Genomic DNA, 72,089 nt, shown 5'->3' with positions numbered 1-72,089 from the left:
TCTTTTGTGCAAATCAAATCAGTAGGGGGGCCAATAAGGCACAATAACGCCCACCGCGCTCGCTGGTGGCATTCTCTATTATCATCACCATCATTATGGCAACTTAGTTAAATGTTATTTTAAAGGCGGCTGTGTTTTCTGTAGGCCCCCAATGCCCACAGATTTAAAAAAAAAAAAAAGCATGACTGAATCAATGAGGGATTAACAGCAGCATCCACTTTGTTCACTCACTCACTCAATCTCCCCCTCATTTTCTGTCTTTTCTCTTTTGTTGATCTGAGTGTGCGGCAGCTTCAGAACTCCCAGCTTCATCAGTGGTTTTGGCGGCGATCCGATCCGACTCTGTTTTGACCCTTTATGTCAAATCCCTTGATGGCGGGCTGACTGACAGCTTGCTGACCACAACATGAATTCATAAAAGTTTGGGGAGAAACTTAAAGGATAACTCTAGTATTTTTGAACTTGAACTTGAAATGTAATCCACAAGTCAAAGTATGCCAACTAAAATTCTTTTTTTTTGCCACTGACAAGCTCAGATTGTTATTTTACAAGTTTAATGACAATTACTAATCAGATCCCCTGAGAAATAGACCTGTAAGACCTTTTTGTTTAACCAGAAATGGTATGCCATCACAGAACACTAGAGTTGCCGGTCTACCGCTGCCATGATCCGTTAGTTTCTTTGTGTTGTTGTGCGTTTTAAAGAGTTAGTTTGGATCCAAACCAACAGGTCACATCAGCTACGCTAGAAACTTCCATGTTCTGTGAGGTAAAACAACTGTTTTTCTCAACGAAGTCTTGTGGCTTTGAGCTGATGGTCGTTTCTGGTTAAACAAAAAGGATCTTATGGATCTATCTCAGTAGGGATCCTTTCTGTAATGTCCCATGCAAACCTTGGAAGTGCTCCACCTGACAGTCACCCTACATGGTCTATGCAGAAAATAAAAAGGGACCTTTGATGGGCAAAACACCAGAAATGTAATTCTAGTCAAAACTTTCACCATCATTGTAGATCAGCGCGCACAATATGGCTTGTGCCTTTCATATGCCTTGAACAATTCAACAAAAAATTGTGCCTGTGGTAAGTGGCCATGGTATAAGTCATAATACATACATCATAACGTGACCCGTGGTGTCCTGATCAGGAAAATAAAGGACTCAACACCAATCAGGCCTTCCTTTGATTCCGCTAAATCGACTGTTTTTCTTGTACCAGGACCTCAATTTGTTTCATTATTTACATTTTCATGAATTCTTTGGTGATCAAAAAGCTTATGTTATCAAAAAACACAATATCATACTCAATATATCAGTAGTGGGCAGCACTGATGGGCTTACATCCGGATTAATAACAGGCCAAAAATGACAAACCATTATATTACTCTATCCCACAGGAACTAATGAGAGGCATTGGTGTCTAATCTCATGCATCTCTCCCACTCTTAGCACTCTGTCCCAACAGACACAACAGTGGATAGGAAAATGTGGAGGAAGTTGATTGGGACATGCCGGCAAAGCTTCATCACACGCAGACCATCCGCCTCGTCCATCACCAAAACGAGCCAAAATGAACAAAAACAGGGCGACCGAACGGCCCGAGGGCTCACTTTGGATGGTTGCCTTCAATTCCAACAAAAAATTTAAAAAAATGCAATTGTACAACAAACAAAACAAGAACTACAGTGGACACAATCTAACCATCTTATCTATTCATTTGCATCCAAAACTGAGCTTTTGAAAACCTCACATTACAAAAAAAAGTAGCTCCTTTCCCATGAAGCAACCTAAATGTCTCTATTCTTCCCCTTTTTGTTCATCCATTCATCTGTTTCATCACAAGCGCCTTAATATTGGAACAGTCTTGATTGCCTCTCGAGGCGTTATCTCCTGAAAGGCTTCTTTCCCTTTCGTCCTGCTCTCTAATTCCCGAAACCCTCCTCCTGTGTTTCCCCACTTCGTAGCATCGGGCCTGTTTATTCCCCAAGCTCTTAATCTGTTTTAAGTGGTGAATACTTTGGAACAGTGAAGAAAAAGGCCTTAACATTAAGACAACCCAGGCATCCTGCACCATGCTGCTATCCTTGGTGGTCTTCTAAAGCTCCCTCTGTTTCTCCATGTGATTGTGCCTGGTATGGTTGGAGGCTCATCGCAGCCTACATGTGATTTCACATGGGCTATAGAGACACTTAGCGCCTGTGGCTCTGTCCCTCCCACACACAGTCTGCTAGGAAGAGCTGCACCACTCACAATCCGATGTGTAGGTTTGCTGAGAAGCGCCTGTAGTGATGACAGTGTGTCTGTGTATGGAGAGTGTGTGTTCGTGAGAGAGAGACTCGCTGTGTGCTTGCTTGTAAAGTGCGCGTGTGCGAGATCGATGCCAGGACCACACATCCAGAACTGTTTTTGTGGAATCACACACACAGAAATACACAGGATGTCAGCCAGTGGTTTGGTAATAGTAAGTGACAGGCTGAAACGGGAGACAATGATGATCCCTCACCGTCCTAAAATGGATCGGTGCTGCCCCCCCCACCCCGGTCCAACCCCTCCGTCCCACGCTTGTCCCTGCTCCCTGGCCCTGAGCAGATAACTACGGCGGGACCGCAAGTGCGACGGGGAACGAATCCCAGAGGTGTGTCCCGTAACAGCAAAGCTCCGCTCCGGCCGAGGGAGTGTGGGCGCAGTGGGGCTGATACCCCACTGGTTTGTGGGTAGCAGCGTTACACTCGGTTCTAGCCCTCAAGGGTCGAGGCATAGGGGGACGCTGTCTTTTTCTTGTCCGGTCAGACGGTGTTGGTCACAGTGGATTTCCAGAGCAGGCTGAGGAGCCGTGCACGGTCCCACACCATGTTAAAGACTTCGGGACGGCAGCCATTTGTAGTCCTGTTTGGACAGGCGTCAGTGTGCGGTGGGTTGGTGATATGGACATTGGAACAAAGGGGATTGAGACAAGTGTCAACAACAACAGTAGCTACAGCCCAGCCTGTGTTTGATTTGATGTGCTTTGCTTCAGGGCGAAGCAAGTGCTTTTATTCTCAGAGTATCAAGGAACAAAAAGCCCAACCAAGATGTCAGATGTAAAGTTTCTCTACTGAAACAAGAACGAGGAAGCAGAGGCCCTTTCGTCTCACGTTGCTGAAGCCAGATATTCTTTAAATCTCACCACGTTTATGCCCAACATTTTGAATAACTAAGTGCTTCCTCGTCACTGTAAAATTTTGTCAAGGAAGAAAAGACCAGATGTGAAATTTGCCTGCAAAGACACAACAAGACACAAAAACACAACCTGACAAAGTAATGACCAAATTAAGACTCTGGAAAGTCTATTAAGAAAAAAAAAAAAAAACGTGACATTACAGGAGTGCTATAAAAAAAACTAAAGTTGCATTGAATGCACCAATTATTTTAACTTTAACCAATTATTTATTTCATTCTAAAAAGAATGAAACCCAAACCCATAATCCAAGGGTACATCAGAGGAACATAACAGAGGTTCACAGCATTACGCCTCAAATACTTCTGCTGATTACAAAAATATATCTATATACACACACATACACACAATACAAGATATGCTTAAATACAAATAACATACGCAGAGCGCTTGAATACAAGTCAGTGTGCTTGGTAATGTATAAACCTACGTTTGTGCGTGTGTTCGTTGTGTGTGAGTGCTCGGGTGTTGTAGCAAACAAGCGAGCAGGGCCCATAAATCGTGGCACTATCAGTGGTCCGGTCTTGGCCACCCTTGTGTTCTTTTATTGAATGTTATTGTAGCTGGACGGCCCCTTGGTAGATATTTCCTGGTAAGAAATCAAGATCAAAGCCGAGGGTGGCGGAGAGGAGAGGAGAGGAGAGAAGAGGAGAGGAGAGGAGAGGAGAGGAGGATGGGAAGGGAACAATGACTGATGGACATTGGAGGAGAGGGGAAGAAGAGGGGATAAGAGTTGGAGTGGGTGGCCACTGGCACTGCTTTAAAGCTCCAGCAAGGAGTGAGTGGTGATATTCAACTTAAAGTGAAAACTGGGGGTGTGAGAAGAGATGTGATGTGGATTTAGGATCATCCTACGATGAAGGATGGAGACAATCTGACTATCGTTCTCTGCGATTGGTCAGATGAGGGTGTTCTTTTTTTTAACCCCTTTCTCTGCCTGGACAGTGTAGGAGTAAGAAAACACAGCGGATATCACAATATCACAACTTCTGTGAGTTACGGCCAACTGGGGAAATTATAAAAGATACAAACTTATTATGGCAATGATGTAATTGTGCTAGTTGGTCCGTGACAAAATGAGAATTCAGTGGGTGCATTTTCCTTTGTGAAATACTGATTTGTTCTCCTACGATCTTTTGAGGCGGCATCAAGTTTGAACAAGTTTTGATTTCTGTGTGTGTGTGTGTGTGTTTCGCTTCAGATGTCCTCTCATGAGGTATGAATGTTTTCATAAGATTTAAAGATGTACACATATGTTTTGTGACAAAAAGGTCGTTTTCAGATCAAATAACCCTAAAATGAAGTATCAGACCGCCAACGCCTGACAGAAATTGGTCTTAAAGAACTTTGCATATGAACACATATACAAAATAAGTATAATTTCATAAAAAAAGACTGCAGTGATGCATTCCCTTTTGTCATACCTGAACATGAGACTGTTACTGAAGGAAGTTCACCAACAGTGCGAAAAAGTTTAATACATTAAATTTGATTTTTCTAAAATAGAAAAAGAAGAACACATATCATGCTAACTTACATGTGCCACAAAGGTTTTGTGAAGCAAGTGAATTTCTGCTTTTCAGACGTACTGGTTCCCAGACTCAGCGTTTTAGAAAAACCACACCAACTTGAGGGTGTCACAATGAATGAATGACTGAACTACTGGTTTTCTCTATTATAAGCTTAAAAAATCATCAACTTGATTTTTAATTTTCTGATTCCTTCCTACCCTACAGCATCAAATAGGTAATCAAGCTATTTAAGTGCTACTCTGACAAGGTCTCATCACACAACACCTCATGAGTAAACTTCCCCCTATGAGTAAAATCAGTTGAGGTTGTATTGATGATACTTAGAACTTGAATCAAAGGAAGCCTGGATTTCTTATTCCGTGTACCGCGCCAACAACATGTACTGACAGGAAACCTGTAAGGAGGTGAAGTGATAAAATAGTTCCCAAGTAGGGTAAAAGAGAAATCAAATGATGCTTCATTTTGTGTGTGAAACCCCATGATCCATTCCGTTACAAGGATTCTGTGAATAAATCTCAGTGTGTACACCCTCGCTGGCTTTTCCTAGGTACCTTTCCATATGCACAGAACGCACTACATTTGTTCGTAAGCACGAGTGCATCTACACGTAGGCGTGATTCGTTGGACTTCCCTGTGGCCTTTCTCTCCTTGCCTTTAATTGCTGTGGGGATCACAGGGCGGCAGGGACAGAATGGACTCCGGAGATTGTGGTTCCACCGCTGCTTCCCAAACTGGCTTTTCTCCCCATGCACCCGCTCGCCAAGCACTCCCAAATTCCCCCATTTGCCACCCTCTCACCCCACACCTCGCCTGGGTAATGGAATCAAAAACAAGTGCTTCTCTCCAGAGATAGACACTCATTTCCAAGAAGAGGCTATGCCGACTCTGTCACTCTTCAGTGGGGAGTTACGAAGCATGGGGTAGTTTAGAAACACTCATGTCTGATCTACTGTATCCACCTTTCCTTTTACTTCCCCTCTTATCCCCTTTCACTAATTTCCTTTCTTTTCACTGGATTCCTTTGCTTTTCTGCCCACTTACATCTTGTGCTTTCCTTCGTACTGGCCTCTTTTTCTTTCCGTCCCTTTCCACTGGCTTCCTTTCCTTTCCCTACCTTTCCAGTGGCTTCCCTTTCTTCCCTTTCCTCTCCACTGGCTTCCTTTCCTTTCCTGCAAATTTGGGCAACAGAAAATAAGCTGAGTGAGACTTTTCTTTCCTGTCTTTTCCTTTCCTTTCCTTTGTAGACCTCTTTTTTCCTTTGATTTCCTTTCCCCTGGCTTTCTTTCATTTCCTAACTGCTTCCTTTTCTCTCCTTTCCTTTCTGCTGGCTTCCTTTCCTTTCTTTCCCTTTCTGCTGGCTTCTTTTACTCCTCCCCTAATCTCAGCCGAGCACTGGGAGCAGATAAGGCTTATTTAGTGTTTGAAGTTTCCCCTCCGTCCTACTGGCACTAGAACATCTCCTACCAGGCCAAGGTAGATGAGGACAGCAGATACATAGCGGGAAGCTTTTTGTGTATGGAGGATTTGATCTCATCCTGATCCCAAACACAGAAACACACTCTCTCTTATTCAGAGCCACATACAGTCACATCAGACGTACACAGGGCAGGGCTGGGTGTAGTTTGACTGCATATTTATTACATCACTGATCAATATGGCAGAGCTGCTCTCTTTGGGAAGATTTCTGAAAATGATGCATGAATTGTATTATTAGTAGCAATTATGGCAACTGGCATGTGCCCTAATGGAGTGAATGCTGTTTCAGAAGGAAAATTAATATTCGGATAGAATCAGATGATGTGGAAATAGTTGTATCGTGACAATACCACTGAGAGTCAGCACATGAGCCTCAAGTTTTTCAATCTATCAATTGTGCTTGAATCTCTCAATACTTCAGTCAAATTATTTATAGGGGCTAGAGGAAAAAATAAAAGTCTTCTCATCTCACTCCCGGTGGAAAGCACAAACAGGTCGGGGTTATTCCTTTACAGGTGGTCAAATTAGCTGATATTAGCTGATTTTATCCAAAAATATCTATAGGCTATTGTTATCAGCTGTCAAAAACCTGTTACCCTAAGTTGACCCCATATAGGTTTAAGATGCACACAGAGGAGGAAAGCAGCAGCTGCTCTGGTTATTGTGATTAGAGCAGTGCTTTAGTGATTTGGCAAGATGCTCTGGTGATAAACAAGTGATTATGTACATGATCCACTCCAGCCAGCCCCCCCCCGCCCCGCCATCATCTCCCCTCTCCTCCAAAAAGCCAACATGTCGGATCTGTGTGTCTGAGTCTCTGATGTGACACTGTAATTCAACGGAGGCTCCGGAGAGAGACTACCTCAGGGAGGTCTACACAGATAAGCATTTAAAAAACACTAATCTCCCAATCACAAACGCTCACAGATAACCGTCTGCTTGGGCAGTGATCAGCGTGAAGATTATGGATGTGATCTGGATCTGATCACTCCTGGTGATATCAGATGGGTGTTTGAAATAGATTTGGGGAGTTCTACTCCAAAACTGAAATTATCCAGCTTGTGCAGAAAACTTCATCTGACTGAGAAAAAAGTCAGAGAACATTGTCCTGTTCAAATGAACTAAGATGCCTCCAGTGCAGATCATGTTTGCTGCTTGGAAACTCACAAATCAGTTAAAGCTTCAAAGCTATTTAGTTCCTCTTGCTAAATGGTGAGCTGGAGTATGGTTCACTGGTAATGGAGCATTTAACAGCTAAAGAGGCATATTTCTGAGGGATATTTTCATCAGATGTTAGTGGATATCAAACCCAGAGCTAATGGAAGAGCGGATACTGGACTTACACATGCTAAGGGGCCAGAAACACAACTCTAAATGAATGTTTATGTTGCTCCATATGTGTAAATAGGCAAATGTTAGCTGGAGAGTCCACCATATCTTTATAGATTATGATATGTTACTGTGTTGTGGCCCAAAATCATTTTTTAAGGTTTAATAATTTAGGAATAGGCACCATTATTTTGTATGTGAACCTTGATTCATCTCATCCATTTCTTTCAGCTACTTATTCCATGTCTGGAGTCTGTTCCTCAGTGCACCGGATGAGACCTGGGATACGTCTAGAGTATGGTTACAGGCACAGTCACACTCTCATCATCTTCATCATCTGCCTCTCATTCACTTCTGTTGAAGGCCATGTGACTGACAATCCCGAGGACAATAACTGATCCAAGTTCACCTTTTACTGATCATCTAAATGCAAAGTCAGCCAATGGAAATATACTCTGACAAGTCGTGGACTTATTTGGCACACCACTGCGTCACTAGACCGAACACCACCAGCAACGTACACAGACTCTTTGAGGAGCTCTTGCTATAATCTGAGAGAGATTGAGAGAGATGACAGTGCACCCTGGAGCTCCCCCCCCCCGCATAATGATTTTTCTATGGCAGCCTCGATCTTAGTGTGCCGCCACCCAAAATAACAGCAACAGCAACGCACAAACGTTCTTGCAAGTAGGCCGCTTGTCTAATCAGAGGCCAAACAGAGCAGCTGGGGTCTACCCATCTACCTGGGCTCTACGTGTGCATGCGCCTGCACATTGCGCTGTTCCTTTCTAACATACACCAGACCAGAAACCAGAGCACCTGGAGGAATCGAGAACCTTCTAGCTGTGAGGACTGGAGCACCAATCACTGAGCAATCGTGCTGCCCCATTACATGCTCATGTGTCTCTGTTATATAACATATCCTCTATATTTGTTGTAATTTATAATTCATGTCAAAGCAAACTGCCCTCTATTGGAACACTAATAGCAGCAAAATAAAGGAACGGTGAAATATGGTATAAGAATGACGTTTAAGCCCCAAATTGAGCAAAAATCCATGTTAATTTTGGAAAAAGCATGAATTGTGGCTTTTCCTTCAAAAGGCTAGTGCAAAATTACATCAGTTTGATGTAATTTAGTTTGGTATATGCTATGATTTATGCCATAAAGGTTTATGTCAGGTGGAGAAATTGATTTTAGATCTGTTTTTTCTCCACTACATGCTTGATTCTGTCATTTTTCAGCCTGTCTTTCTGCCATTAGGTCATGCTGTACCACAGCTCTGATCCGTACCGTGGATACAGGCTCCTTGTTTTGGTTGGGCCTCAAGTGAGCACCAACCAAGGAAAGACTTCCAAAAGGCCTTTCTCATCTTTGTACCTGAGCGTGGCGTAACCGCAGCACAGACAAAACACCAAATCCAAAGCTGATCAACATCAAAGTCGCCACTCCTCAATCTCCTCTCTGTTCTCTGCCATTGCTCCTTTCACACCCCTTCTCCACAAACCCAGCTTCACCCAACTGTTTCCTCGTCCTTTCCCTGACCTTGTATCGCTCTTTTTATCCACTGATTATCAACGGCCGTGGCTGTTTTACCCCCCCTCATCTTCTTTCTCTTTGCTCATCCCTCTTTTGCTCTCAGTGTGTGGGCTGCTGCTCAACAGGAGGTCGTCCACAGGTAACTCGCTGGAGCGGCCCGCCATGCTAATGCACGGAAAAGAAGAAGAAAGGGGGAAAAGTAGAGGAGGGGAAATAGGATTAGGGTGGGGTGCGGGGTGCGGGGTGTGGGGGCGTCTAACGACACCACCATCACCATCATCGGAGCCTTAATCAAGCCCAGTTACATCTCAAACCAGCCTTGAATGTTTGCCGCTCGTAATAATGTGCACCTTCTGTCTAATTTGGCCATTATTCAGGCCTGTCAGACTGCAATTATTTAGAGCTTATCTCTCTCGCACACGAAATGACGCGTTTGTCACGCTTTTGCTCCACGCACAAACACACACATACACACAAATGCACACACACACACACACAGGACAGGCAAGGAGCTTTAGAAATTCCATTGATGACTGCCTGTGATAGGACCTGGTGCCCCCGTTTCACTCTCCACCCCCCTCATCATTACTGCATTGATTACCTTGGTTGGCTTATCATCTACACATATTCAATCTCATCAAGGGAAGCCACACACATGCACACTCCATATTGTTTACGTGTAGATGGAGATTGCATTGTTGTTTATCCCCCGAGTTTGTTTATTCTATTGGCTGATTTGTGTTTAGTAATGTCATCTATCCCCCTCTGGACTTGGAGCCAAGCAGTGGAAAAGAAAAGAAACACAATCTCTCCATTCAGATTGGCTGAGAATAGGATGCATGATATTGGGTTTCTATGATCTTTTGTGAGCCGTAATTTGATGCCACGCAAAGTGTTTAGCGGAACAAATATAGAAACGTTGTTAAATTATATCATAAATTAGTGATCAGGAGGAAGCGACAGAGGGAGAGAGAGACGGAGATATGTATGTATTTACTGCAGTGATTGGGTTACATTTGCCATAACAAGACCAATGTTCCACATAGAGTTGTGTTTTTTTTTTTACATCCCAATTTAGTTAGTGTTATTTGGAGAACAAACCAGCCATGTAACACACAATAAAAGTTGGAGTAATGATGTTTTTAGGCAATAAAGCCAATGGATGTGGCTGTTATTAAAGCATCTTTACCACTGCAAAACAATTCTTATCAATTGGGAAATACTAAATTTTCCGAGGACGAGGAAATGAGGCGGTGAACAAAACTAGCCATCAGATAGCGCGCCTCCTTAATTCTCTCATCCCCTGTTAAATAATATCATTATCATTGCCTAATGACGATGGTGCAGCAGTGCTTATGGAATAAGCCGATTAGGATGGAGACAAACAGCATGGGGCCAGGAAGCACGGAGAGGCCATTTACCACTTCATACAGGACAAATGAGTGTGTCCCTACCATCTTTCCTTCTCTCATTCCCTTTTTCAATCTCCCATCCCCTCCACATACACACACATACACTCCATCTATTTCATTTTTCTTTTTTTTTTTTTTAAACATCAGGTCATCATGAAGTATTTGATTTCCTCTCCTCCCTCCTCTGCCTCCTTCACTCTCTTCATTCCACCTCCTTCCTCCTCCTCCTCCTCCTCCTCCTCCTCCTCCTCCCCCCCGCTCCACCGCCCCTGCTCCTTTGTGCGGAGGTAATCGTAGATGCAAAGGGAAGGGGGCCGCAGGGCTCTTATCAGCCCATAACATCTGTTGGCGTGTCAGGTGATGAGATGGAGCGCTCGCGGCCTGCCGGCGGCCTGGACGGCTCCTTTAATGCAGAGAGGGGAGTGTGCAAACAAACAGCCGCTGATAGGGTCTATGCTTGTCACAATCGCTCAGGACCGTGATCTATCTTCCCCCTGCCTTTTCGCTCTCCCTTTCTTTCCCCTCTCTCCCTCTCTGTCTCCATCTTCCCCTCTCCCACTTGAGCGCCCATGTTCTTCTTCACTTCTCCCAGAGACCCTTTTTTCCTCCCACTCTTTCATGTTCCCCTGGTTTCATTTTAAATCAAATCCACCCTCCTGCGTTAACTAAGTTTCTCTAATTTAGCCTCTTAGGTTTGTTTCGCGACTATGGATTATGCGTGCTGATCAGGTCGTTCTAATGGTTTTCGGGAGCCTGCAAACAGAGAGGAAAGGGAAGTGGATGTCTGACAGTGAGATGCAGCAGATAAGATGGTCAGTGGGACTATCAGTGTAGACTTACAGTACTGTTATCAGGAGCCATGCATGCTCAAAGAAAATGTTTGGGCCTTATCAACATGCTCATTTCCACAATCATCAGTAGCATCAACAGTGCCAGCACCATCACTGGGAGCACCATCATTATCATCATTATCATCATCATATCCATCATCATCACTGTCGTTATTAACAGTATTGGCATTGTGATGGAGAAAACCATCAGGATCATTATCTTCATTATCAAGGTCGTACATTTTTCTCTCATTTGGACTCAACTCACTGGTTTCAGGGTGTACAGAGGCCCAAACGTCAGAGAGGTTCAGCAACATTAAAAGGGGCTTTGGTGTTGTTTGTTGATAACCCACTAAAAAATAAATGTATTAGAATAAGAAAGCGGCGTATAAGATTTTATCACGGTCGAACAATTAAGCCACGGACCATTTCCACTGTTGTCCCTGTTGTTTCCAGTTTAGCAACATTCATCAAGAGAGGCATTGCATGTTTGACATTATGGTAGATTAGAAAATAGAAGCTGAATAAATGGAAAACTGAATCATATAAAACAATGAAGGCAGTTTAAAGGAATATTATTACATGACAGTTCATTGTGTAAATATAAATAGGAACGGAAATTGGCCCCTTTATTAGGCTACAATATGGAGGCCCCATTTATTATCATACTGATTTCAATAAATTAAACTTTGGATGATACCAAATAGCACTCTGATAGGAGAACTTTGTTTTGGCACTTAAAATCTGGGGGGGATTCCTGTCAGTGTTAAGCACAGTAACATTAGCTATGAATTCTTCATTACTGTGCAGCATTAAATAAATAAATAAAGGTTTTACATGACATGACAACATTCATCCATTTCATGAGGAAAAGCAGTAATCATTCTGAATGTGTCAGAACAACCAGCAAGGAGACTGAACATTTTGTTCACTTATTTCAACACCGTATAACATCGTCCCTTCCCTGTCTCCGTCCAGTTTGCCCTGGCTAGCGCCAAAGATAGGCTAGCATGATGAATTAAACCTTCACTGATACTTATCCTATGGATAAGTCTAACAGCTGATATTTAGAATCTCCAACAAATAAACGTAACCTTGCAAACAGAAAACTCTTTTGTATTTTTACTTAACAAAATCAGTTTTATCTAATCTAACTATGGTCAAATTGATCATGTCGGGCTGATTTTCAGCTGTGGAGTCATTGACGGGCTGTATTTGGATGTCAGGGCATGTTCCTGACAGGAGAACTCTCATTCTGGCAGCTAATGACAAGGCACAGCGCTCAAATGGGGTTTGAGTTTATCTGCCGACCGCTGACAACTTGCTTGTCTAAGACTCTTCTCATAATTTTATTTCTATTCATTAATGTATTTGATTATCTGCTTTAAGACATTTCAAATAAACTATAGTCAACACATCAGTGGATCTACTGTGGTCACAACTGGCTCCCCTCACTCAAGACCTTCTAAGGGCTGTCCTTTTTATCCTTCCATCCAATTTCTAAACCTGTTATCCTGTACAGGGTTGCAGGGATCAGGAGCCAATCCCAGCATGCAGTGGGTGGGTAGAAGGGGACGTCCCGTACTGGTCACTAATGTAACCAACTGGCCATCACTCAGGAACAAACATTCACATCTATGAGCAATTTAGAGTCACTTGTTCAACGAGCAAACATGTCACAGCCGTCAAATCTGAACTCTCTGCCACATTCAGTGTAAGTCTGATGAACACCAGGGGAGAGTTCATTTGATGAAATTGTATCTAGAGTATATCTTTTCACATGAGCAAAGTCAATATATGATTCCTGCTCGTCTTGAAATCTAACATGCTGACGTTCTCAAAATAGCCAAATAGAGAAGTTTTGTGAAGAATACACACGTACACACACCTTATTAGCTGGTGAGCTCTGACCGTAGGAACTTTGGCAAAAACGACGACAACAAAAAAAAAAACACATGAATACAATGTTCTTGGGCAAAATTCTTACACTGAGCCGTAGTGTATTTCAAACAGAATGATAAAAACTGAATCAAATTGGAACTTTAACCCACAGCCAACAGAAACCCTTTGCTCTCTATCTCCTCTCAAATGAAACAGGATTTCATCCCCATGTCTAAGTGCTTTGCAGGGACTACGTCAGCCCCTGTGCTGAACTGTGCTGCTCCTTCTGAAGCTACACAACTATAATGTCATTGTCAGATGGCTTGTGGCAGCAAGATCAATAGTTAGTAATTCCTTGGCTGGGGGTCTGAGAGTCCTCGCCCCGCTCTCTCTGTCTGTCCCCCCCCGAGCTAGAATGTCCTCTAATGGAGCAGGCCAGATCTAATCACTGCAGTAATTGAAGTTTACTTTGAAGCTTTCAATCTAGGAGAATATTTAAAGACAAAGCCACCATGAAACACTATCTACTGTCCCAGACCTGATGTGATCTGGATCTAGTGGCCTCCTCAATAATAGATGAGAGTCTGAAACATACTTTTATCCGTCCTTTTGTCATATGTTTGTTTATTTGATTTAACCTAATTCAAGATTCAACAGTCCGGCCACCACACGCTTTTTGGAGGCCGACACTAATGCAGATATTACCAAATTACACTTGTACCAACCTTTAGACGAAGAATCAGGACAGGCCTGTGGTACATGTACCCCATTTGCACAACGGCGAATGATAATGCTGCGATAAAATACTGCATATTTAACTTGGTGAAGAGGTTGTTGTGGCTCAGAGCAGGGTTTGTGGATATATATGAAAAAACTAAAAGGAACAAGAAAAAAGAATAAATAACACTTTTTGATGTAAAATTCCTTTAGAAATATACATTTAGTCCTAAACAAGCCTGAAGCAATTAGCTGACATGACAAACAGGTGAAGATAAATCAAATTAAATGCTGTATCATTAGTTTGAAAGGCGCCAAAAAAAGTGGATATGGACATGCTATGGAGCAGAGTAGTTATGTAATGATTGGCTGCAGCGATTCATAGACTTTTGTCCTTTACTGTCAAAGCAAAATCTATGTTTGCAATGCAGTCAGTTGTGCCATGACAATGTATGAGATGCAAACTAGAATGTTTTGAGGTCCTAATGATGACTGTGAAACCCAGCGTTGTGCATGAGTGCACAAAAGGAGCGCGGTCATTGAACATGCTCATGTTTTTGGTAAACTGAATGGATCCTTTTGCAAGTGATAAACATGAACCTGTGGTTTATGGCATCGGGTGTGTTGGCATTGCAGTGCAACTGTCAGTTCAGAGGCAGCTACTGGTGCTGCTGAAGCCAGTTCATACTAATATATGAGGGCTTTTATGAAGAAGTCAATGGAGATTTCAAAGGAAAATCTCACATTCTTTCAAGAGACCCATACTGCAGGGCCTGAAAAAAAACTAGACTGAATGTCAAAAATCAAAATATCAGAGACAAATTTGAAATGACACATTGAGCTGAAGCATCCAACCAGTCTTGGGAAACATCTGCGAGTGACTGATGATTCCAAGAAAACCATAACAAAATGGCAAGACCATGAGCCAACAGCTACAAAACTCCTCCACCCAAGTCAAACAGTATTTTGTAATGGATCCTTACCTCATTTAGAATAAACGGAAGAAATAAACTGATTCATTTTTGGGACTGTATACTTAAACCATTCGTTTACAAAATTCCTAGACAACTCATATGGATGGCTACAACCGCACCGAGCTCAAGAGATGAGGTGGAACAAGAGTTTGAAAAGAGCCAACAAGACAGACAACAACCTGCAGCAAGACAACTCAGCCCACAACATTTGTCAGACTCAACCATAAGTATTTACATTTATACCAATCAGTGTAAATTGGTATTAAAAGAGCATCATACTGCACATACAGCAACCCAAACACATGTGCCACCCCTAGAAACCACCTGATTGCAAGTTACAAATAATGATTATGCATTAATAATCAATCAATCAATCGCCAAATCACAACAGCGTTATCTCAAGACGCTTTACATAAAGAGCAGGTCTAGACCAAACTCTTTAATTAGAGAGAGACCCAACGATTCAGGAATTCAAAATTAAGGATTCAAGAATTCCCACATGAGCAGCATCAGATGTTATATTGAGCAACAGTGGCAGGAAGAACTCCACTTTAACAGGAAGAAACCTCGAACAGACCCAGGCTCAATGTGGGCGCGTTGGGTGGAGGTTGGACAGAGAGAGAGAGAGAGAGAGAGAGACAGAGAGACTGAGACAGAGAGAGAGGGCGACAACACAAACAGCAACCAACATACTAGCAGTGACTACAGCACTAGCAATAGGAGTGTGACTAACAGATTAGCAGTATGATATTATTGAAAAACATGACGAGTGGCCGACGATCCACAGCAGTGATTCATGAAGCAGAGAATCACATCAGCAGGACCAGGACCAGGATCCACAGGAACCAGAGAGATGAGAAAGCACAGAAAGGCTCCGGGGAAGATAGCCAGTTAGAGGCAGACATTTGGCTGACATGAGACATAATGATGAAGAGGAGGAGAGAGAATAGAGGAGCTCAGTGCACCATAGGAGTCCCCCGGCAGTCTAATAGCAGTATAACTAGGGGCTGGTCTAAGGCCTGATCCAGCCCTAAACTATATGCCTTGTCAAAAAGGAAGGTTTTTAGTCTACTCTTAAATGTAGAGAGGGTGTCTGCCCCCCGAACCGACCCAAAGTAGATGGCAGCAGCATAACGGCAGAAATGTTCAGCTCGTAAATGTCAAAACATCAACTGTGAGACAGCAACAATTGGCCAAAGCTCCTGCCACGTACTAGGATTACCAAGTACACTAACATTAGTATCATAATGCACATGGCAAACAAAAACCAAACGTCTCAAGTGCTATTATAATTCTCACTGTTACCACAAAGCTACTGCATAGCTACTGCAGCTAGCAGCAATAAACCACAACTGAGCAGAAGTGTTGACACACAAACAGATTGGAAAAAGCAGGTCCTACATTGCTGATGTGAAGCAGAGCTCCCAGCATCATGGCGACACATGGGCCTCAAGCTTGAAGTGGGCATTTGAGGCTGACATGTTATGTAGCACTGAGCAGCAGATGACCATCAGCGTATAGATATGATTTTATGGTTGGTAGTGAGTGTAGCTGCAGTGTAAACCCTGGAGTAGGACTTCTAATGCTTTGCTAAATATGAGGTGTGTGGAGGAAATGTGAATGAACCTATGGTGTGTGACAAAAGCCATTTTGGGTTTCCCACCGAGTGCATATTGCAGGAGGATAATTGTATGTTTACATCCCTGGAGCCAGCTCACACCAACCCACAACAAACCGGCAACAAACTGCTGCACAATCAGTTCAGCTCATTGCACTCATAATACTCAAACGTGTTGATGATTCACATGTTGATGAGTCATATTTCACCATGGAAATCAATAGCTTGAAGGTTTCATCATGCACAAAACAAACAGCAACCAAACCTAAAGGAGGAATAAGCACAGTCACCACCAGAAATTGGCTCACGCTTAATGCAAATACTGAACACAGCAAGATGAAAGCACCATTAAGGAAGATATCTGCAGCCAGGCACACCAAAAGCAAGCAACAGAGACAAGACATGAACTCCCAACATGAATGTTAGCAGAAGCAGCTCCTACCTTGCTGAAGTGGAGCACTCATCTCAGGCATCTCTGTGGAAAATAATCTCTCCGGGAGCCAAACAGCCAACAGCAGGACGGGAAACTGTTATTATGTTATTCTAGCGTTAGGTTTTTACAGCTAAAAACAGTTGGCAGTTAGCTTAGCAAGCCATGGACAGGTAGGCCCGATGGCAGGCAGATGAGCAAAGCAGTAGAATGGGCATGGACAGTTTAAATAGCCCGCCTTAGTGCACTGAGGGTGCGTTTGATATGTTGCAGCCAGTTGAGTATGTCATGTGACTGAGGTACCAAACTCCATTCAAATTTCTCTCCTTTTTGATTTTAGGCTAAAGCTGCTGAACACTAATATTCAGTGCACACATCCAGTATTTGTATTTCATAAAAACATAAAAAATAAAAGCCACATGTTGTACAGTTTGTAAATCCTTCCGTGGGAAATTTGTGATTTTGGGCCACATAAATTAAAGTGATATGAAATTGTTACTGTGTGGTGGGACTTTCAGCGAAAACTTTGTGTGCACCTCCGGATGTCATGGTGGCCCAGTGGGTATGATGCATACTGTGTAAGTGCCACATCCCCTGTTCTTCCTTTGTTGCATATCGTACAAATAAAATCTATAGAGGAAGTGGATGTAGCTTCCTGGTCTGAAGAGTGAAGCCACAGTTGATGTGCTTTAAACCTGCATTCTTTCTAATGGCCATCATGGTCGACTACACTGATGCAAAGAGTCAAATTATATGGAAGTCAATGAGAAAATGAGCTTCTCACTTGAGTTATTACCTCAGTAAACACTTTCCTAATGAGTTTATGGTCTCAGGCACCAGTTTCAATTCTTCTTTAATACAGCACCGTGTACATTTAGTCCCAAATAGAATAAAATAAACGATAAAGCAGAGTATGCTTTAGGGCAGGACTACCTTGTGACCAACCAATTAGAGGGGATTCATGCTTTAATCTAACCAATCATAGGCATCATGCGTCACTTGCGGCTCGATAATTAGGAAGGAGACGTCTTAAAGTGAGACGGCGATGGCCAAAATGCTAAGCACAAGGCTTCGAAACAGCAGGCCACAAACCAACAACTGATGTCACAGTAGCTACGTCCACTTCTTATATACAGTCTGTGATCGTAGCACTTTATCTCCTCGTGTTTCTTGTCTGTATCTCAACTCTCACTATCCAATATAATAAAAAAAAAACTCATAGTTACACCGCGAGTGTTGGTTCTGACTTCACCGGTCAGTGTTTGGTTAAAATCAGCCCAATCTAAGCTTTAAACAAATCAGAATCTCCCAAAGCCCATTAAATTAGATCATCTTATACAGAACTTTAGTCTCAACTGTACTTTGTTGAAGTGACAGAAAGCCTCCTGTTAATTGTGTTAGTTGTGTTCCGTCCCTACGCTGTGGCGGACGCGGGTTGTGTCAGCGGTTGCGCTTGCGTCGGTGGCATCTGTCCTGGCAGCAGCTCTCTGATTGATAGGCCTGAGCACAGAGGGGCAGTGGGAGATGAAGAGAGGTCTGATAGCGGGCCGCTAGATACTCCCTGATTCACTGTGTGTCAGATACTGATAACACCGAGACTCGGAGAGAGAAAGGCAGGGAGAGTCTGCGAGGGAAGTAAGAAAGAGAAATAAGGGCATACATGAATACTTGGAAGGGGAGAGGAGGGAAGAGAGAGGAAAAAGAGATGCTTTAGATGTCACGTCAGTAGAGTGTGTGGAGTGTGGGATTGTGGCCGGTAGCTTATTTCATCACACTGACAAATCGAGGTGTGAGTCCCATTGCTCTCGACTTCACGTTGTCAGACGGACAAGCTTCCTCACAACATGATCTTCCTCTTTCGTCTCTCCTTTTTCGACTCTCCATCGCTCGCTCTCGTCTATTTTTCCCCTCTGTCTCTGCGAGCGTGTGTGTGTGTGTGTGTCCTTGTCCTGGTTTTTATTAATAACTATCTGTGGGAGATGAAATAAAGGCGGTGTGTTTTTTATGTGGTCGGCGTGGTCACAGTGCTGTCATTGTAACGTATGTCTTCCGATAGCACTTTGAGGAAAAAAAAAAAAAAAATGGAGTGCACCTTCTTCTCCTCTTGCTGCAGCTTCAGTGTATCAGTAGCATCACTCTTCTCACCCGCCTCCCCCCTCCCACCCTTTCCTCTTACTCTCTCTCTCTCTCTTCCGTCGCAATCCATCCACTCTCCCATTTTTTTTCTCTCAGATGCCCTGACCTTATCTATCCATTTTATCTCCCTCCAGTTTTCGGCGCCATTTCTCCTCTTCTTCGCTTGTCGCTCATCCTGGTGTCACCAGGTTTTCTGTCGCCGGGGGGGAGAAGGCAAAAGGTTTCAGGAGGAAGCCAACTCAGTCAGGAGGTCACTGATGACACACACGAATGTCCCGTGCAGTGCGGCTGATGGTCACGAGTCATTTCATTTCAAAATAGGTGAACATTTTTGAGGCATACCTGTCCATCACCGTGGTGATGCCGCTCAGACATCTGATCGATGCTGCGAAGGCTTCAGGCGGCATTCCTCAAATGGAAGCCATACCTGAGCGTGTCACATGTTTCTCATCCACATGCAACACCTGCAGGAAGTACAGTAGCCTACGTGCTCTACGCACTAGGCCATGTGGTCTCAACCTTATGACATGCCACATGTGTGTCATCGGCTCAAACTCTGTGTGACCTTCCCTGTCTGAACAAGGTCTGAGGACTAGTCTGTCTTTGCATGAGTTTTTGCGCAAGAATTTCCCTATATGCCTCAGCACAGAGGATAACCTCTGTATTTTTAAACCTGGGCCTTGTTTTTTATACATTTTGGATCTGAAAACAAATGTTTTTACAATCTCCTCAGCCAGCAATCCTTTGGGGCAACTGTGCCTGTCGATGTCATGATCCGCTTCTGTTCTGAGTAGTTCGTTTGGTTCTCACATCCCTTGTTATGTTTTGTGGTCTTGCACAGTCATTATTTCCTGCTTTATATTGTAGTAGTCTTGTCTTGTTGTACTTTACTTCCTGCCCTTGTGTGTTTACCTGCCTTTGTGATCATCTGCACCTGTTCCTTGTTTGATTCACCTGTCTTCACTTCCCTTATTAGCCTTCCTTTTATATTCTTAGCCTGAGTCTTTGTTCTTTGGTTAGTTCACCTTCAGTGTGTGGTTGGTTTTTGACCTTGTGGTTACTGCCTGTGGTGTTTGATACCCATCCTTGGATTTTCATGTGCATGTGGCTGCTTTATTTTGACTAGTTTTTTGTAGTTAAGTTCTTGGAATGTCTCTGTCCCTTTCCCTCTGTTCCTGGCTACCAATCCTTAAAGGTGAAGGAAAGCACCTCCACTAAAAGTGCTTGTTTTGTCCACTGACAGGCTGAGATGGTTATTTGAAGTGTCTGACATCACAGAGAGGATCCCTACAGAGGGAGAACCGCAAGGTTCTTTTTGTTTAGGCACAAACGGCTGTCATATCGCTCTCTTCAAAGCCCATTGACAAAAATGGTAATTCACACAATAACACAAACTTACCAATCAAGACAGCGGGAGACCAGTAACTCATGTTCTGTGAGGTGAAATGATGGTTTTTGTCAGTGGAGAGAGAAGAGAGCGATATAACGGCTGTTACTGGTCAAACAAAGAAGAGCTCACAGCTCCATCTCTGTAAGGATCCTCTCTGTAATGTTGTCCAACACTTTGAATAACAATTTGAGCAGAAACAATCACTTTTAGAGGATGTACTTTGACAGGCACACTCGTTACATTGCAGACTTTAGCCTATTCATGGCTGCCAGTGGAGGTGATCTAGTGGACAGATTCCAAACCTGTTTGTACCGACCAGTCATTTAGAACCAAAACTATGTAAAAAAACATAAGGCCCAGTTTTAAAAATGCTGAAGTTAACCTTTAAAGAGTAACTTGGTCCTGGTCTCAGGTGTTTATTTTGAATACAGAATCACCATCCACATAGATACATTGATGCCTCCAGTAAAGACTGAACTTTAATTTCATCTTGACTCGGCAGAGGAAACAGAAGTTTGAAGTACAAAGACTAAATGGACATATCTTCAGGATTTAATTTCAGGTTGGTGCTCCTAAGTAGGATTCCACTGTGGAGATTATTGAACTGGTAACACTCACAGATGTGGAGAATTTGACTTCAAGATCTTTTTTTTTCCCTCTTTATTTTTTTTTACCTGACTTTGGAGTTCTCTGTAAACCACTGAGTGTGAATACCTCACAGCTCCTGTTATCTGCCAGCAGAAAGAAAAAGCAGCTCTGTGGCTTGTCACATTACTGAGGATTCTGTTAAAAATACATCTAATGACCAACCAGCTCAGATTATGATTTTATATTTATCATTCAAGAGCCATTGTGCAGGGCTTAACTGCTGCGCTGACTTAAAATACGATACCAAATTTTGCTTTCTTAAAGATTCTACTTTGGTAATCATTATATGGATTGAGTTACACACAGGGGATTTCAGGATGTGCATTCAACTCCTGCTATTAACCAGTTAATATCCTTATCACTCAGAGTGTACCACAGGTCTACTGTTGAATGGATTGGTTTGCCAATATACTGGGATTATTTTTATACGCTGCATGTGATTTTATAGGTACCATCCATCTTGTTTTGTGATATCTTTATTGTGTTATTGATCAAGTCCACAATGGCTTTCTATAGGAGGCCCTGAACTTCACATCTATGTTTAAAACTGTTCAATTTTTCAACTTGCTTTTCACTGAAATGTAATTAAAAATTGAAAATAGTGCCATATATTATGGTCTCTTGATAAATGAAAAGATGACCTTGTCATTTATTACCATCGTCTTACCTCATTTAGACTTTAACCTACACATCTAGACATCTTTTAGGTTGTACGGTTAGTGGAGCAGTCTTGGTGTGTTTTCAAACATAGTATGAAATGGCATCTTAATTTCTTAATACTTGAAAGTTTTTAGAATTTCATTCAGAAAATAGTTGGCATCCTCAATCCAAAACATGCTGACTTAGACCGACTCCTGCCAACAACAATCAGTTCTAAGTACCGTACCAGTGGTGAGCTCCCAGCAGAGGGCCAGTTTGGCAGGTGAGGGTAAGTACAGTATGGTGGTCTACAGGGTGGAGGTTGAAGACTAGAGGATGTGCTCTGTGTTTAGCATCGATCAGCAGGAGATGGAGGTCTGACTCAGCCCGGTGTTGTGGTGGCCTGCCCTAATTGATGTAATGAATGTGATTAGGTGCTATCTGAGGGATCGCAGAGCCTGGCCTTTTCCCTTATCTCCCAATGCTTCCTGGGCCCTACAGAGTGGACCAATAATGCATCAGAATGGGGTGGGGCGGGCTGACAGGCTTTAAAGATGGAGGACTCACCAGACTCTCATCCAGCTCATTCAATGTGCACACAGTCTCATCAACGTCGTGGAAGCGCATACATGTGAGTTATTCCTAAAGATGGAAGGACAATCACTCTGGTCCATTTTCAGTGATTGACTTTCCATTTGAGGAAATGACGGCTTTATCTGTGAAATGCCAGACAAACGGTCCTCTTTGGCTTTGTCTTACTAGTTCAGAGGTCCTTCCATTAGTGATTCCATCCAGGTCTCTCATATTAGTTGACTTGCATCACTTGTGGCAACTATTAAGTTGGCTGTGGGAGGCTGAGCTGAGAGGAAGACCCAGACTGGAACGGGTGAAGTTATCAGCAGTGCAACACTGGCATCGTGTGGAGGAATGGAGTCTTGCAGGAGGACACAGCGGAGGATTTCACTGTGTGAGACTCATAGGTGTTAGAAGATCATTGTCTGTGCATCTGATTTGATGAATCAGATGTCCCATGTCGATGTGTCCTTTGGAAATATAGAACAGGGATATAATTATAGCACAGTCTGGTCTTGCAGTCTTGAAGCAACGCTTTATTGTACAGTGTTAAGTAAAAAAATCCAAATCACCAGGAAGGTGTCCCTGAGTAGTGAATATTGCAAATACCTGGTAGAAATTACTTGGTTGTGATATCTGACTTAATAAACTACCAAGGACCATCACATATCTGACTGCCATGCAAAGGATACAGGGGTAAAAGCAGCAGTAGACAAATCAACAAAATGTGTACTGTAAATACAACAAGGAGAGACAATCAAGTGTCAGGATCGATGAGTGACAATCACTGGTCAATATGTGGTATTTAATGAAAGCTCAACAAGCTTCTTTGTTAGAAAATCTATGAATGGGTCAAACGTTGACACTGACACCTTGTGCCAGTGTAACATAACCACACAGGAAAAGCCAGTGTGCAGGTTATTAGTCTTATGATGCATGCGTTTCACATATATTTCCCAATCTGGAACATGTGTGTGACCTTGAATAGAAACGAGAGGAAACAGACACTCGGTGGATGGATGGATAATTCTGATGGATCTGGATTCTCCGTGTAGTGCTGCAAATTCTCACTGCCTGAGGGCCTCATTAATAAAAATGGCTTCATTTACACCTCATTTTCAATTCCCTCTTAAAATAAGCTTTCTAATTATGAGGACACACCTGGTCGATACAGTTACACAGTTTCCATCAATTAATCATCACCAGTGTGATTGCAGGAGTTTGTCCCTCAGTTCTCCAAACCATTTTCATCCCACAAGTGTAATTGCCATCGATCAAGCCATTCTGTCTTGGAACTCCACCGTGCTGTGTGCTGCACGCGTTGGCTGCCGAGTGGCTTTAAATGTTGGGACTGTCAAGTTCTGGTGTATGACTAATGATGCGTTTGTGGACGCCAAAAAAAAAACCCAGAAGATTCAAGTCAGCATTTGACGAACTTGACCCACCTACTATGAATACAAACTGGATGCTTTTAGTCTCAGGTGTAACTAATACATTTATTTCCAGTTGAGGGTAAAACATAATTGTTTTTACAGATAAGAAACAACATGAAGATGCCCCTTTCCAGACAAAACGATTCAAGATTCAAGATTCAAGATTCAAGATTCAAGATTCAAAGCGTTTATTGTCATGTGTACAGTGCAGAAACGGGTTTCCCTGTACAATGAAAATCTTACTTTGCCATCCGCACTGAATGCCAAAGAGTGAAGAAAGAAGAGGATAGAATAAAATATAAAAACATATAAATATAAACTACTATTGCTAAATAAACTGCTATTGCTTGAGATATAAATATATTTACAAAATGTGCAACTTAAAATAAAGTACAGTCAGTGTGCAGATGAATGTGCAGATTAGAGGTAGTTGTGACTCCTATGTCCGCACTGCATCGACGTTACAGCATGATTTTGTACAGCTGGTCAAGGATGTGGGGAGAAGAATAATATTTCTGCGAGAGGACGTCGAGTGAGATCATTTGAATTCTCTGACTGAGAAACAACACTCAACAACAGGTAGACACTGCCCCTCTGTGGCGTCACCAGTCATGTTCCTGCTGCCGTCACCTCCATCATACGAAGATCCTAAAGAGGGCAGTGCGACACCACAAATACTCCACCCTGCATGGCTCCCCGCTCTTACCGTGCACAGATGAAGCACCTTACTGCAATTATGGTGAGATGAGATCAAACCTTCAGTTTCTTCAATAGATAACAGGAGCCACGCTGCCTTTAAAGGGTCGTTGGAGATATCGCACCCATTTAAAAACAGCACAGTGGAATGAGACCACTGACAGCTGTCAACACACAATAAAGATGTTCATTATCTTACATCATCAGATTGTTAATGACATGTAAAATGTTCCCATGCTGGAGTCCATTGCCTCACACTGTTTCTGGTGATTACATCTTTCATTCAAGGATTCGAGGATCTTTATTGTCATACCAGCACACATTTCCACACGAGATGGTACGGAATAGAGTACTCGGGTCCCGGTTATAAGCCAAAGAGAATAAATTTACTATAAACAAGAGCATTAGCAAATAAACATAAGCGACAGAAGCACTATAGAAACAAGCATTTAACAGTGAGGAATGAGATTATTCCAGGTTATGAAGTGCAATGTGCAGTGAGGGAGGTCTGTAGGAGTGGAAAGGTAGTAGTTGCAGGTATGAGGTGTCAGGGGGAGCTACAGAGCATCCCCACAGTCCTACAGTCTAACAGCTTCTGTTCCTGCATGCTGGTCATAAGCCTCCCCACCATGTGTTGATGCTATTAATTACAGCAAGTGCTGCCCAGCTTTCATACAATTACAGGCCACCGCCAATCGCTGAAATAGCTGTGACGGTTCGCATGTGTCTCAGAATCCGATAAGCTCTCAAGACCTCTCTCCTGAGCTGAGGAGCAGAGCAGTTCATCGGTACACCACGCCTCTTTCCAGATGTGTCCAGATGTGAGACGGGTCAGTAGCAGGGAAACCACGAGCAACTGTGAAATACCACATTTTAGATCTAACTTCGGACAATCAGCTGCCTCTATAAAGGTGCTGTCCACTTTGGAACACATAACCAATATATAGATATAAAATCTTTTACATCAAAAGTGAAGTGCTGACTAAAAGCAAACCAGAGCTCATTTCCCATTTTTTGTCAGTTTTAGTTAATTGTACTCATCATCATCCTTGGTGTATGGTGTAGTATCTGACTCTGATCTAAATCACTGGATTAATATTCCGGGATAATATGTGTGGTAAAGTGTTCCTTGGAAACCAGACTCATCACCCTGGACTGTGATGAGTCACACAGTGACACATTGAAAGGACTGTTTCTGGTAGACGACTCCTAACCAGCCTTTACTGCATGGGAGGTTATAACATGTGCCTTTATCAGACTTTACAACAGCCCTGTTTGATGATCCTGTGATGTCTGTCCGTCCGCATGTTTTTTCCCTTATTTTTCTTTACCACATGGGCAAAGGGTCACTGCGAAATCCTTCTTTCACCTCCACTAGCTGCTGGAGTTTCCTCCTCCTGCCTGTCTACCATTGGCACTCAGTTGTAAAATGCTCATGCTGGGTCAGATTCCATGTTGCCACCTAAACAGATCAGCCATTACTTTGTAAATTATTAACATTTCAAAATATTTTCAATGCAAATAAAATCCTTTTTGCATGTTCAGCATTTATAGTTGGTGAAATCAAATCCCGCTCACAAAAACAGTACTGGCGCAAACTAACAGGTGTTCTGCGTGTGTTCCTCTACATGACGGATGCTGTGTCTTCTGTGTAAGTTGATGTAAATGTAAGGAAGTTTTGTGTTTTTGTGAAGCGGCTGTTTTGGAGGGACTGCTGCTGCTTGAACTCAAGGCCATTCGTTTTTCCACAATTGCAAAGGCGAACACTCGTCTAAAAAGCCCTGTGTTGCAGACCAATAGATATTATTGGTTATCATGAAAAAAAGTTATAAAATTGGCATGTTTTACAGAAGTAATCCAAAAATGAATGAATGAAATGATATGTAACATGATCCCAGTTATTTGTAATCCATTACTTTCTGACCCTGGGGGCAAATAAAATAGTGTTACTCCACCAGCTTTGCCTTTGAGTTCCCGATTCTGGATCTCTGGTAAATGACTCAAACTGAAAATGAGAATTTTTTAAAAGGGAAACTACATCCACAAGAATTAATTTTCCTCATAACAATGATTCAGAAAGTTTAAGAATCAAACTTCAAATGAATGCGTTTAAAGTCTCATAGTTTTGGAAGGGATTAAGTTTTAAAAAGGGACATTGTCGAGGCTCAGAATGACTCAATACCTCCATCATGTGGTGCACATGTATAAATGACTTCCTCTTGATGAAGCTTTTCTACATTAGAGGAGAAAAAAAAGAAAAAAAAGCTGATGCGCTGCATTTACCATGTCTCACTTATTATGAAGGAGCCGGGAGGTAAGATTCTCAGCTAATGGCGAGATAAATTAATCCACGAAGGCAGACAGGTGAAAGAGGCAAGAGAGCCGATAGTGCAACAATGTGTCTGCCTGGAGAACGTCTGAGGCTTTTATGTATTTCTGGTAATGGGTGTAAAGGGAGCGATAATGGGATGTTTGTCTCTGAGAAAGGAAAAATTCCTCTCTGGAGGTTTCACCTTGCTGCGGAAGATTATCAAGGACGTCATGAAAAATCCTCTTGAAAGCCCAAAGAGTTGGCTCTTGTGATTTCAGTTAAAAGAAAAAAAAATATTAGCCTTATTGTCATAAGGCTGTCTTCTACTTTCATTTGCATAATCAAATTAAACCGTGACCTGTAATGATCCACGATCATGATAGATTCACCTTGAGTCCCGAAGGCAAGCCGTCTTATTCTTCTTGGTCTACAACATGTCTTAGCATATGTGCGCGTCATCTGCGGGAAGGAAAACCGATTCTTCTCTTGTGAACCAACACCATTTTTCTTTTCATTGTAATCCTTAAAACTCTTTACTCTGATGTTGCCGTCGCTGATACGCACAGATCCAAAAGAGACCTTGGTATGACACACAGTTTATTCATCATTCTTTTTTTAACTATTTTCTTTAGTTTTTCAACGTGACAGCAACGTGAGTGGCATGCGCGGCCTATTGCTCCTTATTGCATGGGATGCGGTGCCTCTGACTGTCACGTGCGGGCTCAGCTGGATGAAACAGTGGAACTCGAAACTGATGAGAGTCGGGCGGAGAGCAGAACGCTTTGTTGACATCTTAACCCACGTGTTTTCTAACTAGGGCCTGACCACATTTCATTGCGCCCGTCGCCTTAAGAAAAAAAAAACAAAGCACACGACTGCTTTAACAGCTGTGCAACACAACGATGCTTAGTGAAGTTAGACATTCAGCAAATTGAATGCATTTGCCGCTAAAATGAAGCAAAAATCCACTGGCAGTAATAGTTGTAATAATGGGATTCCTACTGTTGACTGGACATGATGTGACTCTTTGACAGGGCTTGTGTGGCAGTGCGAGAAACGATGGAAAAGTCCCAGTAATGAGGCAGAGTGAGGGATGGGATGAGGCCGAAAGGCAGAGGGAAAGTGTCAATGAGCTGGAAGGAGAGAGCAGATGCATGTTGGACGGCGAGCTGTCGATAGACACCTAGAGAAGCAGTTGTCCAGTCTCTGTGCAGCCATAACAAGCTGCGGAGCTTCACCTCCCCCCCCCCCCCCCCCCCCCCTTCCAGTTCCCCTTTGGCCTCGGGTGGGCCTGCTGTCTGGGGCCTGGGTGCCTGAAATCTCGGTAATAACGGTGGCATTGATCGCTGTGCCTGGGATGGCCAATTACAGCTTCCATAGCATCTAATGAGGAGAAATCGCTCCGGTGGCAATTACTGCAGCTGTATAGTGCCCCGGAACTGAGGTGGAGAGCTGCGAACACAAGGAAGTGCAAGTGGGGCAAATAAAGAGCGCTGCTATTACCGCTGCACACATACATGTAGCTGCATCTCACCTCGCAGCTCAAATGTGGAATCAAAGTCGAATCAGTGGTAAAAAAAAATGAAATGAAATTACACACGCTCATTACTTTAAACTCAGTACGTCTGAAAAGATTTCAAATGGACGGTTTTACCTGCAAAAAAAAAAAAAAAAAATGGCCACGGTAATCAGGCTGCAAAGCTTCGAGGCAACATTAAAACAGTAATATAGGGAAAAGTCATTTACAGAACATGTCACTGAAAGGTTAAGCGATTAAAATGTGAAATTTCTGTGATTTCATGTCATTTGGCAGCTAGTTAAATATTTAAGATTTTATTGGTTGTGATGCTTTTCTGTCTTAATTTTAACTGTCATTATTTTTTGTGAGAAAAAGATTTGATTAAAATAGAATATGACCTCATTTCCATAATTGCCATATTGTCTTTGGCTAATCACAAGTCTTTTAAACAGGACAGCACATAACACACACGGGCAGTCAGTGAAGGGGTGAGTCACATGACTGACGGTACCAGCTGGAACTGATATGAAACGCACCCTGGGAGCGAGGCGGGATATCTAACTAACTAATTAACTCTCTGCCGTCCATGTTTGTCCTGGCGCTGTGGGGCCGCTTTATTTCGAGCTAACTCCAAGTGTTCAGAGTGTCTGCTGCCAGCTAGCTAACGTGCTAACAGGACCAATCAACTGGCCTCAGCGGAGGTCTGCGAGGGAGCGCGGCCATCTTTGAACCCGCCACAGGTGGAGCGTCCCGCCGCAAACATTTCTGTGGACACAGTGGATTTAAGGCTTTATTTACCCACGTCTTCACTCCATGAAGGTGAGAGCTGCTTTTGTTATCAAGCCTGTCTTGTTTTGGTCAGCTGGTGTGTGTGTGTGTTTGATATTAGCAACATGTGAGGCAGAGGTTAGTTAATTACTCATTTCTGTTCCAGCTGCAGACACTTTCCTTTTAGGTGTTAATTACTTTATTGCATGTTTAGAAGCTTGTTTTTCCTTCGCTGAGCTACTTTTTGGTCGATGTTTGGCATTTAATTCTAGTAAATTTCCATTTTGTGTCATTTAGTGGTGAAATTTGACTTCTCATGGTTGTGTGTGTTAGTGTTAGTGTGTGTGTGTGTGTGTTTTTGCAGCATGTTGTTGTATTTTGCCTTTTGGTTCAGTGCAAACTCTGAAGATGGTAACACTGTATCAGCTTTATGGACACACACTACTCACTAAAAGTTAGGGATATTCTTTCAGGTGAAATATATGGAAAATGTAAAAAGTGAATGCTACAGTGATATTATATCATGAAAGTAGGGCATTTAAGTAGAAGCATGCACTGGTGATTTTATTCATCTTAAACAATTTATTGAAAGAAAATCTACCAACAGTGGTAGGTATACTACAACAAAACATTTTCAGTGTCTCAATAAATTGGGATGTGGCCAAAGAACGTCCACTCCTCTCCTTTCTGGGACTCTTCCAGTCTCTGTATCACTGTTCCAACCTCCTGATGACACTCTGTGACCCTCTAAGCTCAGTGAACACCTCCGTCTGAGGACTTCCTGTTTGAAGCCTCCAGTGTTGAGGTGCTGCTGATCAACTGTTAGGTGTCGTCTTGGTCTCATGATGTCAGAATGTGAACAGCAGGATGAGGAGGACCGTTTAAATACCAATTCTAACTGAAGCAGGAAATGTATTGGTGGATTCATGGATCAAACCTGTTGTGAATGTTGCTGTTAAGCTTCTTGTTAGAGAACAGCAACTGGTGCAGAAAGTACTGAAACACTGAACAGTTGGACATGTGCATTCAAAGGTTTAGAGAAGGTCACATTAAGTTCACCTGGAAAGGTTAGAATGCATTTTAGGTTCATCCTGAAATTTCACCTGAAAGCTGAACATCCCTAACTTTTAGTGAGTAGTGTAAGTGTTGCTGTGCACAGGCCTTTTCATGTAATACTGGCTTCATGGTGCAACACATGTGGGCAGTCACGCTAATGTTTTCTTTACACAATCCGTATTGAGTTAAATCAAGTCATTACTCCATTTTTGCTCAGCAGTTGGTGCTGCTGCAGGTGCACATTAGATGCTATATTCGCCGTGTAGTCTAATTATCTCCGTCTTTGCCTGAGCCATGGATGTATAAAGAGAAATGGATACAGTGATTAGAGGTGGGGGGGGAATTGCTCAGTGGTGCACGTGGACTGTGTAAAAGAAGCGGATGCCACTGTGACGTCACCCATTTGTTTGTGGATTGTAGTTCTGAGTCCTTGAGTTTGGCTTTATGGGCGTCGCCATCTTGGAGCCAGAAGTGAGTTGCTCTACGAACACTGCCTCTGATTGGTTAATCACAACATACTCCCACCCTAAAGCAGAACGTGCTTTATCATCTGCTTTCCTCTGAATGGGATAAAAATATCACACAAGCATCATGGTGTGTTGTTCTTTTATACAGTCTGTGGTGGTGCATGAAGCGCTAAAAGTTTTTATTAAATAAAATTTTTCTGCCACTATGTAGAACTTGGCCTGAAAGCCCAGTGCACTTCCTCGGGGCTTAGCCTGAACCAGCTTCCGCATTACATAATTTTATAATCTCACTTCAATTTTCGAGCAGAAGCACTATGACCCCGGCTGCAGTCCGGTTTTGCTCCGTCCTCGCTGCAGTTGTAAACGCCCACCGTGAGCGTTTCAGAAGCGTGTCAGGTGCGGAGCATTTTGCTTGGCTGATTAGCTGACTTGCTCAGATGTTGTTGATTTGGTAATTTTCCTGTGATTGTCACGCTTCTTACGTGTCCATACAAGCTACGTTTCATATTTTGTTTGCTTTAAATGTGTTATTTAATGCTTTGTTGTGCTGTAGCCGATAGACGGCAGCGAAAGTTAGAGTTTTTTTCGCATCCAAGACGACCCTCTTGTCGAACATGGTGTTAACCGGCCTCACCGGCCTGGTGCCACCTATTATTAAATGATATTGATGTGATGGTGGAATACACGATTGAAAGACTACATGGCTGATTTTATTCTGAAAACTCATCTGATTCTCCTTGCCGCTTGTTTGTCTGACTTCCTGCCCCGCCTCAGCTGCTCTGTGCTGGTTGATGCAGTCTGTGCTTATCTTAAGCAGAGCAGAGCGCCGGGCCGCTCCTGGGACGGGCCGTGGCGCTCCCAGTGAGCTTTGCAGCATTAACTACAGTGGGCGTGATCAGCTCCGGCAGCCGTGGTGGAGCCTGAACGTGACATAGATGCCCCCAGTGGGTTTTAACCTTAACTTTGTTAGTGTCGTCAGCCGTTATTTGCCAAAAAAGTTCATCATGGGTAACACAGCTTGCTCTGTGCTGCCATGACAACAGGGGGAAGAAGAAAAAGAGTTGTTGATTGATGTGGAGCACCCTACGATTTGCCTCCACCACCGAGGGATGGGGCCATATATTTGTTCATTTCATGTGTTGATTGAAAACCAACAGACCCTTTTACCTGAAAAGTTTCTGAGCTATGAACTGTACCTGTTTAGCAGCAACAGAGGGTCTTGAAACAGGGAAATAAGTGATTCTGCTTTGTGGTTGTTCATTCATGTACCGTTGGCTAGCTAACACCAGAAGCGCCTCTACTTGGTCCTGTCAAAACGAACGCTGTCTCAAACAGAACACTAGGCAATACAATCAGAGCTTCCATGAATAATGTGAAGCAGTCATTTTGGAGATATTTGTATACTCATGTGGGTACTTTCACAAACAAGTCAACTGATGTGTGTATTCTCAGATATTTATGGCTTTCTCTGATGTCCACTAACATTCAGTCACTGCTAAGCTATGAAAAACTATAGTAATTTTACCTCGTAACATTAACAAGCACAAGTAAAATGATTTGAGGATACACAAAAGTTTATTGATAAATGTATTTAATAAATAGAATTATCTAGAGTCAGAATGAGAACACACCCGATGTGACATAAGCATCCCCAAAGAACTGAATCATGCGACCTCCACATAACCCCCCACCCCCCACATGTCCTCCCGGTCACTGATGGCTGGTGGTACCGTTAAATACCATCCCTCATCCATCTTTGTTGCTGCTGAATGTTCCCAAAGGTCATTCATTGTTGACAACGCCATCAGCCAGCAAACTATGCCAGCGCTGAGCTGGAAGGTCAAATAAAATAGCATTCGAACCGGAAGTGAAAAAGTGGGCTGGGCAGCATGAGGTGACTATAAAGGAATGACCACATATCTGCTGACGGCTGGCACACACAGCCGATCCATAACTGTTAGCGCTGTGCTTTAGGGAGAGACATTTATTGTGTCTCCTCAGTTTCTACTGTGTCTGTACTGAAGTGGAGTCATGAGGTCAAAGCCTAAATACCAACTGTATACACATAAATAAATCTATTACATGTTAGTTGGTGAACTAAATGGTGGAATCATTTTGCCTTTGCCCCAGGCAGCCCCTTTTCTCAGGCTCTGTGCTGCTTCTACCAATCTAACGCTTTGCTACAGAAGGTTAAAGGGCAGTGGGTGCTGTTCGGGGGCCACCAATTAAAGCAATGGATGTCGATCTGTACAAACTGAGCCGATGGTCTATCTGTCAGACTCGGCTCATTGTGTTGTAGGCTTGCATTGTACACTAGTTCCCTAACAGGTACAATTGTGCCTCTACAACATATTATATAAGGCTGTGAAGTTGTTTAGATATAAATTGACTGCATAACAGCTACATGCCGACCAAAATGCCTGAATGGAACAACCTGTGCAGCTGCATTCTTCTCCCTGTGATTCTCAATAGCGAGAGATTGCTTTTATACTAAGATGAATGCTACCTTGGAGGACTGGTGTATTTCTGGTTGATTTAAATGCCCAAAGCTTATAGAATAGACTTATGTTGACAATTAAATTAAATGTAGTGAAGTTTGTCTGAAGTAAGGTTTATGTAATGTGAGGTAAAATGTCACCCTATGTCGGACCAGACCACACAACACGTCTTAAATTCTTCAGTTTAAAACCTGGGGTCTTTCTGTGTGGAGTTCACATGTCCCCCCCCCCCCCGTGCTTTCATGGGTTTTCTCCGGGTGCTCTGGCTTCCTCCCACCGTCCAAAGACATGCAGGTTAGGTTGATTTGTCTGAATTGCCTGTAGGTGTGAGTGTTAGTGTGAATGTTTGTCTGTCTCTGTGGCTGACTGGCAACCAGTCCAGGGTGCATTCATGTGCATTAGATCCGAGCCATTAATGTGCTGATCTCATGTAGTCTGAATCCACCTCATGTGCAGTACTGAGGGCAAGGACAGCTGTCCAGTGACCCTTTTAGAGTTGATCACATACAGGGTTGGGAGTCAAAACTACCATAAGAATGCAGTCCAATACAACACCACAAATTAGAGCATGAAAACTCTGTTGTATCCACACTTTCTTTGCAGAGTATGTCTTGTGTTCTGATGCAGTACGTTGAAGGGTATTCTTATTGTTTTGTCCACCCCCTTGCACAAAGACGCTGGCATTAATGGACTTTGATAGAAGAGCAAAACACCTGTCATCCTTTACATTGTACTCATTCATTCTCTCTTCTTCCATTACAAACTCTCTGTGGTTGTGGGAGCTGTCTGCAGATCTAACCATGACTCTGTCTTTGTGATGTGTCTGCCTATTTGGATGTGTGACTTTCAGAAACCATTCCTTTTGCTTTCCCACACCCTGCTTTATGTCTTTTTTGTTTTTGTTGTGCATAGATCTGCTATCATCTTTCCTGTTTTCACTCGTTGCATCTTTGCCGCTGTGTAACTTTAATATCTGGGTTTAGAACAAGGAGAGAGGCAGCAGCCCAGTGACAGTCAGACATGGGGGAGCAACACAAACACCCTTCAAAGCTCTTTTTTTATGTAAGCGAGGCATAAGAGAGACCCAGCACATAGACACAGCCCTGAGAATGTCTGATTGAGGTTTTGGCTTGAACACGCAAAAGGAGGCAGTGGGCCTCTGGCTTTCATTAGACTAAACCCACAAACACACATGCATAGCGCGCACACACACACACACACACACACACTGACGTTGTTAGCTAAGAGGGAGTGAGGTGTGGAGAAAAGGGTGGAGAGGTTACAAGATAATCAACACTCCCTCTCCACCGTAAACCCACACAATAAAGACTTGACATCAATATGCCAGTGCAGTCATCACCACAATAGTGCCTGGCACCGAAGGGGGAAAGGGCCTCCACAGTACATCCACACTGATTAAACCATGGTGAGAGTGTGTGGTGTTTTTTTTTTTTTTTTGTATGTATGTATGTGTGTGTGTGTGTGTGTGTGTGTGTGTTTGGACAAGAATGTTCACAGAAATGTAGCAAGAGACTTTGCCTACTTTTAATTAGCAGAAAAGAGTTTGGCTGTCCTTTTGTTTAAAGCTAGTGTGCAAGTGATAATGCATGATTAGGTTTCCTAATAAAAGAAAAACAAGGATTTCTCTGTCAGGTGTATTATTTATGTACCACGTCAGAATGCATTATGCTGTTGATACCATAGTGACCTATCGAAGAGTCAGAACAGTTGGACACAGTATGAAATCTCTTTTTTTTTTTTTTTTTTTTCTGCTGACCACAACATGTTTTAGCACCAAGTATAAAAAGCTGGCACTCTATTATCTGATTACCAATCTGATCAGACATTCAGTAAGATTAAGGGATATAATGAAGGCTATTACAATTTCAAAATGTGATTGAAATTTGAAATCAACAGCACGGTTGGTGATTCTCTTGGAGTCCGAGATGACTGAAGAAACACCAGATCATTTTGCCTTCCCTTTGAGCTGTAGTAAGTGAATTAAAAATTACATTTCCTGTCCTTACTGAAGCCGGTTTTCATGTAAACTAAAACATACACATATGCAATTCCCGGAGAATCTGGTCCGGACATCTGTAGTGGTCATTTTGCACATGTAGCACACAGTCTATGCAGACAACAGGGCTCAGTTTGGTTAGCCGATGGCTGCAGGAGGCAGGACATGATGGACAAGTGCTCTATGGTTGCAACTCAACATTTTTGAGCGTTTACTAGAAACAAGAAGAGACATCACAGGAAGTCTTCCCTCCCATTAGTGCTGCTTCACAGCGGCGCGTTCAAGCCCAGTCAGAACTAAGAGCTCCACCGTGGTCCCATGTTTATGCAAAGAGGTGATGTTGATGATTTGTTTTAACAAACACACTGTGTGTATGAGGGGTTAGGATATGTACAGTATTGTGCAAAAGTCATAGGCAGGTGTGAAGAAATGCTGGAAAGTAAGAATGCCTTCAAAAATATTAAATAACATTTTTTATTTTTACAAAATGCAAAGTGAGTGAACAGAAGAAAAATCTAAATCTTGGCGAACTAACCAGATCTTTTATGGATGTCGGCTGCTTCATATCCTTCTGTCTCTTCATGGAATCCCAGACTGACTTGATGATGTTGAGATCACGGCTCTGTGGGGGCCTCACCATCACCATCACGATAGCTCCTAATGACACTGGCTGCATGTGTGGGGTGATTGTCCTGCCGGAATACATTTGAGGCCAATCAGACGCCTGCATGATGGATAAGGATCTGCCTGTATTTCTCAGCATTGAAGACACCATTGATCCTGACCAAATCCCCAACTCAATTTGCAGAAATGCAGCCCTAAATGTGCAAGGCAACCTCCACCATGCTTCAAAGCTGCCTGCAGACACTCATTATTGTTCTGCTCTCCAGCCCTTTGGTGAACAAACTGCCTTGATGATAATAAATAATAATAAAAATATTACGAATGTTACAGCCACATATTTCAAATTTTGACTCATCAGTCCAGAGCACCTGCTGCCATTTTTCTGCACACCAGTTCCTCTGTTTTCATGCATATTTGAGTTGCTTGGCCATGTTTCCATGTTGGAGGTTTGGCTTTTTGGCTGCAACTCTTCCATGAAGACCACCTCTGGCCAGACTTCTCCAGACAGTAGATGGTGTACCTGGGTCCCACTGGTTTCTGCTAGTTCTGAGCTGTTTGCACTGCTGGACGTCTTCTGATTTTGAAGGGAAGTAAGCATAATATGTCCTTCATCTGCTCCACTAAGCTTCCTTGGCCGACCACGGTGTCTACGTTCCTCAGCGTTGCCCTTTTCTTTGCTTGAGCTTGAACAGCACACAGAACTTGAAACCCCAGTCTGCTTTGAAATCTTTGCCTGGGAGAGGCCTTGCTGATGCAGAATAACTACCTTGTGTCTTGTTGCTGTGCTCAGTCTTGTCATGATGACCTGTGACATGAAACTATCTTCCACATCCTCACCTTGGTAGCAGAGTTTGGCTGTTCCTCACCCACTTTTAAGCCTCCTACAGCTGTTTCTGTTACACTTAATGACTGCCTTTCATACTATGTATGAAACTGATGATCATCAGCACCTGTTTGGTATAATTGGTTAATCATACACCTGACTGTGATCCTACAAAATCCCTGAGTTTGTGCAAGTGCACCTAGAAGAAATGATGCGCTTTTGAAGACCAAGGGTGGTCACACCAAATACTGATTTGATTTAGAATCTTCTTCTGTTCGCTCACTTTGCATTTTGGAAATTAGGGTAAAGGATAAACAATAAAATTTTATATGTTTGAAAACATTTTTACTTTACAGCATTTCTTCACACCAGACTTGCACAGTTCTGTATATGACTAGTATTCTCTAGGGTTTATCTTTTTAGGGTGTAGGATTACTTTCCAAGTTTATTGTGGATTAAAAACTGAAATGCACATGAAGTTATGAATAAATATGTCCAGATGAGTTAAGTAGCTTCACAATATGTTTTAGAAAACTATGAAATACCTGCATTACATGCACTTTGAGACAACATTTGATCAATCACTCATTGCTGAAACTAGTACATATTGCATTACATATTCACAGGCATCAAACAGTGGCTTTTTTTGTTTTTGTGTTTAACAGTTTTTCAGTTGACTGCTGAATTCAATTAAATGAATTATTTAAATTTGACCATTTAACCCTCCAAACCCACTTAATACCATGTAGCCTTCTTTTTAAAAAATAATTTTAAAATGTGGAAATGGCAGTAGTCGGGGTATAAAACCTGTTGACCCTTACAAATAAAGACTTGATAGCCTCATAAAAAGATGTCTGAAAACATGTTTTAATTTGGAATAGTTGACATAGAATTGCGACCTTTTTAAAATCACAAGTCCAATCAAATTGCGGATTTGGAGAATTATGACACGTCTAATTACCAGAGAGTAGATGGTTTAAATTCAAATTTGGCCATTTACGGACTACTTTCTTTAGTGAAAATTGCTGTTTGGCTGCTCTTCTGAAATCTTTGGCCTATTGTGGTGAAAGAATAAAACTGTTTTCCAGATATACTTGTCTCCGCACTAATACTGAAAACTTTCAGGTGATATCGAGGATGATAACTTGTTGTTCATTTTAATTAACTGTTCATTTAGAACAATGATTATTAAGTGACTATTCTCGAGGTGTTCTCATTATAGGCTGTATAAGTGCAGGGATGATGGTGAATTCACCTACACCATTTGACATAAGTCTAAACATACGCATTTCCTTTTAATGAAATATATTAGACTAGCACGCCTCTTAAATGAAAACCTATCTTTGTCAACCTTTCAATAAGGTGTAGTGAACCATTCCAAGTGGGGAAAAGTTGTTTCCTATTAACACTTGAGTAGTCTTCCAGGCAACTGAGGCAACATCTCCAACTCTGTGCTGTTATCTTAAAATAAATCACATCATCAGCTAATCACAAGTACTCTCTGTGAACACGATGTAAACACTTAATGGACACCTGCCCCTGACTAAATTAAATGTGTATGTATATTGGTATAGTAGTATTAGTAGTATATGATGAATGTTTGTGTAGAATGTACATTATGACAGGTAGTGACAAACTGATCTAAGCTGTCTATTAATAGCATGTTTTACTGAAAAGCTAGAGTGTTTTTTTTTTTAGAGCTTTATTAGAGGGTAATACCAGAGAAAGATTGAGAATTAGCTAATTAGCATATTTCAATAGTTAGCATGTGCCGGATATACAGTCCCTCCAGCTCCCTATTGCCCCCCACCCCGCCGCCCTCCGTCCTGTACAAGAACACTTCCTGTTGCTGGAATAGCGTGATGTGACTCAGTTTCATTCAAGCTAGTGAATTAATTGTTGTCTTGTCAAAAGTTCATCAGACAGACGTGCAGTAGAGCACCTGTCCTTTCGGGTGTGAGAGCTTTTCCTTAACAATTTAAAAAAAAAAAAAAAAAAAAAAAAAAAAAGTGTTGGGTGAGAAAATGAAATACTGCTGATTGTGGTTATATTAAGTGCGTTACAGGTGTAAATTATGTTTCTGTGGGTTCGTGCACATTTTTAACATGCTGTACAAGGTATTTCCTGACCTCTAGAAAGCCCCAGTACCTCAGCATATATACATTACTAAACTTGTGTGTGTCCAGAGCTTACGTGGGATTACAGTGATAAGCTTGTGTTCCTGCCTGTGTTGGACACAGCAGCACTATTTGTCTAATTAAGTCCTTCACGTTCGTCCTTCTTAACCCCTTCGCCCTCCCACAGCAACACACACTGTGTCAAGTGGCACTTTGAAGCCATTAGTCGACCATTTATATTTTACAAGTCAACTATCTCGCTTTGACTGAGGAGAGAGAGATTTTGGAAAAACCTGAAGTGAAGTTCTGCCTCTCACACAGTGTCAAGCAGAAGGCCCAGTAAAGTTGCCTCACGCCTTTAGATGGCAGCAGCATGCCACTCCATCATACAGACAGAATCAGAGCCACAGAATCTGATAGATGTCTGGGGCAAAGCTATGAGCGAAAAACAAAGGGGGACAGTTAGAGCTCATTATTTCTTTGATTCTTTAATCTTCCTCATGTCTTCATCCAAATCGTTGTTATTGGGAATCGGCTGCCTCATCCAGTGAGGGAGGAAGAAAATCTTTTAATAATAAGGAGAGAAAAAACCCCAAACCCAGAGCTGCTTCTCTCGGCTTGTTGTCTAAGTTTGATGTCTCTTCCATGTAATTGAACCTGATGAATGCTGGCGTTGTTTTCCTGCGAACACGCTTTGTCCTTTCAACCCCATCTGACATATCTGGGCCGGCCGGTTATTTTCAGAACACAATTCGGTACCTGTCTGTGTGGCGAAGAGCTGAGGTTTGAATTGTCAATTATATGTAATCATGAGAAAGATGTGTTGTTTTTTTTTTTTTTTTGCTTTTGCGAGTGCTGCTGCTGCAGGTTTTTCATACAGTTGTGGAAAATCTGTATGATTCTTTTAAGTCTGCACTGTCTAAACAAAATCCTGGTGGTAATAAAAGATGACTTTACAACAAGGATTTTGGCAACTGAACCTGTTCCATGTCAGTATTTCCATATTTGACACTGAAAGAGGGTAAAATATTGGAATAAAACATCTTTGGAAAATCACGAGTTGCAAGTCTGCAACCCTATTTATTTATTTATTTTTTAACTGTTGAGTGATATTTCCTGTTAATTTTATCTGCTATATAATTCTATTACACTGCCAGGAAGATAATTCTGGTGGAGTAATGCTGAATTTTATTGACTTTGTTTTAACTCATTTGCACATTTAAAGATGGTGTTTGTGAAGAACATTAAATTGAGCCTTAAAAAGCCGCTGTGTTGGCTGCAAACTCCACCTCAGATTCCCAAAGTCCCACAAACAATAATGAAGACATGTCGTCAGTGTCCGCCGGGCTAGCTGCGGCCCTGATGAGTTTTCAGCGTTGATGCAAGCTGTCATAGAAGCATCTCTTCAATATTTAAATCTCGCCTTGTGTTTGATCAGGTTATCTAAGTTTGGGTTCAGCTGAGGCGGTCATAAGAGAGGTGCGGTTACACAGATTAGCTGGTTTAGGGGGTCTAGTTAGACTGGAAAGTTTACACCACCAAACTCTGGACACTCAACCTTCCCAGAAAGAGAGAGCGGGAGAAAAAGGGAGGGAGAAACACCTATGAACTTAATTACCCAATGAATAATTAATGTTTGATTGCAGCGCTCCCCCAGGCTGTCAACACAAGATAATTTATCATAAGATTATAATTTATCACTAATTGCTTTAGCAAGAGGTTTATGATTAGAATAATTTGCTTATTAAATGCACAAATTTTATTAAGCAGCAAACTTTTGTGTAAAGTACGTATCGATTGAGCTGCGCCCACACCGTCAGAAAGTGTGCCACTTAATTGCGTGTAATCGAGTTACACGTTCGGGATTAAAAATAGTTGTTTGCTCAGTCATAATGCAGTCCTGTTTTCCATAATTTAGTTAAACAAAACAGGTGATTATTCTAATGCAGTGAGATGCATACGACCCAGGGAGCGATTTTTAGCACAGAGAGGTGCCTCAATATCCTCAAAGCCAAGAAAAGCACAACAGCATCCTAAAGACTTAAGCTCCTCTGTGAATCCTGTTTACTCCTCTAAGCTGTAATGCCTATTTAGATGAGGAGAATTTGAATTGTTTGTCTCCAGCATAATGAATGTTTGTTGTCTGGCGTGGAAATCTTTGTGGAGTAGTCACAGTATCGTAGCTGTAGGCAGGAGGGTGGTTTGTGCTCAGTGACTTTCTGCAGGCCGTCCACGCGTCCTTCTATCAGCGCTCAGTGTTTGACTTTGACTTAGTCTGTCTCCACAGTCAACTTTAGTAATTCTGTTTTTGTTCGGTTCATTCTTGCCTATTGTGACAACTGCAACGCTAGTTGGTTTTCTCATATTTACTTATTTTTTTAAATTATTTATTTTTGGCATTTTCACCTTTATTGTACAGTGAAGAGCCAGATGGCTTAAGAAAAGGGGGCAAAACTCGCCTGCTGGAATTGAACCGACACACGCGCTGCAGCCATTCAGCTACCAGGGTTCTCCACCCATTTACCTGTTTTAACATCTGTGTTGTCTGTATTAGATATTTAAGGTACATTATTTATCTCAAAGTTACAATTTACAGAGTTACCAAAAAGTTGCCGCCAGACACATAACGTGCCATTTAACTGTGTGGGCTTTATTCATGCAGAAACAATCCTTTTGATACTGTAAAACTCTTCAAAGCATCATGAAGCAACCGACAGTTTGCAAAGATGCAACAGGGCTCAAATTGTAGAACTACCTACCACAATAACTGTGATAATTTGATGTGGACCAGATTTGAAAAATATGACAGCATATTTTGAGACACAGGCAAACTGCACTGGCAAAAGCAACAGTGATCATAGATCAGACCTCACCAGCAGGAAAAGAGAAAGGCAGACGCTTAAAAGCAATAGGTGATCCCAAAATTACAGCCCTAAAAAAAGAACACAGATTGAATCAAAACGGCACAAACGCAACTTCTGTGAGATAGTATGCTGTGGGTCACAGAACTCTTATCTGTGGCACGGCTTCCATTTGATTTCAGGAGGTATTTGTATCCGAGGCTCGAACACAAAGACTTATAACGCAGTGTAAGAAGCACAAAAGCTGGAGCTCTGAGCAAAAGATGGCATTTTTCCCCTGTAACAATTATCAAATTCTTTTAACCAGCATAATACCAGTCGAAACAAACAGCCAACTGTTAAACATAGTGGAGGATCTGTTTTGTAATGGCAGCATTGGAATGGTTGGGTATTGTAAGATTGCTTTTCGACGAGCCAAGGAACACGAGGCCATGAGGCACCCCAGGGAAGCAATTGTTCAAGCTGGCTGAACATGAGCACCTAGCGGAACACGGAAGTCCACATCCAAAGGCCTAAACCTGTATGAACACAGCTACAGGTGCTCCTTGTGTCTTAGCTTTTCATGGCCATTAACAGGAATTTATGGGAATGGACCAATGGAAAAAATGAAAATAAAGGGGTTATTTCCCCAGGCTGTGTTTACCAGGTCATATGCACACATTTAAACATAAGCAGATATCCTTTTAAACCCAACAATTTGAGTAGGGGTTTAACTGGGACTTGACACACTTAACATTTCATTGAACTTTCATTGAGTGACAACAAAAAAAAAACATTCCCTTTGACCCCGCTTCAAAAACCAAGTAGTAAAAAGCACTAATGCAGTGTCACGTACCCACAAACAGCTACAGTTTGACGAACCCCTTGAAGATGAAGCCCTTTGTTCATGAACAGAACGTTCTTTGAAGACAAAAACCCCATTCATTAAATACATACAATGCGAAATGAGTCATATGGTGACTATGGCGGGCTGTGTGTAAACATGGGGTTTAAAGTCTAATGTATAAAAGAGATGTTTTGGATGCAGATAGGTTAATTAGCTTCTCAATTACCAAGCTACATTACACATGGTAGCAGCTAACTAGCAGAAGGTGTTCAAAAGTGAAACTATGTTCTCGTTACACAGAACTGGCACAGGGATACAGTTGCACTTCTTCAATTTTCAACAACTTCACAGGAAAGGAATATAAACTGCATCATTTGGTCATGTTAACCAATACATATGGTTGTTTTTGGTGAATAAATCTATAAGAAATTTCTCAGGACAAAACTGATAGTGACACACATGCACTCACATACTGTGTCTTGGCATTTAAAGGGAGGAGAGGAGTTGAGTGGGCTGCTGGAAGCGATGTGTGTTCCTCGTCCTGCTGTCCAATCAATGTGAGAGGGCTGGAAAGGAAGGGCTGAAGGGCCAGTGTAACACTTTGTAACACTCTCACCTCACAGTGTGCACACGTCACTAAACGTTACTCTCAACACACACGCTCGCACACGCAGACCTCCAGGTTTTGTCTCACTGGCTGGGAAATGGATGGTGAGTGCATGTGTGTGTGTGTGTGTTTATCAGTGCAGCTGTAAGGTGCTCTTATCAGCCTCCTGAGGAAGTTGGACAGATATCAGTTGTGGTGACAAAGACATGGACTACATATGGCACAGATAGTACTCATTTTGACACACACACACACACAGGAGGAGATGCTCCGTATTAACGGGTTTGGCAGCCGTGTTGAAACCGTCAGACAGCCAATCAGGGGATCGATGGCAGCTGTGACTCGCCCAATGACCCATGCTGTTATCTCTGCTGGCCATCCTCCCATCTGTCCCCTCCTTTCTGCCTCTCCCTGCACTTTCCTTTCACTTTTTTGCCTTTTCTCTGCCTCGGCTCGAACACTTCCTTGTTTCATCAATCGGTAAAAACTTTTCTCTCTTTCTTTCCTCAGCTTAGTCCCACCCCTCCCTCCTTCCCCTCCTTTACTGGCAGTCTGGTTTTTCTGGTCTAATGAACCTGGGGGGTCTCAGGGCAGCCTCCGCTGGGTTGATTAGGATCCTCATTAAAGAGAGGACCATACCAGACTCCCCTCCCTCCCTCCCCCCCTTCTCCGTCCATCTCCCAACTCCCTTCCCCTCTCCTTCCCCTCCTCCCACCCGGACCTGTCACACAGAGTGGCATTTTTAATTACTGCTGCTCATCATAAAAGGAAGACCCATTATACATAGCAGTGTGAGTGTGTATGCGTGTGTGTTTTTGTCCGTCCTTTCCTTTTGTCTTTCTTCACTGATCTATTGTAATGAAATCAGTGTGTGGTGTAAACTCCATGGGATGGCTCATCATGAAAACAGACATTACTGGCCAGCTAACTGGCATTTTTAACACACTGAATACACAAATCAACACAATAGTCTTTAATGTTCGTTTTAGACTCACTTTCATGCTTCCAGAATGTAGTAATGAGCAAAAAAATAGCTTGTTTAGAAAAAAGGTATGGAGGAAAGAAGAAAGGGAGGCAGAGAGAGGAGGCGAGGAGTACAGAGCACGAAAATAAATTAGGTACTATAGTTTAAAAAAAAAAAAAAAAAACAACTAAATGTTCTCCATATGATATCTCTGCATCTCAGACCAAAACAAATGTTTGTCCCCTCTCCTTGCTGCTGCGGCTCCTCTGCCAGGTCTGCTGTTCGTTCTGTACACAGCTTTCATGCTACTGTGTTAGCTCAGTGTCTTAGCTGAGTCTGTCACTGGGCAGCAGCTCTGACTTGTCTTTTTTTTCTCAGTTTTGTTGTGCTGCAGGTTCCCTCACTGAATGCTTCATGAACTCACGTGCACTAACAAGGATGTTCAGCCATCCCAATGACCAAAATTAAGGATGGAGAAGTTTGACTTCAGTCTCTGCTCAGGTTGTCATTACTCCCTCGTATCTTTACATAGCAAATACTAAATGCTATAGTAATGTTCTGAGAAACTTAAAGCATAAAGAGGAAGAATGGAAAGATGGTGGGGAGTGTGGAAGGCGAGGGAGAGCAGAGTTAGATGGAGGAGAGCAGGGTTAAGTCTGGGTTTTTGCTGTTGTGCTCAACGACGGGATCAGATCAGATCAGCGCTGCTCCAGAGGATGCTCGGGGCCAAAAACTAAATCTGATTATGTCGCCTGAGAAGACTAATCTCTCTTGAATCTGTCTTCGTCTAATTCCAAAAACAATAGTGTAATCTGTGTCTGTGTGTGTGCATGTGTGTGGGGTAATTTCTTACCAGCAATAAGAGTATTTCCACTGTTTTTAAAAAAAAAAAAAAAAAAAAAAAGAATTGCCACAGGACACTTTCAATAATTTATTAAAACCAATAAAACACCACCGAATTTACAGCCTTCTAGAAAAAGCCACTTAAAAGATAAGAAAATGTTTATTTCCAATCTTTAAGATGGCTAGAATAACTAAAATGTACCCAGATACAAGATAGAAAACAAATATCTGTCCTTCAAATGGCAGTGCCTCGTTCTGAAAACATTAGGGTACGAGATTGTAGGAAGGGTAATGTTCCACTTATGTTCCAGGGGGTAGCATAGGTGGGTTCCAAGTGGCCGTTGTCCTGTTTTGGTTCCTCGACTCCTATCACCACGTGGTCTTGCTGCCCTTCCTCGCTCAGACTGCTGCAGCTGCTGCGAAAGAGAAGAAAGCACACTTAGTTATGCTGTACAAACACACAGGTTCGGTTTGCTTGGTCACTTCCCTTTACTTAGCTAATAACAGGTGGTGAGTCCTTTAGGCTTTGACTCACGTCTGGCTTGTTGGGGGAGAGGTCCAGTTAATCGCACCTGTTTCTTATCATCTTGATCGATATAGTATCTTTCCATCTGTAGTATAGTGGAGTATTTCTAAAGGCCTTAAAACATGTTTTGTGGAGAGGTCAGTCAATGATTTAAGAGCTATTTCTGTAATCCATCTTACACCAAACCATTGTGGCCATGTCCCTGGCTCTGACACAGCCAGGTGAAGTCCCTATTCTAAAAGAATCAGGAGCTCTGATTGGCTAGGATTTTCCAACCAGGGAAACTGTCGTCAATAAGCACAACAGTAGGCCGATTCTGAATCACTGAAAAAAATCCAATGTATCTGGAACAAGGCCGGTCGATCAACTAAAAATGAGTGAAAAATAATTTTAGCAGTTGTTAGTTGTCATTTATCAAGCATGTCCAGCTTCTTGAATGTGGAAACTTTGGCTGCTTTTCTCAGCTGAAAAGATTTTAAAGTTTATGTCATCGTGGGACTAAACTAGTAAGTGACGGATGTGACCTTGGACTGGAAATGTGAGATTGGCATTTTTAATATAGTTTCTGATCATTTATATTCTAAATAATGACTTAACGTGAAATCTAATTGATTCATCTGTACTGACAATATTGCTAGTTGCAACCCTAATTAAGTATAAGGGCTTGTTCTAATATGACCTCTCTATATCACATATGGTCCAGCAACCTTTGAGAAAGTTCTGTTTAGTGATGCTTGTTCTCACAGACACACACACACACACACACACACACACACACACACTCTGTCAAAATGCATTAGGTATCAGAACTGTTCAGTGAGCAATCGGATAAAGAGCGCACATACACTCGCTCGCGCACACACACACATCTACGAGTGCTTGTTCTGCTCACTGACTTTCTGTTAGCACACCCGTCCACTAATTAGATTCCATTAAAGGTGGCGTTCATAACTCTGGAGGTTTCTTTGGCTGCCACACCACTCAATGTTAAAAATACCGCCAATTAGACACAGCTTCAACACACCATCACGTCCGACCACCCAGAAAGATGAGACCTTGCTCTGCCTCGACAGGCGTTCAACTTCCAACCACCAGCCAAAAAAAGTCACACAAGTTTTTCTCCTGCCTGTAATGGCCTGGCAACTGCTGGAAATTGAGGGTAGAGATAGGAATCATGCTTACGGGGGTGGGGGGGGCGGGGAAGGAGAGGAAGCAGAGGGTTTATCAACAAAAGCAGCGCTTGGGGATTTAGTGGTCAAAGTATTGGACTCCCCAGGTGGCTGATGGGAAGGCAAAGCAGGGGCTTATTTCAGGCTAAATATCAGTGTTGTCTTCTCCTCTTCTCTGCTTTTGTCTCCCTTTCGTCTTCTCAGGGTGCCATCTTTATCTGTGGCCCTCTTTATCAATGACTGAAGCACCTGCTATTAGCTTAGCCTGCTAACTTGCGATAAAAGCCTCGTGACAACATCTCAACCCTCTCCCCCACCTTCACCTTCTTTGCATTTTGAAGAATGAAGGAGGGATGAGGAAGAAGAAAGAGTTGGTGCACTGGTATTTTGGGTATTTCCCCCCCCTGTCTCTGTAGCTCCGTCTGTCAGCACGCCAGCAGCATCTAAGCTAACCCGGGCCGGCGTCGGAAATGTCACTCGGTGCATTAGCATTTAGCCACCACGCTCTGCTGTCAATCTGGGTTTATCTTTGACACCCCCTATGGTCTATCACCTTAGCTCCCAGCCCCCCCTCCCCAGTTAGTCATTGTACTAATAAGGCAGGGGGACAGTAGAATTTATCAGGACTAGACACTCACGCCCCGCCAGCCATTACTCATCCGCAGACCAGGACATGCCAACAGTGGCTAATTGCTTTCTTTAACATTGGCACATGTGACATTCAGCAGAGTCTTCACTGGAGGAAGATGGGCTTTTCTTCACCATCATAGTGCTAATGCCCAAATACAGCTTGGGTCTATTTAAATGCCCAAATAGAGCTTTATGCAGGCATTTTGAGCTTACTTGGAGAATGCGTCTGTGCATCTTGTGTCTAAAGTATATGATACTCAAAACAATGGACAATTATGGGTGCAAATCCATAAAGCAATATAACCCACACTAAAGGGCCTAGTAAGGGAGATTTGTGTTTCTGTGGCACAGCAGTGCATTTAGTCAAACTTTCTGCTCCAAAACAACCTGAGCTGTAGTTGAGAAGCATTACCCTGAACAAGGTGTTTTTCTTCCATTCTAATAGACCACTAACAGCAAGACTGTCCCCGCCTGATAAGCAAAAGCACCGGCCATTTGTTTAAATGATTGAAAAGAAGCAGGTTTTCCTGCTGTAACAAAAAAGATCTCTGCGACACTGCAGAGGTGACCAGGTGGTAACTTTAAAAATGATTTATGTTGAAATTTAGTTTGATAAATTGCAGATGTTGTGGTGAGAACCCATGGACCTTCATTATGGCCACCACACAAATAGTCTCCCAAAGCCTCTTGCATGGCTTGTTCCATATACCTCTTAATGTAAAAGTAAAGGTAAGCACAGAGGAATCTGATTTAGATGGCAAAATTGTACAGTAGGCAATTTCCCTTTGTTGTGAGCAAAGGGGAATTATTCATCAAAGTGATGGTGGATGGTCCAATATCTAACAAAGCTCTTTGTTTTGTTTGGTGGCAAAAGATTAATGAACAGGCTGGACTGACATTTCCAGCACGAAGGACATTGATCTGGAGGCCTTCTGAAGATTCTCATTGTCCTATTTACCCTGCAAACAATGGATGACGGTGAGGAAATATGTATGCCATCCACACACCATACGCACAGTGGCTGTATGAACGGGCACACATAAACTCACTAATCCAAATGGCAAACACATTTCATAAGCTACTATATTTGTTATTAATCAGTAGTTCCTTCATAACATCTAAAGAGGTTTTTCCCCCCTCTGTTTGTATGTGTTTTATTTAAGAAACTGACTGGCGCTGGCTGATAGAATTTGTTGGCATCCGTTGAAAGTCAACGGGGACGTAAACTATTTCTTTTGGATATCAAACACATTCAAGCCATTAGGTTTTCCGACCTACAGTACGAGTAGAAACAAGTAACAGAACTTTTTTGGGAGGATTTAAAAGAGCCAACTGTCTCGATTTCCCCATCGACTTGATCTAGTATTGCTAACAAATGCTGACTGGGGGCTGTTGCCAATTTTGTGCAAACAAACTTTTTAGATGTCCCTTGGTTTTGGCAAGCTGATACAACATTTGAGCCCATTCTGTTACTGTTATCGTTAATGCACTCTCTTCTACACATTTAATGTGCCGTCAGTATGGCAAGTTGTGGCTCTGTTTGTTCAGTTTCGTCTTGATTTTAGGTGTTTTGTTTTTAATCCTCGCAATAGAGAGTACAGGCCAGCCACACTGATGCTGGCGTGCTCAAAACGGACCTTTTTGGACAAAAAGAGTGCTAAAGTTTTTGCCCACTGTTTAACCCAGGATATGCTTGTGTCCCAATGAGACCTTTCCAAGCTTCTGCTGTTCTTGGAAATTATCGTCTGGCCATATTGGCTTCTCACAAGCGTGCTTCTGGCCAGTAACATCAGTACTGAAGGGGGCCAACATACTGCAACTATCTGTGGATTGCCTGTGTTGTGTCTGAAGAAGAGCGCCAGAAACTGCACAAGGCCGTCTGACCCCCAGGCTGGGTTAATGGCTCTTTGCCCTTTGCCACTCATATTAACATAACCCAGCACAGTGTGATTACAATGCCTAATGTGACCAGATGGAGGCCCACTGTTGCTTCACCAATCAAAATAATGTCATTATAGTGGAATAATGGCTGCGGTTGCCAGTAAAGCCAGAGACGGAGGAGGAGTGATGAAGGGAAGTCGGGGTGTTTTTATTGTCCCCGAGAGGCCAGTAAGATCCAATCAGCTATGTGTGACTTACAGTCTGGGAGCCCTGCGCCCATCCACAGCACCTCCCCTGCCCTCCAACTATCGCCTTCACAGACAGTCTGGGGAGCCGGGGGAGCGTCCCTCCATAACGAGGAGAGAGGAACTGTACATAAACACGCTGAGAGTACAATAGCCGCTTCTGTTTGATTTTTGTGCAGTATGAATTAATAAGAGAATGTAGATGATACGCATTTGTGCTTGTGCAGGACTTTTGCATAGGCAGCTGATATTGTGCGTGTGTGTGTGTGTGTGTGCGTCGGTGCGAGTGTGTGTATATCTGTGTATTTGGCCAGCTCTCCAGTTATTGCTTTTGAAGTTGTTAATTAAACCCTCAACCATCTGGTAGCTCAATGAAATTACACTGAGCTTCTCAGCCATGAAAAAAACATGACTGACTGACTGACTGACTAAATGAATAAATAAATAGATTAATAATTTAATAAATGCTTCAAATATCTCTTGTCTAAGTGAGGGAAAAACAAGAAGTCTTATTAATGTAAATTTGGTGCTCCGTGCTGTCACCCCTGTTGTATGTGTTTGCGCGTAAGCGAGCGAGCTTGTGTGTGTGTGTGTGTTGCCCGTATGCACTCCTGAGCACGTGTAGCTGCTTATGAAGGCTTACAGGTGAATCAAAGACAGCTGTCAGTGTGTCAACCTTTGATCTTTGTCGATGTCTTCTTCCTCTCTCTCTCTCTCTCTCTTTCCCCTCCCCTCCTTCTCCTCTCTGTCACACATAGCATGCCTCCATGCATGGTAGAAAGCGCACCTTGTTTAGATTTCCACGCGGTTGCATGTCTTTGTAGATCGTGCGCGTACCATTTCAGGATGTGAAAATGGCATACTGTATTTAATCTTTAATAGCCTGCTGTTGAATGCATTCTGCCGCTGCTGTAATTAAATTCAACATAATGCACTGGAGCACATGTTTTATAGTCTCTAATATTACACTGATGACATTTTCCATATGGTTGCATGTAAAATAATTGCATTTCTGCTAATGTCCATGATGAACGCATCCCCCCCCCCCCCTGAAAATAGCAAAGTCTTAGCCAATGTTGAAGCTTGTCTCATGGGACATGTTTCATCCCAGTGAGTATCTTCAACCAATTGTTAGTTCATTAAAGGGGAGGGGAAAGGCAAAGCTGCTGCAAAGTGTACACAATAATTAAATTAGTGCATCTATACAGAGGTGGTCACAAGACGAGTGCTGACATGCCAGTCAGGAGGGAGCAGGTAATGGCTGGTTGCGTGTACACTCGAATGTGCGAACCAGAGGGAGACTCGACCGTCAACAGTAACGGACAGCAGACGTTAGTGGTTGATGGTCCAAACTCCCAAAATGGAGATTTTGTGTGTCAGGAGGAAAAAAAAACCCCAACATCTGCTAAGTCTATCTGAACTGGAGCGTAAAGATGGGTCACAAATCATCATCGTCTGTCAAAAATGTTACATAGGGAACATTGTGATGTACATTTTGAATCCTTCAACAAGTGGAATTTGTTGATATGATGATGGATACCTTAAGACAACAGAAATATGTCAAAATCAAAGATGTCTCGCTACTGTGTCCATACAATATCTTTATTCTATTTTATTGTATTTGATTAGCTCCTGATTAATCCAAAACCGACGTGACATCTAAAATTACTAATATTATTTTATCCATATCGCCCACCCTTCATAAGAGGCAAAACATCTTACTTCCGTGTAATGTCTTTCATAGACATGCACTGTGTGTCTTTATTGGTCCGACTCCTACAATAATGCCTAAAGGGGTCAGTTCAAAGCAGGTACCGGTTTATGATCTGTGTGTCTGCAGCTGTAGTGAATAGTGAAAGACACAGCTGGGTGCATCCTGTGACCGGGTGGGTGCAGGCGACTGACAGACTGCCATCTCCTAAAATTACTATAATAACTGTCGTTTGAGCTGGTGTCTGAAAGTCAGGGGGAGGGACAGACGGAGACAGAAATAAAACTCACTCGCATTAACTTCTCACATGATAACGCAGGAACAAAAAACGCTGCATTTAAATAAAACAAAAGCTTCTCCGCATCGCAGCGAAATGTCTGTGTACTCAATATACATGTAGTCTACAACCTGCTGTTTCACAAGAAGACAAAGCTGCTTGTATTATGGCATCTTGATGTCAATGTCTCCTTTTGTCAAAGCCCCCAAAAAATGTTGCTGAATTTAATTAAAACATGAACTTGTGAGTCTTTCTTTGGCAAAGTAATAATGTGATACTTGGGTGACAACAGTTTCAGATTCAGGAGAATGAAAATGAGTTGAAAATTCATTCTAAACATGACCACTGACAGAGAACACATTTCTTGCAGTCGAATGAATTTCTCTGCGCTTTGCATTGCATGAGGTTACTTTACTTGTAACCTCATCTAAAAGGCTTATGTGGCAGCAGACTACCCATTTGTGCTATACATAGCTGCTGTGCTCTTTCCGCGCCTTCGGAGGATGATGATGATGCTTTCTGGACTATACAGCCTCTCATACAGACGGGTCACTTAGAGATCTAACTAGTGAGCAGCAACTGTCTGGATGCGTGGTCTCCTGCGTGTGCACTTGCTCTGCAAAAAAGCAGGCTGGCATTTAACCGTGACCGCTAACACTGCAATAACTTGTCATTTTTAACTGTACCACAGAGGCACATTTTTAAGATACGAGTGGGAGGCTTTAACCCGAACCAGCCGGGAGACAAAAAGGAGAGAGACTGTTTTGCGTGGTCAAGAGCGAGAGAAATACGAGATGGATACGAAGGGGATAAAGGGATATCACAGTGAAAGGGAGTTGGGGATGCTGTCATTTGTTGCTGTAGGTGGGTACAACGGGAAAAATAAGGAGCGAGGACATGTCAAAAACCGCTGGAAGTTATAGATACAGACAGAATCGGATAGATGGAGAGACCGCACATATACATTAACCCAGTAATGTAGTGGTAAATTGAATGCTGGGTGAATTATGGCTCCCAGTTGGTGATCCTCAAATAGCAAACAACCTCTAATACTAGCAAATCAAAATCAAAACACCCTCTCCCCATATGAATTATATCCGGTTAAAAAGTAATTTGTTGTATCCAGTGAATTCATCTCTTAAACATTGAATGTCTGCCAGCTTTAAAAGGAGGGTAAACCTCTAAATATACACACAAACACACATAAAGATGCAGTATGTGCCAAATATTTTATATAAAGTATCATTCAAAAAGGTAATTGCATTCACAGAATTAAGGGCTAACTGTAAAGCAAAAGTAGACATTAGTCAATGCTCTCCCTCTCGGTTCTTTTCTCTCTGTTGTGCTGTGATGAGATTCCATTAGATGCCATTAAATGTCTGCCCAAGAGCCCTCTGAAGCTTCACAATTACAGAAATAAAAAAATCACAATCCTCATTGAGCGCTCCTCTGCATTAGGGGCTGCCTGGAGTCGCGTGGGAGCTGTTACACGGGGCCCCGGCACAGACCGAGTCAGAGGCTCTGCAGAGCTGCAAAGCACAGCTCATTAGAATGACTAAGAGCCCGAATGAAGGCCCTTATGTGAAAGCCATAATGGAGCAGGGCTCTTGTGTCGGAGCCGTAATGGAGGCTCTTGTGCAGTTGCGCTCGTCTCCCCTCCGTGCCGCAGAGGCTTGAGCTGAAACTGCGTGGCTGGAGAGCTGACCCCCGCCGAGTGGCCGCCGAGGTGCTCTAAACACAGTGTGGCTATTGTGCTGGCTGGCTGGTAACAGAACAGAGGGCTTTCACTGTGGTCTGTCACTCAGTGGAGTGTGCGGAGGTGGTTTGTTAAAGGAATATTTGATCAAGTACAAGGTTAGGACAATATGTCATTTTTCTGATATTAGTCTTTCAATGAATATTGTTTGCTGTCCAGTCATCCACCTCTGGCTGGCTTTAGGTTCTTCCTTGAAAATACCCTATAATGTTTAGTTTTTACTCACTCTGTGCAGAATTCTATCTGATTGCAGCGTCTTTAAAATAATTTCATAGGTGTAAAGTTTTGTTTGTAGAGAAATGAGACAAACTCCTTGCTGTGCTCGGCGTGTTCGTCTCCCCAGGTCGGATTTGGGAGCCGCAATCGTTGCTGTCTGCCAGTCTTTTTTTTTTTTTTGATGCTTTGAGGCAGCACATATTGGCTTTAAGGCAGGGGTTTGATATTTCAGATCAAGGTTTGGCGATGCATATTTCAGTATCAACAGCCAAAGTGTACATAGTTTACACAGTAAAGCAGGGAATGGTTAAACATTTGTTGGTATTAGATCAATAAACTGTCCTCAGACAATAAAATATAGGATTTACAGGTGGCTCCGGTTGCATTTGCATGTGTTTGTTGACTGTGGGTCTATTACAAAAATATTGAGTTGAGACGAAGGGAGAGTCCATTGATCAGCTCATAAGTCTCCCGGCTGTTGTTCAAACCCAGATCCTAATTTCGGTTATCCACCTCCTGTCTCTCTTCTCAAAGCACAGTGCCTCCATTGCACTGCAGTTCTGCAGAAAACATGGTCAGCAACAGAAGTAGGATAGATCCATTTTCACACCTTTGCTGCCAAAAGTGGACAAGGACGTCATGTTGATGGTTTAAAAAATGTTTTTCACCACTTCATAAGAAAAAAAAAAAAAAGATTGTTGACCCCAACAACGTCTTCTGTATTATCTGTACAGCTGGCCTCATGGGATGTGCAGAATTCCTGCCTGATAACAAGGGATGGGAACTGATAAGATTTTGATACCAATGCCATTATCGGTTGTGCTTGTCAGCCCGAGCCTTCATTGGTTCCTGATCAAATTTTCTGTGTGGTATGAAACTGTTTTATAACCTCTGACTCTGTGAGCACGATGTCCGCTTGATGACATGTTTCTTTGCGAAATAAAGCCGTGCTTTGGACCGTGTCCTCCTCTCCGCCATGACGGCTCCTTGTTGCAACCTTCCAGCAACGGAGACGCACGAGTTTGACGTCACAGAGATCAGTCGGTCTGTGATTCTTTTAATGTTGGTCGAGAGCTTTCTCCTCACACAGCTGTTGTGTAATAGATCAGACTTTGAACCATTTCCAATAAAACCCAGTTTGAGTTGTAAGAATATAATGCATATGTGTTTTTACATACAAACCTTTGTGTTTTTCCCCTAATTCTTCTAATTCTCCCCTATTCTTAAGAGAAGATGTGAAAAAAAAAAAAAACCACAACAAAATAAAAACACTTGGATCATTCCCATCATCTAGTTGTCATAGAAACCTTGGTCTGAGCTATGCATGATGGTAGTTTGCTGTTGCATTAATGACCGTTTGCTCTGCACTACTTTTTACACTGTGGGATAATTTGGGTCCACTGAATAAAGTCTGATAAATCTCAGTAGACATTCTTGTAACGCTGCAAACTGACAAGACATTACATTGTATGGTGTACTGTACCATGGACAGTAAATGATCTTGGACAGAGCCTCAGATTATTATTTTTTCTGTATTGTCTAAAGTCAAAATTTTCATTAAAAATAGTGCTACATGGTGGTCTAAATGCTGTTTCGGGGGTCTTGCCTCAACAGTAATAAAATAATGGGAGAAAACATGGAGAAATGAAATGAGAATGTTCTTATAGTTTTCTTCCTTGTTCTTATAATAGTTTTCAAAAGAAATCTTTAAGTATTTACTGTTTTAATTAAATCTTAGAAACACTTGACTTGTTCCAAGTGAAACTTTTGATTAGATTATTCCTCATGAACCTGTTTAGTGACTTTGTGTCTGAGATGCAATTTAATTCAGTCAGGTTTTAGCTGTTCGCATAGATGTCTCTTTATAAATATATCCTCGGCTGTGAGGTTGACAGGCAGAGTGTTCTCACAGCCTCTCTAATTTCTCTCCCTGTTAAATATCACTAGTCCTGCTGCTGCTTAAATGCAACCCTGTTTTTAGCGTTGTGACATTTAAAAGAAACACAAGACCTTTTGCAACACAGTCTCTGTGAAAAATGAAACTCTTGAAATCTCCTGTATGAAGCGCTAAAGCTCCGCTTTAATTATAGGAGAGTTAAAGTTAAAACTCGTATTCATGTCAGTGGAGGTGGAGAAGATTAATTTGTGCAGTCTAAAAATGGATAAAACATTTAACTTGTGAGGGAGGAATGTGTGTATCAATCTCGCTCGTTCCTGTAATATGGACGAGATTGTTGGCAGTCGTGAATGCCAGGTCATCTCACTCTCTACTTTTCTGTGTGTGTGTGTGTTCCCGTCTGCATCTCTATCTCAGTGTGTGGGCACATGAGCCGCAAAGCTGTTGCACGGCCTCATCGATTTCATGCCCTCTTCTCACATCTATTCACATCTCCTCTCCGACTCACCTCCCTCCTCCCGGTCCTCCTCCTTCTCTTTTGGTCCGTTGCCCATGGCGATGGTTCACCTCGGTAACCAGCGGCTGAGCAGGAAGTGGGAGGCGGCCTGGTGAGAAGAGGACCTCCCATGAGTGTTGTGTAAGCCGGCCACGTGACGGGGGGGCCTTCGATCTGCGCCCGCGGGTTGGGTTAGGGGTCGATGGTGAGGGGCTTGTTCGCTGCAGGCTTTAAAAAGCGGAGGGAGTATGTTAAACATCCCATCGATCCATATGCTCCTCCGAGGCCGGAAGCCACGGATGAAGTGTACACAATCAAAAGGCTTGCGCACATAAACTCTCACACATCACATGGCTAGATGGAAGCAGAGAGTTGGATGAAGGAAGGAACGAGAACAAGAGACTTTGAGGGAATAAGAGCAAGGGTTTCTCAAAAGCACCTTACAGGGGTTTTATGTCTCTCTGCCAGATGTGAGTACTTTGGGAAGTAGGCCAGTGCATCCTGGTGGGAGGGTAGGTTATTTCCAGCCAGGGTATCGTACCAGGAGAAGCCTTCATATGATGGTGGTGGTTTGGGCCGGGGGGGGGGGTCATATAAATTCCTTTTTAGAGAAACGTTAACTATTCAACTCACAGGGAAATCAAGCGTTCAGAGCCTTGGAGAATTGGCTTCTATATGGGATGTGATGCAGTCAGCCCAGGGTTCACGGTTTGATGAACCTGCAATTTTCATTTTCAACAAAACTGCAGCGTAAACAAACGGTGACTGTATATATTTTTTCCTTACATGTTTGACATGCAGTAAGTCTCCCAGGTCTTCAGTTGGCTGCAAATCCCGATCCCAAAGAAAACCTTAATAGCAGGCCAACATGCACATTTTCACCTTTTAAATACCCCCAATAAGGATGTTACAGTGCTTGTAGACACCCTGGAGTGCACTCTTACATCACTGCAGCAAGGTGAGGCACAGACACCACTGGAGGTCAGCAAAAACAAGATTTTCAGCTGGAGTTAAGTTGCTCTTTAAAGACATAACTGATCAGATTGAATTAATACTGTGATGTGTTTTTTGGCCTCCACTATGTATAATTTCACATTTCTTAATTATGACATGGAAAGTTAATCTCATTTGATGCATAAAGGTGGAACAATTTGAATATGTTATGGGGTTTTGCCTAAATTTGCCAAAGCCTGATATACATTAACACTAAACAGAAAAGTCTATCTTGTTATATTAATTTCAATTGTATTGTCTAGCCATGGCATCCATGGTGATGTACACCAGTGTATCTGGCTGACCTCTGTCTGTTTTCATGGCAGGGGAGCATGCCGTGCATTCCTGTGACCACGCTGGCTCCCCTTTTGTGTGCATGTGTGGGTTGGTGCGTGCGTGTTGCTGGTGGCTGCATGGGGCTCAGTGCTTACTCAGTAATTCCCTGGTCCCAGGCTGTGTATTAGCGGCTGATCCAGCCGACTGGGCCAGGCATCCACATTCAGTCAGCTTGGGATCTGCAGCTCAGAGCAGGATGCTGCCCAGGCTCTCTGATGCCTCCCTAAGCTCTCCAGCACAGAGCAATTTACTGGCACAGGATTGGCACAATCAGTGAGTGTGTGTGTGTGTATGTGTGTATTGAGTGTTTGTGCTCATTTCGGTTTACTCCTGCTTTGTGTCATCTTTCTAGCCTGTTCTCTACCTCAGTCATTGGCCTGTCATGGCCTGGCCTAGCTTGGTTTGCTGGTGCAATGCCCCCTCGCTCTTCTTTCATGCCAGGCCAAGCTGACAGCGACACTAACCGCCAGAAACGTCAGGATTTTTCAACCCCCTGCGAAGCCTCTGTTTTCTAAAATGCTCTCTCTGCCAGTCTTCTTTTCATATTATTTATGATGGTCCATATTGTTTTCCTTCATTGTCTTCTTGATTTGTCCTTCAACTTGAAACGTCTGGGAATACCCCGACTCCCACTGTCATAACTGTTGAATAAAGATATCTTGCCATGTATCTTTGCCATTTGGTAATTTGCTAACAGGGCCCACTGGACTGTTAGATTCTGTACTCTGTTATCTGATTTATTTTGAGTTTCTGTCAGTGTCCATCCATGTCTGTGTGCAGTTAAAGCAGCCAGCCAGTCTGCCAGTTCTCTGAAATGCAGCTAAATTGGCTCATTTATGTAAACACTGAGTCCAGGGCCGTCTTTCCCAACCTCGACCTCAAACAACAAGTCTACGGGGGGAGCTTTGGAAGGCTCCATATTGCAAAACTACAGGCATTGTTAGAAACCAGAACAAGCCGAACGTTGACAAGCATTGTTTGCCAGGCATATTGTATTTAGGATAATGATGAATTTGACAGAGGGCGACAAAGTTCATTTCTGATTGTGTCACAGCCTTGTTTGATCATGAGGTGAGCTATAAGTCAGCTAGCGTGCACAGGGTAATGATGAGAAACATCTCTGACAAACAGAGCGGAAAGATCCACGTATATCTGATCATGGCCTCAAGTATCTGTTTACTTTGCTTTTCATTCATAATCATTTGTATGAATTATCACAGTTTATGCTTCACTATCTATAATAACATACAGCCAAATGTTTTAGTTACTACCTAAATAGTAACAGAGGCACACATACTTTACCGGCAAATAGACTGATCCTAATCTGGGTAGAATTAATGTCCACGTATCATCAGACCACTGCTCTGACAAATGGGATGGTGTCATCTCTGTTTAAATTGGGCAGGGCAATCTGCCAAGGTGGAGCAGAGTGAGTAGAGTAAGTTTTTAAATGTCTCAAGAGGTAATTTGGCTTGCAAACAGTCAATGGTAATAGATTTGTAAAAATCTCAAGGCTCACTCGGTCAGTCTGCGCTCATTTTCACGCTAAAACTGTTTAAAAAAAAAAAAAAAAGAAAAGAAAAACACAAACATATTGTACTTTGGTGATATTTTATTGGTGGCTACCAAACCCAAAATTATGGTACCAGAAATCTCCTGTTATTCCTGACATCCCCTGACAATCTTATTTTTCCTGGTCTCCATGGTTTACCTTCTCACCTTACCGCAGTGATGTGCGCGGGCGTGGTTCTGCGTGACCACAACCAACCACATCCATCAGTAATGATTCGTCTGGTCAGAGAAAACAGGGTTGAAACTTTCACTCAGTGAGGGCAGCGAAGCAGCTTTGTCAGTTACAGGTAGTGCCATCGTGTAGTTCATGTTCTCCAGCCATAAGAACCAACTGGTAGGGCAGGCCGACACTGATGATTCGCTTTACAGAACTAGCCGACATCAGTGCTCTTCCTGATGTGTGAATTGAGCCATCCAACGGCAGCCTCAGCAATAGAGGCAGTACATACAAAGTGAAGGCTCTTGCTGTTAATTGCAAGGATTTCTTGGACTAAAACTAACACTGGTGATTAATTTAATGAAGGTTCATGCAGCCTTGGTTATTGACACATCAACATGTGATTTTCCCTTTGTAGTGAAAGATGGATTCATAGTGAAGCTTGCTCAAGTTCAATGACGGATCATTTCTGATAGCCAGCTGGTTGGGCTTGGAGCAGACAGCAGGACCGAAATCCAGTCAAATTTGTAGAGTTTAGTGGAATTGGTGCATCTTACCCTTGTTTTAATACTCTGATCTTTATCCATACCTCTTGAAAATAAACTTAACTGAGTGCATTTGGCAGCATTTATGTATTCATTCAAGGATTTTGTTTTAGTATAATGCCAGTGGTTGATGCTTTGAAAATTAGGTGCCCACAGCACACAAGATATCTACCGTTTATTGCACAAGATATTCAGTCCTTACATCCTGTAGTCTGTTTATGCACAGCTTCTATCCTCAGTGGAGTTTGCTCAGCCATTCATAGCACTACAATTCATTTCAGTGGGCGAGCCAGTATCATCTGAGCATTATCTCATGGAGCCAAAACAGGGAGGGAGATGCCGCTGCATTGTGTTTGAGCTGGTAATCTAAATTGTCTTTTCCCTCTGAGTGTTGGGTGAGCAAGTCACTGTAAATGGCAAACATAATCAACAGCAAACCATAATGGTATGAAGCTGTGGTACCTACTGTATATGCCTGTGCACTCTGTGAATATAGGTCGCTGAATAGGATTAAAGAGCGTGATTAAGAAACAAGTGAAATCGCATAATTCCGCCATCAGATAATAAGCCTAAAATTCAGCAAATGCATCTCTACTGGGCACGTAGGTGCACATGAATGAGCACAGTAAATGATCTTATTTGCTTGCCTATATGGTAGATCAGACAGGACTGAAAAATCTCTGGCAGTTGTGGCAGAATAAGCCAGTCTGCTTTTGTAAAACGGTGTCAAGAGCAGGATGTCATCCAGGCTTTTAATTAGATCGAAAATGAGCTTTTAATTCACTTGCATTACACGAAGACTGGAGTATGGCAGGTGATAACAGACAATATGTTTTAATTACAAAAAAGCTTTACTGTTGGATGCATTACCGGTTAGTTGAGGGAATTGCCGTTTGATAAGGCAGAATATAGAGCATTATATCACGGGTGGCTATCTTATGCTTCCATTAGAATAATATTCTTAGTGTAATGTGGAAAAGATCAAAGATTAGTCTGAAATGTATGAGGCAGAAATACATAACTGTTGGTTTCAGCCTCTGAAATATGAGGATTTGTTGCTTTTCTCTGCCATACATCACTAATTTGAATATTATTGGATGTTTATTCAGTGGTAATAATATAATTTTTTTTGACAATTTATAGAACAGTGAGTTACTTACTAAAATAACTGACAAATGAATTCATAATGAAAAGTGACTCACATTTCATCACCCAGCTGTGACTTTGACAACTTTTTCTGGCTCTTGGATTGGCTGACAGTCAGCGGCTGCCTTTTCCAGCTCTCACCGCTCACCCTCTGGTTAAAATGACAATCCTGGATATTATTTTCATTATGTTCCAGATGCCCTCCTCCTCTTCATCACGAAGTCATCATCAAGTGCCAGAAATTCCATCTCCCAGACTGGCTCACTTGACGTTCGACAGATCAGAATATATTTGAATTTATCTTAGCACGGGTCTGCACACCTGAAGCGCCTTTTGTTTGTGTGCGTTTGTGGCCGAGCGTTCGCCGCTGCCCTGGCATTCGTCAGGACCCAGCTGTGTTGGCGTCTCCTCCATCACGGCGAAGTTAGCTCTTTGTGAGGTAATTAAAGTGGAAGCATCTGTTCCGACTCTGCACATCTCACACCTGAGCTGCTACTAACTCGACTAGCAACCAGCAGCCAAATCACCCTCTGGGCTCCGGCTGATGACACGTTAAGTCAATGGATTTTCATCATATGGATTTTCAAGATCAGCCGGAGCAGCTGCTGGTTTGTGGCAGCCGTACAGATGAACTTGTCTGGTGTGAGAATTCGGGAATTCAATGTTTTCCCTCCTGATGAAGTTGGGACGGTCATGATTATATCAGCCATGTCTGTTTTTCAGCAGAGTCTGGGCGTCCTTGGGCAGCGAGCAACATAAAAAGAAAGGGATTTGCATTGATACCTCAAATAATGTGCTGTTCTTAAACTAATCTTTTGTTTCTAAATCATCTCTCTAGTCTTGATTTAATCATTTGGCTTCCCCTTTTATGATGGGTCTGATGGGCCTTAATGTTTTATAACAAAAACTGATTGCGGCAAAATATATCAGCAATATTTATTGCATGTTCAGTCCCTATCTGCAAAAGCCCACAATGCATTTGTTTGCGTTGTTTCACAACCACCTCAGCATTTGTTTGTTGCCTTCAGGCCGTTCATGTGTTTGGCTGAAAACTTTTTTTCCTTTTCTTATTTTTTCTGTTTTTCTCAGGTATCACTTCCTTTGATATGTCCACACTACAAATAAGCATTTGGATGCAAGATATTGTCTCAACGTATCGTCCGCACCAGTGAGTGTAACCTTTTTAAATTTTCCCCCGTTTCCCCATAATAATTTTATAGTGTGTTCCATAGCAGACATTGTATGAGATGCACAACCTGTATCAAAGATAAGAGAATGTAATAAATCCTAAACGGGCATCTAGATTGAATGAAGGAGTGTCATACCACCTTTTGTGTTTTTCTTTTTTCTTTAAGTTTTCTTTTTTTTTATCATTGGCATGACCTTGAGTCAACAGTGCAATCCCCCCATAACAAAGTGACTACAGCTGCCAGCCTTGGTGAAGAAGCAAGCTGCAAACCTTTCAGAGCCACCTTTTCAAATCCTACAGGTGCTGAATGTTCTCCTTGGAAAACAAAAGGGTCGATCTCTTGAGGACAGCTTTGACTTTTGATCAGTTTCCCGCATAGCCGGGTAACAAACAGCACTACACAAGTAGCTTCCCTGGAGTTGGTGACTGGCAGTTACTAAGCGTGTGATGTCCAGTCACCGCACACTTTTTTTTTTTTTTCGTGCTGTGTGTCCAGATAATGGTAATGATATAACAGTCCCATGACTCTAAACAATCTTGTCCCTCACGCAGAGAAAACGGTTTCAAATGTATCAAAACACACACACAACAACAAAGAAAAATGCATGCACGTTTACGGTCAATTGCATCTGCAGCGCAAAAGAACACTACATGCAATTTCACTTCCAGTCGGAGAGTTCAGTTGATCACCTCCTACGTGGCTGCCATTCTCCTGCAAACTCCCCTTAACTGGAGACTGAGCAACTGTGGGGCCCCGGCCATAAATGCAAAGCCAAGTGTCAAAGCCACAGGTTGGCTCCAGCAAAACGTGTGTGTGTGACAAAGGGGAACAGTATGTGTCTCCATGTTTGAACAAGAACCCTGTCCTCCCTATCCTTTCCAATCTCACACACAGCAGTGGACCCATCGCTGCGCAGGTTTACTCATCAACTCACCCGTTGAGCCCCTCGGTTTAAAGGGATGCTACATTAGTTCTGGTAGCTGAAAGTATACGAGGAGCTGCAGGGGGAGGCAGTGCGTTGACAGCCTGCTATATACAGCAATTTGTAAGGACACAGCAATAGACTGTTTTAGTCATTTCCCCGACATAAGTTGCAAGATTCTTTTTCAAATTAGCCACGCGTTTTTAGTGCAGGGCATGTGATGTCCACTGCATGCATAGCTGTTGTAGTCAGTCGACTGGACAAAAAGATTTCAGGCAGACGTTTTTACACGCAGCTCCTCATGGTGTCAGACTTCGGCAGTCTGTAAAGATACCTCCCATGCACTGGTGGCAGGTGACATCAGCTGTCGCCAATTAATGTTAATTCTGTTCACAGCCTAAAATTAAACGTGTCTGTTGTCTGGTCAAAGTGCTCTCTGCAGCTGGCGTCCGCATTAGCTGAGGGTCGATTGTGGTGGATGGAGCACGATGTAACACCCAACGGAAGTATCAGAGTTTGGCTTCGCATTGGCAGATTCCCAAAATGAAATCACTCAGGGGCTAAAAGTACTTGTTCAGGTTCTACCTAATTGTTTTTCAGCCCTGTATCACAGCTCTACCCATTCATTCCAGCTGCAGCAAGTTTGTTATGTTGGTTGGCATCAGTCTTCCATGCGATAACAAGGCATCCCCCTCTATTGAAACAAATCATTCAAGTCAAGTGAGCCCATGAGATCTTGAATCCGTACTTATTGCACGCATCGCACCCTTCCACCTCCTTTAGCTGTCATTGAAGCTTTCATTAGAACACCTGTCATCATCATGAGACGCTTGATGCTCCTGCCCTTTGATATCCGCCACAGAAGAACTTCAAAGAACACCAGGACACCGTCTCACCCTTTCTAGCAAGACACGGCGACATCATCGAGGCTCGCCGCAGCTCAAAAAGCCGGGGCTGCGTTCGGGCCCTGGCATCTGAGAAGACTTAATGTGATCCTTCCATCTGTTGTGTGATCAGAAATCAGAGGGCAGCTCTATTCAAGCTGCTGCTTGTCCTTGGATGGGCTTTTTAAATGACTGAGAAAGGAAAGAAAAAGAAAAGGATTTGAACAGAATGAAGGACCAGAGAAGTTCCATCAGCTACATTCAATCTGCCATCGTTACAGAAATCCCCTGTGAATAGAGAGTCCAGTCCGTGTGTGTGTGTGTGTGTGTGTGTGTGTGTGCGCGCGCACCTGTTTGTGTGCAGTTTCAGCAGAAGTCACTGTACTCTCAAAAGGCTCATTAATTATAGTTGGAGTCATTATGGAGATAAGTGTGAGCGTGACTATTGGTGCTGACGATAAGAAGAAGAATTACCTGTTTTGGTGCTTCTGCTTTCTAATCAGCTGCCCATTAGCGATATCAAGGGACTTCTATTATCACGGCAGTGTTCTTCCATGTCTATTTTTCTTTTCTCTTTTCTGTTCTGCATTTCTCCATCGTTCAGTGCATTCTTGCCGCCGTGTGTGTGTGTGTGCGTCTCTCCCCCATCATAATCCAACGCCCATCATAATAAGCCAATAATATCACGCAATCTGTCGCTTGTAGTTCATCTTTTTATCCTTGTGAAGACATACTTTCGTCACACGGATCTAAATACGAGAACACACACACACACACTGTTGCAGCCTCTATCTGACACACAAATGGCAAAAACCAATCTGTATGACTACATCTTCTAGCTAGAGCTGGCCGATTGGAGAAATACATTTGGGCCAGTGGAAATTCCCTCGCCAATTTCTTGCTCATTCTGAATAATGTTGATCCTCGGGATATTTAAAATGTAGCCTACTGCGAGAGCCTCAACTGAGTACAAAAATACGAGGACAAAAATAATACTCGGGCTGATTTTTAAAACGCATATGGAGCCGAAAACACAGCTGGCATTTCCCAGAGCTTTCTTGAGATGGGCTGATGCTGCGTGGTGGGAGTGGACTGTCACCTGTTGTGCACTTGTATGAGCAGGTTTGGTTATTAGCAACAGAATAAAATAATTATTAATAAGATCAAGATACTTATTAATATCAATTAAGTTATTAATCTATAATAATAATTACAAAGAAACTGATAATATCGGAGCACAACCCTGGAATCATGAACTAATAACCAAACTGAGAGTTCAGTCTCAAAAGGAGCTCATTTTTCTTTCCTGAAGAGAACAGTGAACTGTCTCTCCCTTCTGCAGGTAAAGTGGGGGGAGGCTGTGGGTTGCTCCTCTGTCTCTGTCTCCTCTGGATCTCAACATGTCTGGTGAGGAACGCAAAAAAAAACAAAAATAAGAACAAGAACAGCCGGTCACTCACCCAGCGAGTGTGGGGGACAGCTGTTACCTGTGCTTTAAGGGTACGGACGTCTGATCAGCGAACGCCTCCTGTAGCAACTTGCGTCACAGTGGGAAGTAGGGTGCCCACTCAGCTGAGGCTTGTAACGTCCCATGAAGTTTTGGCGCCCGTTTCCTTGTTTCAGGCTTTGGAACTTGCATGTAGGTCTCTGTTCTCCCACGTGGTGATGTCCCAACACACCTCACAGTCCATTTGTAAGTTTCTACATGTCCCTTTGTCCTATCGGAATAAGTGACCTATGTGAGGACGTACAATATCTCCCAGCCATACACGCTCAATTTCTTGGCAGTTAAATTACAATATGTGATGCCTCCTTCAGGGTGGACTTCGCCTTTGAATGACTTCTGGAAAGTTTTGGGAGAAATGCACCTCTGGACTGTTCTGCAAGTGCAAGTTATGAAATGTAGGTCAGGCACCGTGTTATGTGCATCTCTGTGTTGGGCTCTGCTGTGATTTGCTTCCCGTTCTGTGCTGATGTAAAGGCTGATGGACTTGTTTCTGATGTCCCCAGCATATGGCTAATAAAGGTTTTAGTGCAGCAGAGCCACAGGAGCCCCGAGCTGCCAGGATCAAAGTGACGGCCTCAAACAGGCCTTTGTGTTCTTCAGCCATTAGGGCATAGCAACGCCAGCACCTGGTGTGAGCCATATGAATATCATTAGCTCAGTTTATTTTTTTTATTTTTATTTTGTGTGTGTGGGTGGGTGGGTGGGTGGACTAAATGCGCGAGTGGATGAATCTAGGCGATACAGACACTTTATGAATACAACATTTCTTAATTATCCTCTTATTTTGGCTGTAATTTCTCTCTGATGTGATCACGTTATGCTCACAGACGTGCTGCTCAGTTCTGGGGATGCAACACCTTCACTGAGTGCAACAGGGCAGCAACAAAAGGAGTGGCTGCATACAAACCACCGGTTTGTTCTAGGCTTGTGGGTGCAAAAGATAATGAAGGCAAACATTAAAATTCGTTATGTCAGTTGTAAATTGTTAACCAACTTTTTGGCACAACTTTGATCCGTCATCCTAACAACTCCTGAATGTGCTCACATTTTTCTATACATTTAGCAACTCCAGTCCACTGTTCAGGTTCACTTACATCCAGAAATTGAAAAGTTCTTCAAATGATATGGTTAAATAGGGAGTTTGGGGATTCATGTGACCCCCTTGTGTTTCTGCTGGTCGGGCTTGGCTCTAGCTGATGTCACCACATCCCCAAGTCTCAGCAAACAGCTCCACTGGCAGCCGCTCAGAATTGCTGCTCCCAAATGAAGGTTTCTCAGCTGCCAGCCGGCTGGGAAAAACTTCCAAGCCAACTCCTTGCCACTGGAAGTCTCCCCCACTCCTGTTCTGCCCTGACAGGGCATGTCAGAGTTCATCGTGGGGGGGATACAGTTTTGGCCAAGTACCCAAACGTGGCCCGGTGAAAATCCGCTGGCAATTCTCAGTGGCTGCATTTGTAAATATGTGATTTAGAGTTGAAATGCTTGCATTAGTGATCGGTTAGCCAATCAACAGTAATTTAAGAGTGTGTGTGCTGATTTGATGCTTTTCTTTGTCATGAATTGCAGTAATAAATCTGGTTTCTTTTTTAGGATTGGGACTAATCTTTGGACAGGACAAGCAGTGGGAAGACGACTCTCTGAGCTACAGTATCGCAAATTAAGGTGGGAATTTCTTCAACACATCAGAGACCAAACAATGTATTGATTAATCCAGAAATCAGTCAGCGGTTGGAATATGAGAACTATCACCACATGCAGCCAGATGTGGGAATTGGGGCCAAAAAGACGCACTTAATATCCAGATTGATTTCAAAAAACAGATTTCTTGGGGAGTGCCAGCTAGTTGCATCTGTACAATCAACGTAACCAAACGAGATCTAAAGATAGAAAGGCACCTGGCTGTATCCTTATGGTTACCAGACTGGTTATATGTAAATATGGAACATTCTTATTCTCTGACAGATTGGTGAATAGATGCATTTCCCATAATGTCAAACTATCCTATTTCTTCCTATCTTTAAATCATTAAATTGCAAGACTATGCTAAATATCAACACACTGCCTGTGCTTTCAGAAATGCACATCAGTCAAACCCAGGCATCTATAAATCTCGTGCATATGAAATACCTGTCTTGTCATTGTGTGTGTGTGTGTGTGTGTGTGTGTGTGTTTGTTTGTGTGGAAGACAGCGAGGAGTCCACAGCTGTAAACCTGGACCTTTGCGCCACTGTCGCCCGGCGCCACAGATAAAATCGATTAGCGCAGGCAGGCCATTGTCTGAAAAGTCACTGCCGTCCTCTGATAGACAGACACACAGCTTGGCGAACTTCACAAAAACACACTCAAATGTCAGGGGTTCAACCTTTTTGTGAGCGTGAGGTGCGAGTGTGTGTGTACATGTTTGTGTCGGAGGTAGAAATCAAGTGGCCGATCGCAGAGTGTGAAGCAGGGCAGTGGCCTCAACGGCGTGGGAAAACAAGTTCTGACTGGCGGAGAGTGATTGAAATGGGTGTGAATAGGAAGTGTTGTTTGATAGCGCGTGTCTCCAGTGTGCGGTACCTGTCACCAATCCATCACACCTATCGATCCTCCGAGAATGAAAGAGCAGTTAGACACAGGAAGGAGAGAGACACTGAGCAACCGTAAAAGAGAGAGAGAGGGGGAGGAGAACTCACTTTCTCCCTCTCCGTCTCACACACACTCACGCACGGGTCTCGCTGTCCTGTTCAGAGGTGTCTTTGTATGCCATTCATCTGTCGACACCCATCGATCCTCAGCTGAAATATACGTCTGTTTATTCACATTCAAGCCGCAACAGCAGCCTGCTGAAAGACTTATTGATTTTGTATGGCAGTGTGTATCTGTGTGTGTGTGTGTGTGTGTGTGTGTGTGCATGTATATATGTGGGAGGGTAGCAGGAGGGGCAGGAATCTGTGTATTTTGGTACGAACCCAGATCTCGCTCTGCTGGTCGGAGCCGTGGTAAAAGAATAAGGAGAATATCTAATAGTAAAATGATTTGGTGTGTTCACTTGCTTTTATTTCAGTAAATACACTGCTGACACCTGTCCTTTTTTTAAGTATTCCACATTTGTCACTTAACATTTTACACTCTATTTTCTTTCATATATTATGTTCTTATTTTGCATAAAGATCGCATGTATTTCTCCACAGAAACATTTGTTATGTCCAAAACTGATTGTCTGCTTTTGTTCTTTGCTTATTTGAGCCTATTTTGAGCGGATCTGTTACCAATCCATTTTTTATCGTAAACCGCTGTGCTCCAGGTACGCTAGCTGTCAGAAATGCCACATTGGGCTTTATTTAAGCAGCGGAACCAGCATTGCTGTTGCACAGTGTAGAAAATGAGTGAAGTGTAGAGTGACACAAACAAATAACACCCAGAAGTCTGAGTTAATGAGCAAGCGGAGTTTAAAAACAAACTATAGTTTTCTCTCTATTGCAGCAGAATTGTGCAGTTTGAGGATGACGGCCTGTTTTTAGTTGTTTTCTTGTTGGGTGAAAATTGCATTTGTGCTTTAAGTATTTTGTTCATCCTGGGAATATAGAGAGGCTGTCCAAAGTCTGGCCAAACCTCCCTGCCCTAACAGTTACTAACCCTCCAGAGATGTTGACTTCCTCCAATTCACTGTACAAAATATAGGAACTGGGTTAGGAAAGCTGTGTGATGCCCCACTCAACAAATATTATTGAGTTTAAAACAGCCTTATTTTTATGATAACAATGTATCAGGGTAGGTGACAGTGATGAACTTAGAGAGAATCCTGAGAGAGTCCTGATACCAATTCTGATTCCTTTGTGTTCTCTGATCACCGATCTTATACTGGTGTTTAATTGATAGGCTGTATGTCACTGTGTGGAAGAGACTGCAAGGCAACATTAGGCTTACTTAAACATTGCCTCCCTAACTTTGTAAAACAAATGTATACAGATAAGAACTTACTGACTTGTTGTTTATGATAAAAACAATTGTGCGCCAGCAGGGAAAAACATCATGACAAAGGAACATGAATTACAATTCAAGTTTAAACCTTTTTAATGCAGCTTTTTGACTTTAATTTGGTTGATTATTTGTTTTTGCACTACTTGTATTATCGTTTTTATGCATTATTTTAACACGTGTTTTTGTAATGTTGGTTTGTGGATCCCGTATGGGTCCAGTGGATAAAATACTGTGGCTTTCCATGGTGGCATTGGAAGCCCCCTGCTGGCTCTGGTCAAAGACATGCAGATACATAGGTGACCTTATGATTTGCAGCTGCAGGTACAGGAGGTTCTCTGTGGTGGTTTTTGGTGGTTTTACCAGCAATTCACTACTGTCCAGCCCTTTGCATTTTCCTGTCTACTTATCTGGAGCCATGCTAAGTAATGTTAGCGTTTTCTTATGGAATAAGCTTTTTAGTACAAAAAAGGACCTTTAAATTACGCTTAAACCACAGTCAGGTAATCCAGGTGTAGTGTGGAGGTTTTTCTGTTCAAAGGTGTGATCACAGTGAGTCTATCACTTCGCTGTGGATGCGTGACGTTGTACATGCTTGCAGATGTAAACAGAATTGAAATGAATAGATTGGACCATGGACTGTCCCTATTGTCACTGATCCCTGATACAGCTGTTTGAATCAGTATCAGCCCAATATCCAGTGCCAACAGAACTGGTGTACAATATCCAGTGCCAACAGAACTGGTGTACAATATCCAGTGCCAACAGAACTGGTGTACAATATCCAGTGCCACTATCAGGATTGGTGTGTACACCTACAGCTTCATTGTTGTTTAGTTTTTAGCATTAACGCCGTACTGAAAATTGTAGTTGGTTTAAAGTCACATTTTAGCCTTTGTTTTGTTTTAGTCAGTGGAACTGTCTAATTCTTAGCTTAATTTTAGTCTAAGAAATCAGGCACTCAAAGAAAAGATGGGAAATTCTTGACTTGACCACTGGATGTAGGTCTGCTGACACAGGTGGAGGTAAAGCCGTGTCAGAGGTCAGGCGATAGTAGATAGATGCCTGCTGTGGTGAGGTTAGACACCCACCATCTCTCTATCTCTGTCTTTCCTCACCTTCACCACCCCTCTCTCCCCCCTCTCTCTCCCCTGTGGGTCTTTTGTAAGGTTATTTCCGGCCTGGCGGAGCCTCTTGTTTCAACACGTTGACCTTTAAAAGTGAGTGATGGCGGTTCTTATTGTCTGTAAGGCAATAACTGTCTGGACACAGGTAATCTTCACTATGCTCGTGTCAAATCGAGTTTCCTGCGCGAGGCCCGGATGGCTTTGCTGCACCAACAGAACCAACAGCGCACACACATACGCACATGAGGTGGTACAGTTGAAACACACAAGTACATGCTGGTAAACAATAAAAGTGCATTTTCAACACACACACAAACACTAGAGAGCTCCACTCCATAACTATCAGAAGCACTCAAAGGCAGCGGGGAATTGCACGGTGTAAAGGTCAGAAATCTCAGCACCTGCATGGGAAAGGTTAAAGGCAGAGCTTGAAATAACCCTCCCATTCCAGGGCACGAGTGCAACTGCCGTCATCACAGTCCCATGATTCATCTCATGTGATGTCCTCTCCTCATCGTTCATGTCACATGACTCCGAAACCACCTTTGTGCCTCGCTTCGCTATCGACTAGCGCGATCCGATGGGGAGGAAGAAGATAAAGCTTTTAGACACCATGGAAACAAAAAACTGAATCAACAAGTGGCAGACAGCTCAAATTGTACCATCCTTGTCAGAAATGCTTCAGGATAGGGAACAAGCGAGACAAGGTGTTTACTGACAGTTTTAAAGCATGTAAATATGACAAGCGAAAGAGATGCGCCTGGCAGTCTGCTTTTGAGAGGGAAGGGGAAATCCAATTTCACTACACATACTAGAGACGCATTAAGTTGTCATGTAGAAATGTAATCCAGCTACATCAGAGCTACTAGATGGTGCACGACGCTTGCTCATGCCTGGTGGAAACGTTTTTATCTCGGATTTTATTTATTGATTGATTTATTTGCTCTAACATGGAGTCTGTGGTGGTTTTGGGTGGTCAAATGAATGCCATTTGACACAGTAAAATTCAATTATTTAAGTCCTGTTCAAACTAGTGTAACTATTAAAAATGGCCAGTTTTGCTCATCGTTTGACCACTGAGTAAGTCATCAGGCAGGCAACAACACCAGGTGCCTATTCCTCAAATGTAAAAATGTACTGCATGTAATTGAAAACAATTATATGTTTCTGTCTTAAACTTTTTGTCAGACAAAAGAAGCAACTTAAAGATGCCAATTTGGCCTCTGGAACATAATCCATCTATCCATCCATTATCTATATGCTTATATATCTTATCTGAGACCTCATAAATCTGTTCCTTAAGGGTAGCAGGGAGGGGCTGGAGCCAATCGCAGCTGACATTGGGTAAAAAGCGAGGTACATCCTTGAGTGGTCACCAGCCAATCACAGGGCTGACACAACACACAACCATTCAGAGTGGCCAGTCAACCAAACCTGCATGTCTTTGGACTGTGGGAGGAAGCCGCAGTACCGGGGAGAACCCACGCAAGTACGGGGAGAACATGCAAACTCCACACAGAAGAACTGCCCAACCTGTGAGCCATTAGTGCTAACCACTGCACCACTGTGCTCATTACAGCCCTAGTGAAAACAATTAACCCAGATGTAGAAGGAGAGCTTTTACTTTTTAACCAGATTCTTAGTCTTATAGGCTCATAGCTCGCATGCATTGTGCCATCTGCTTGTGACGAGAAGAGAGTTGCTCACAAAATAAAATTTGACGGAATCTTTGTCCATTAAATCGGCTTCTTGTTTAGGGGTCGTAAGAAGTTGTTCCCTTGAGCAGCATCGATCATTGAGACAAACATAAACAGTGAGTGTTTTTGTGTGATATCCATACAGCACAACAGACAGCCACACAGAGAGGTTGGAGGTCAGACACTCAAGCACTGAATGCTGCCGTCTTTTACTAACATGCAGTGGTGGTTTTCTTTGAGCCATTAATCTTTTCACAAGCTTAACCCAGCAGGTTTAGCTGCCTTAAGGTAACCACACCTTACCCAGTGGGTTAGTAGATCACAAACCAATCACACCGTTTTCATTTTGTTCTCTACAAGCTCGTAGTTCTCTGCTAATAAGGCAGCACAATCCTGAACCGATACAAAAACTGAAGGTTTGTACCACCAAAGATTAAAAAAAGGTGTGGTGTAGGTGCGATCAGGTTGAATGTCAAGCTAG

This window comes from Pempheris klunzingeri, chromosome 22 (genome assembly GCF_042242105.1).
Source record: "Pempheris klunzingeri isolate RE-2024b chromosome 22, fPemKlu1.hap1, whole genome shotgun sequence".
NCBI classification, from domain to species: domain Eukaryota; kingdom Metazoa; phylum Chordata; class Actinopteri; order Acropomatiformes; family Pempheridae; genus Pempheris; species Pempheris klunzingeri.
The sequence above is the reverse complement of the archived record's forward strand: the minus strand, read 5'-3'. Positions refer to the sequence as shown.